Genomic DNA, 72,089 nt, shown 5'->3' on the forward strand with positions numbered 1-72,089 from the left:
TTTATGGTGCAGCTTCCCCCTGGTTTCCCGGTGCAGTCTCGGACCTTGCAGGTTGGGTTTGACAACTGGTTTCAACCTCTTTGCATGCTGAGCGCATGTGGCATGATTTGTCCAAGGGCCGATGGGAGGCCAAAAATCATGGTAAGTTCCCATGTCCGTGTTTGATGCTTTCATGTGAAATACTTCCTTTTAACTTGATTTCTTCTCATACAGGTCTTGGAGATAATGTCGTTATGATTCCGCCTCCCTTCGGGGGAGAGGAGGTCCCGAAGCCAACCAAAGATAAGAAAAGGAGAAAAACCTCGCCACTAGATACCCCAAGGCCCAAGAAAAGCAGGGCTCGAAAGTCGAAGACTGATCTCGTCGTTCTGCCCGCTGATGTAGTCCAAATGCTACGAGATGAAGACAAGGAGGGAGAAGATACCGACTGCCTGCTGGTGGCTCGGAAGAGGGAAAGCATCGAAGCTTCGAAAGCTGCTGAGCCGATGACGATCAAGGGGGTTCAGCCGCAGACCGAGGTGATCTCGGGGGAAGGTTTGAGCAGAGTCCCCTAATCATTGGGTGTTGATGATGCCTCCTGCCGTGATGAGCAACCGGCGTGTGTGTGCCCGAAGGGTCTAGTTCTGAGGCCCTTCAAAGAGAAGAGAATGCCCTGAGTGACTCGCTCGGGCATATTAATATTGAAGATTTGCCGCCCAGCCCCACATTCTCTGAGGGGCAATTTCGGGATGCCCGGTCCATGGGGACCCCCAATGTAGGGGCGGCCCCGAAAGGGGATGATATATTCTGTGGCTGCTTCGCGGGGGTCGATGATGTTCCCGACCTGGACGCATCACTCATTTTTGACGAGGCTCAGCAGCTTCTGAACCAAGGGAGTTTTAGCCTATGTTACCATGCTTGCATTTGTTCTTATTTCTCTAAGTCTGATTTCCTTCTTTTCTGTACAGACTACGGCGCTCCATCGAGAAGCATCCTCCAAATACCGAGCTGAGCTGGCCCGATGTGATGCTGATCTTAAAAAGCTTATGAAGGAGAGAGATGCCCTCAAACTCTTCTATGTGCAAAAAGAAGAGGAAATCATGAGTATTCGAGATGAGCTGACAAGAGCTCATTAAGATCAGGCCGAGATCATTGAACAGGTAATGTAAATTTTGGGAGCTTGTTATGTATTAATTTGATATTGGCGACTAATACTTTGATCCTGCAGGTTCAGCAAAAGGCCGTATTGGTTGAGCAGCTTCGTTAAGAGGCCAAGATGAAAGGGGCAGAGACTTTGGGGTGGAAGTAGAGCATGGACAGTCTCGCCTCAGAGAAAGATGCGGTACGGGCCTAACTATCTTCGGTTGAGCGTCAACTCCAAAGTGTGAAGGTGTAGAACTTGGCCCGAGCCCAGAAGGTTGAAGAACTCGAGACTCGGTTAGCTGTTGAGCTTGCAAGGGCCACATCCGAGGCAGAGGTGTTTGTGGCCTCCTACCGAGCCAATGTTGAAGCCGCTAACACTCGGGAAAAGGAAATTTCTGATGCTGCTAGGTTAGATTGTCCCGTGTTGCCGAGCATGCTAGGCGCCAGTCTCGAAGAGAGACTCTTGAGGAGGTACATGCTCGTGGCTTCGATCTTACGGCTGATATCGAGAGTGCAAAAGTTTTGGAGGACGAGGCTGAAGCTTTGCTTTCCAATGATAAAGACTCTGCGAGTGGATCCGAGAGCGGGGAAGAAAAAGATTAAGCTTCCGAAGATGCAGCTCCCGAGGCAAACTAGGCACTTAGTATGTTTTCTCCTTTTGTTTTTCGTGTAAGACCTTGTGAGGTCTTTGTAAATACTTTGAATTTATGAAAGATTCCTTTTCTTTCCGTTTCGTCTCTGATTTATGATAAATTCTATTTTGCCTTTGTTTTGTAAAAACTTTGTTGCAATCGGGTTATTGTAGCCTCTATAATCTGGTGAGAAATAGCTCGAACTCAGAGTAGAACAAACCCTTAGGTTTTTTAGCTAAACGAAGACGAGTCCCCGAGCTCAACAATATGTTCAGGATTTTGATTTCGGATAGCTTGATCGAAACCTTAATTGTACTGTTTTGTAGCGGAGTTCGAGTAAGTTCCGAACTCACAGTAACAGACACTTTAAGGTTTTATATCAAATAATGATGAATCTTAAACCTATATTCAAGTCAATTTTATTTGAGCTCAGAATAGTGGAACCCTTAGGTCCGAATTGAGTGAGAACAAAATCTCGAACTCTAACTGTATTGGCCCTTAGGCTTTTTAGATTGGGCTAATATGGTCTCTAAAAGATGGCTACTTTTTCCCTTTTTCGGCTTAGAAGACTTAGTAAAAATTTATTTATGCCTTAACACGTATTCTTTACCTATTGGGTTTTTTGAGGGTTCGATGTCGATTGAAACCCCTTTGCCTTTTGTGCCTTAGCACGTTTGTGTTAAGATAATTTGATACCTCTTAAGGTTTTTGAGGGCTGATTTCATCGAAGCCCTTTTGATTACTTGCCGAGGGTAGCCTTTTTTAATCATTTTTTTAAAGAATTCGAAGGCCTATTTTTATTGCGGGATTCGGACGTCTCCAAGCCGCCTTAATTTGGCCGTAGCCTTTGGATATGCCTTTTGGGCTTATTTCCCAATAACACTTCGAACTTGTTCGAAGTATTAGTCCCCGAGAGTGATGTCCTCAGCCTATAGATCGAGGGGTGCCTCTTTAAGGTCTAGTTTAGATTACTCGAATATGTCGATCATCGATGGCAGTCCCCGAGTGTATGAGGTATATTTGCACTTGGCCCATAAGCCATTTCTCACAAAATCATAAGTATGGAGCTTGTATAGTAGAAAATTTTCTTTGAGACACAAGATGTTTGATATAGAAAGAATGCATCTTTGTATAATTTATACATTCGTACATGTTTTTCCATCGGGGCTCGACTAATCTATACGAAAACGGTTCATTCGACCGTTTAGCCCATTACAAAGTTTCTCTATCGAGACCCTTTGACACGAAGTAATTTTCTCGACAGTGTAACATTCGAGTGTGATGCCCCCCAGTATTCGAGGTTGATTATAAAGAAGCCTTGGATACTGTTGAATTGTCCTCAGATTGCACATAATTGTTGCCTCGTTAAAAACCTCGCAGGGAAAACCTACTTGGGACAAAAACCGATCTAAGGGAAAAAGAGTGCAACGCGTGCTTTAAAACTTGAGGTCTCGATGTCTTCGATCGAACACCTGCAGAGAGTTAGTATTGAATATATAAATTAAAAAAAAAGGATAAAGTCATACCTTTAGCAATAATACTGTTTGAGAAGTGATATGTTCCAATTATTTGGTAGTTGTTCGCCGTCCATCGTGCCGAGCTTATAAGATCCTTTTCCGACAATGTTGGGGACTTGGTAGTGTCCCTCCCAATTTGGGCCGAGCTTCCCTTCATTAGGATCTCGAGTGTTGATGGTGACTTTCCTCAGGACTAAGTCCCCGACTCTGAAGTGGCAAAGGTTGGTTCTCCTATTGTAGTATCTTTCGATTCGTTGCTTTTGTGCAGCCATTCGAACGAGTGCGGCTTCTCATTTTTCATCCAATAATTCGAGGCTAGTATTCATAGCCTCGTGATTTGACTCTTCTGTTGTATGTCGAAACCTGGCACTGGGTTCCCCGACTTCGACTGGAATTAAGGCTTCGGAGCCATATACTAAGGAGAACGGGATTTCCCCCGTACTAGACTTTGATGTTGTTCGATATATCCAAAGAACTTCGGGTAGAATTTCTCTCCATTTCCCCTTAGCATCGTTCAACCTTTTATTTAGGTTTTGAATGATAGTCTTGTTCGTCGATTTGGCTTGTCCGTTCCCACTAGGGTGATATGATGTCGATAACATCCTTTTTATTTTGTGGTCTTCGAGGAATTTCGTCACTTTGCTGCCGATAAATTATTTTCCATTTTCATACACTATTTCGGCGGGTATCCCAAATCGACATATGATATGATCCCACATGAAATTTATAACGTCTTCCTCTCTCACTTTCTCGAATGCCTATGCGTCAACCCATTTAGAGAAATAGTGAGTCATAAATAAAATGAACTTAGCTTTACATGGGGCCGATGGCAGAGGGCCAACGATATCCATTCCCCATTTCATGAACGGCCATGGGGATAGGACTGAATGAAGTTGTTCTCCGGGCTGATAGATCATCGGTGCAAACCTTTGACATTTATCACATTTTCGAACAAACACCTTAGTGTCTTTTTCCATGCTATCCCAGTAGTACCCTGCTCTAATGATTTTGTGAATCAGTGATTCGGCGACGGAGTGGTTCCCACAAGTGCCTTTATGGTCTTCTCGTAGAATATAATCGGTGTCTCCTGGTCCTAAGCATACTGCCAATGGTCCCTAGAATGTCCTTCTGTATCATGTTCCATCTTCAGCCAATGTGAATCGAGCAGCTTTGGTTCGTAGGGCCCTCGACTCTTTAGGGTCCGATGGGAGCTTTCCGTTCTTCAAGTATTCAATATATTTATTCCTCCAATCCCAGGTTAAGCTTGTAGAGTTTATCTCGGCATGACCTTCCTCGATCACGGATCTCGAGAGTTGAATGACAGTCTCCGAGCTGATCTCATATTCCTCGACCGATGACCCTAAACTTGCAAGCGCATCGGCCTCACTTTTTTGTTCTCGAGGTACATGTTGTAAAGTCCATTCCTTAAAACGGTGCAAGGTTACTTGCAACTTGTCCAAATACCTTCGCATTCTATCCTCTCGAACTTCGAAGGTTTTATTTACTTGGTTCACTACCAGTATAGAGTCACACTTGGCTTCAATGACTTCTGCTCCCAAGCTTTTAGCTAGCTCGAGCCTTGCAATCAAGGCCTCGTACTCGGCCTCATTGTTAGTTAACCTAGAAGTTTTGATAGATTGCATAATAGTGCTACCCATGGGCGGATGCAAAACGATGTCTAACTCAGACCCCTTCGCATTCAAAGCACCGTCTATGAAAAGGATCCATACCACCAATGATGTACCCGATTATAACAAGAGTTCCTTTTTCACTTCGGGTACGAGGGTTGGCATGAAGTCGGCCACAAAGTTCGCTAAAATTTGAGACTTGATGGCCGTCCGGGGTTGATATTCAATATTATACCCACTGAGTTCGACGGCCCATTTGGCCAATCGGCCCGAAAGTTTGGGCTTGTGCAAAATATTACGAAGTGGGTAAGTGGTTAATACGCATACGGGGTGACATTGAAAGTATGGTCTTAACTTTCTAGAGGCGTTTATCAGTGCAAGTTCCAGTTTCTCCAAATGTGGATATCTAGTTTTTGCTTCTCCTAAGGTTCGACTTACATTATAAATGGGAAATTACGTACCTTGCTCTTCTCGAACTAGGACACCACTTCTTGCAATTTTCGATACTGCCAAGTACAATTAAATTTTCTCATTTGTCTTTGGAGTGTGAAGCAGTGATGGGCTCAATAGGTATCGTTGCAATTCCTCTAATGCTTGTTGGCATTCCGGGGTCCAGGAAAAATCGTTTTTCTTTTTGAGCAGAGAGAAAAATTTGTGGCTTCGATCCGACGACCTCGAAATGAATCGGCCTAAGGCAGCTATCCGTCCAGTTAGCCTCTGCACAGCTTTTACACTATCCATGACGGTGATGTCTTCAATGACCTTGATTTTACCGGGGTTGACCTCAATCCCCCAATTCGATACCATGAAGCCAAGGAACTTTCCCGAACCGACCCCGAAAGCACATTTCTCGGGGTTGAACTTCATGTTGTATTTCCTTAAAATCTCAAACGTTTCGTGCAAATGAGCCAAATGGCCCTCTGCGCGCAGGGACTTAACTAGCATGTCATCAATATAAACTTCTATTTATTTACCTATTTGTTCTTCGAACATTTTATTTACTGGGCATTGGTAAGTAGCTCCTGCATTTTTTAGCCCGAAGGGCCTTACATTATAACAATACGTTCCATACTTGGTGATAAATGAAGTCATTTCTCGGTCCTCTGGGTTCATTCGGGTTTGATTGTACCCGGAATAGGCATCGAGAAAAGTAAGGATCTCATGGACGGTCGTGATCGATGTTAGGCAGTGGAAAAGAATCTATGGGTTATTCCTTGTTTAAATCCTTATAATCTACATACATTCTAAGTTTTTTCCCTTTTTAGGGACTACAACTACATTGGCTAACCATTCGGGATATTTTACTTCCCGAATGGACCCTATTTTGAGGAGTTTAGTTACCTTGAACTTTATGAATGTGTGCTTTGCCTCGGACTGGGGTCTTCTCTTTTGCTTCACCGGTTTGAACCTAGGGTCCAGGCTTAGCCGATGCACCGTTATCTCCGGTGGGATCCCTGCCATGTCTAAATGGGACAAAGTAAAAGCAATCTATGTTATCAATAAGAAATTGAACAAGCTTTTTCATGAGTTTGGGGGTTAATCTCATTCCCAAGTATACATTTCGCTCGGGCAGGCACTTAATCAATATAACCTATTCCAGCTCTTCGACCGTTGATTTGGTGGCGTCAGAATCTTTGGGAACAATAAAATCTCGAGGGGTCAGAAAATCCTCCTCTTCTTCTTCTATCTCTTGCTTCCCTGATTCGGTCGAGGCTGGTGGCTGTGATTGCTATTTGACTTCCTATTTACCTTTGATGCTCGACCTTTCTGAGGTTGATAGTGTCTATATCGGCGTTACCTCATCGACCGCAAACATTTCCTTTGTGGCATGCTGCTCCCCGTATACTGGTTTTACATCGGCTGACGTCGGGAATTTCATTATTTGGTAGAGAGTCGAAGGGACTGCCCTCATATTGTGGATCCAAGGCCTTCCGAGTAGGGGCATTGTACCTCATGTCGCCCTCGATTACGTGGAACTTGGTATCTTGAATGGTTCCAGCCACGTTCACCAGTAGAATAATCTACCCTTTAGTTGTTTCACTGGCCATATTGAAACCATTTAAGACCCGAGATGCGGGCACGATTTGACTTTGTAGGCCGAGCTGCTCCAAGACCCTTGATCGGATGATATTTGCCGAGCTTCCTGGATCCACTAAAACACTTTTAACTTGAAATTTATCTAATAAGATAGAAATTACCAGAGCGTCATTGTGGGGCTGAGAAATTCCTTCTACTTCTTCGTCGTTGAATGATAAAGTGCCTTCCGGCACATAATCTCGTGTTCGTTTTTCCCAAAGTGATTGATACCTTAGTGCATTTGAATATGGGACCTTGTGGGATGTCGGCCCCACCGACGATCATATGAATGACATGTTGGGGTTCCTCCTGTTCATTTTTCCTATTGGCGTCCCTTTCTCTGAAATGATTCTTGGCTCGATCACTGAGGAATTCTCGAAGGTTGCCCCTATTGAATAGACGGGTTACCTCCTCCCTTAATTGCCTGCAATCCTCGATCTTGTGACCAAGCGTGCCATGATACTTGCACATCAAATTTGGATTTCTTTGGGAAGGATCGGTTTGTATGGGTCGGGGCCACCTAATATCTTTGATCCTTCCGATTGCCGATACAATGCCCGATGCATCGATGCTGAAGCTATATTCCGATAATCGAGGTGCCTCTATGGGATCGGCATACTTGTCAAAACTACTTTTGCTCATAAGTCCCCGAGAATTCTGTCCTCGATCACTTCTTCGATCGTTCCGGGCGGAATTGCATCCTGAACCGTTGTTCCTTCGATCCGCGGTATATGGTTGATATCAATCTCTGTTCGATCTTGGCTCCCTGTCAACGTCCCTTTGATTTTTAACTGCCGATCTGTTTGGATGTACTGAACCGAAAGGGGCTCCTAATTGGTCGTCCTCGACCCTGATCTTCGATAGATATCGATTGGGCACATCTTCCCAAGTTATAGCTGGATACTCGATCAAATTTTGTTTCAATTGACGTGATGCTATCGAACTCCGCTCGTTCAACCCTTGGGTGAAATCTTGACGGCCCAATCATCTGTGACATATGGCAATTCCATGCGTTCCATTTGAAATCAGGACACGAACTCCCTCGGCATTTCATTATCCCTTTGTCTTACCTTGAAAAGGTCTGATTTCCTCGTTGCGACCTTTATGGCCCCGGCGTGTGCCTTTATGAAAGAATCCGCTAACATGGAAAATGAGTCAATGGAATTTGGTGACAGGTTGTGATACCAAATCATTGATCCCTTCGAAAGGATCTCTCAGAATATTTTCAATAACACAAATTCGATTTCATCATCTTCTAAGTCGTTACCCTTGATAGCGCATGTATATGAAGTAACATGCTCGTTGGGATCGGTGGTCCCATTATATTTGGGTATGTCTGGCATACGAAACTTCTTTGGAATAGGCTTCGGAGCCGCACTTGGAGGAAACGGCTTTTGTACAAACTTTTTTGAATCCATCCCTTTCAAGATTGGCGGTGCCCCCGGTATCTGGTCAACTCGAGAGTTGTATGTCTCCATTTTTTTATCGTTGGCTTCGATTCTCTTCTCCCCTGATTCAATTTTTTTGGTGAGCTCCTATAGTATTTTCATTAACGCGGGATCAGTCCCCGATTCGTTACCATTTGACCTTTCAAGTACTGGCTCGGTACGGCGAGTAATTTCTGGCTCGACCCTATTCGGAGCTCTATGTTGATTATGTAACAAAGAAATAGCATCTTGCTGAGCCTGAAGCATCTCGAATATCACTTGGAGACTGAATCATTCGTCTCCTCTGCCCTGTGTCCCTTGGTCACTAGATCGGCCTTCTCTGTGTACACTCTCATCGAGACCTACGCCTAGGTCTGCATTTACAGCAACGTGCGAACTGACATTGACCGGGTTGGCAACCGGTGCTTCCCCGAGATTAGCTTGTGGCACCTCGACTCCTGGAGCAATCACATTTTCGTTTTCACCGTGGAATCCGAGGCCATTGTCACCGTGTGTGGATGCGTTTTTTGAGTGTGATATGTTTTAACCTGAAAGGAAAGATACTTGACAAGAACAAGCATAAAATAGTGTGTTTTACCAGAATCAGTACTGAACAATCACTATTATCCTTATCCCAACGGTGGTTGCCAAACAGTTTACCCTAAAAATTGAGTAACAATTAAACTTATATTGTGGTTTTAAGGATATGTGATTTAAACCAGCACCAATTGATAAACAATGAGTTAAATAGATAACTTGGACAATAAAATAAATCAAACCAGTCTGCAAATAATGCCTCGACCTCGATTCAAGATAATCTCGTGGTTAGTTAATAAGAACAATATAGGTTAGAACAAACATCGATGAACAGTGATGAACAAAATAAATAGTGTATATGTATATTCTTATCCGTGAATCATGTTGGTTCCTACTAGTGAATGGGATCCCTCTTTATGTAATAGAGGAATCCTAAATAAGGTACAACTCTAATAACGGAAGTAGATCCCATGATTAGTGCTAATAACCGCTTTGATTTGATCTGTTCCGGGATTTCGCCCTGACTTTCGACCGGTTACTGATATCTCGTCATTCTGTTATTACGCCTTACTCGAAGTCAATCATGCTCGATCTCGATTATTGTTAGCCTAGATCTCAATGAACATTTCAATCTCCAGGTATGATATTCTATCTTCGAGCTCGAGCTCGAGCCCGATCTATTATGAGGTTACCCTCGAGGCAACTCCCCTGCCAACTAAATCGTGTATGCCCGATTTTGACCGTATATAGTAATATTTACATATCTGGTTAGGATCCCTTTAGGTTGGATTGGATTATAAAGGTCGAGACCATTTGGTATCTTTGATGCGTCTGATAGCTGATACAATGGCGGCAACATCAATGTTAAAGTTATATTCCGATAACTTCGGTGATTCTTTAGGCCAGATAGGCCTGTCGAAGCTATATTTGCTCATGATCCCCCGGTTGCTCTGACCTCGATCACTCCTCCTTTCATTTCTCATAGAGTTCCACCCGGACCCATTACTTCTTCAGTCTCTATTATACAGCTGATACCGATCCTTGTTTGATCTCGGTTCACGATCGATGTCTCTCTTGACTTTGTCGATGGTTCTGAAGGGATATACGGACACAGAAGGGGTCCCACATTGATCATCTTCGACCCTGATTTTTGATTGATTTCGGCTATGTACATCGGCTCAAGTGATGGTCGAATATTCCACTAGGTTCTGTTTCAACTGTTGTGAAGCCAATGAGCTCTGAATATTGATTCCATAGGTAAAAGACTGAACGGCCTAATCATCAGCGACCGGTGACAGGTCCATTCATTTTATTTGAAATCGGGATACGAACTCTCTGAGCATCTCATTATCCCTTGTTTACTTTGAAAAGGTTAGATTTCCTGGTCTCGACCTTGATCGCCCCAGCGTGTGTTTTCACGAAAGAATCTACAAGCATAGCAAATGAGTCAATAAAATTAGGAGGTAAGTTGTGGTACCATATCTTAGCTCCCTTTGACAGGGTCTCTCCGAACTTCTTCAACAAGACAGACTCGATCTCATCATCCTCTAAGTCGTTCCCTTTGATGGCACATGTGTAAGAGGTATTTGGGTCGGTAGTTCCGTTATACATAGGAATCTCGGGCATGCTGAATTTATTTGGGATCGGCTTCGGAGCCGCGCTCGGAGGAAAAGGTTTTTGCACGAACTTCTTGGAATCCAGGCCTTTCAATATCGGCGGTGCTCCTGGGATTTGGTCTACCATCGAATTGTAGGGTTCTACCTTTTTGTTATTAGCTTTGATTTTCTTCTCCCCTAACTCTACCCGTTTTGTTAGTTCCTCGAGCATCTTTGTGATCTCGGGGTTAGTCACCGATTCATTTTCATTTGACCTCTCTACGACCGGTTCATCCCTACGGATGACTTTCACGGGTGGTTCGAGTTCAACTCTTCTCGGTACGCGGCTTTGGTTCTATAACTGAGTTATCACTGTCTGTTGAGCCTGCAGCATTTCGAAGATCACCATTAAACTGATCCCTTCTCCGCCAACGTTTTGTGTATTTTGAGCCACCGATCGAGGCTCCACTGTGGACGTTATTCTCGGGGTCGGTAGGCAGGTTTGTGTTGATAGCCACATATGAATTAGCGTCAATTAAGTTCATGACCGGAATTCCGATGGGATCAACGGGCGGTACTTCGTCACCGGGCGCTATTTTGTTATTTTCACCATGGTGACCGGACTCGTTGTCAACATGTAAGGGTGCTAATTGAGAGTTTGACATTTTAAGTTTTAACCTGAAATTAGAGACATTTCAAAGAACAAGTGTAAAGTAGTATGTGTTATGGAGATTTGTATCAAATAACCACTATTATTCTTAGCCGCACGATGGGCGCCAAACTGTTTACCCTCAAAATTAGATAACAATTAAATTTGTAAGTGGTTTTAAGGATACGTGGACTAACTTGACACAAAACGATAAGTTAAATTGCAATTGAAATAAATAATGATAAAGTAAGTGCAAACCACACGAATTGAACAGTCTTAGCCTTGGAAGGTTAATCACTCTCGAGCTAGATACGCTTCGATCGGTGTCAGGATACAAAAGAACAAGAGCTTAAAGAGAAATAATAATAATACATTACTTTGGGATGCGTGTTACAATTTATTCAATGAATTATCAAACCCCCATTTATATAGTAGAGGAGTCCTACTTTATGTACAATTCTATAAAAGGTAAAAATTCTCTAATTAACTGATTGTTGATATCTTATCAATATGTATCTAGATCTTCGTAGTGATATTAGACCGGTCACATATATCACGGCCTTATGTTGGCCGAGCTTGACTACCTGACAACATTCTTCGAAGTTTAGTCGAGGCTAGGGATCGATCCCGAATCACGGCCCCGACATCTTCGAGAGCGTGCGTTACGGTACGGACTCTATATTGATGAGATTTTTACCTCGATCTAAGCTTCCCTGTTACCATATCTCGAGCTTGGCTTATCATGTCGGAGATCGGGATATACTATGAGACCGGTTATACCCGTATACAACATCCAAATTCAGTGTTATGTTGAGTTCAACTAAATGACTATGCCAATCCATTATTCTCTGTAAATATGATAATATTCTGTAATTAGTTAATCACTTAATCTACTTTTTAGCGTACTTAGGGTTGCTTCTTATTTCTCTGTATATTTAGGACATACTTTGAATGAAAAAGGTAGAGCAATTTTTCTCTCCACTAGTCGTTCCTCTTTAATTTAGCATGGTATCAGAGCTTACCTGAATTACCTCAGATGATCACCCATGAACGGTGACAAAAATGTTTGCAACACTACTGGAGGAAGTAGTGAAGCCAATGAACAAACCAACGAAAAACAATTTCGCCCTTAATATAAGTTCGAACGACAAACATAGAATTTCGATAACACAAGTTCGATTAAAGGAAGAAAATTATGATGAATTGGCTTGGTCCATGAGGACCACGTTGAGGGCTAGGAAGAAGTTTGATTTTTTTAACGGGACGATCAAAAGACCGAAGGAAAAGTCTCTGAACCTAGAAGATTGGTGGATCATAACTCATTGTTGGTGTCATGGATCAGACACACTATCGAACCCATTCTCCATGAGCAAGTATTAAGGAGCATTTCTCCGTGAGCACTGGTTCGAGGATACATCAATTGAAGACTGATCTTGCAGAATGCAAACAAAAGGATTTGGCCATAGTTGATTACTATGGCAAACTAACGAAACTATGGGAAGCGCTTGTGAATCTCGAGCAAATTCCGACTTGCATGTGCGAAAAGTGCACTTGTGATCTTGGTATAAGTTTGGAGAAGAAAAGGGAAGAGGAGAATGTATATTTTTTTCTGTTCAAGTTGGATTAGATGATGTATGGGACGGTGCAATCAAACTTGCTTTCCTAGGATCCACTGTCGACGTTGAATCGAGCTTAGTCAAACTGGTTTAGGAAGAACTATCAAAGATTATGCCTAGAGGAATGAATGAGAATAGTGACATGATGACTTTTACAGTACAAAACACACCATTGTATCAAAATCGAGATGAAGGAAATTAAAGGATAGGTTTATAGTTTGCTCGATCTTATTGCAAATCACCAAAGCACGATGCAAAAATTAGTTTCTGCTTATTGGCTATCTTGACTGGTCGGGAGAATGAGAAAACTAGTGGCTGCAATAAGGGACAACAGCAGCCACAAAGGGGTGGCTCTAATGGAGGTGGTCACAGAGGTGTTGTACGCGCAAACGCAGTGCATACTGCAGGAGGCAGACCAAGTGCAGCAACAATGAATGTAGCAGAAAAATTGGGAGCGCCGGATTTTAGCAGGTCGGGAACAGTGGCAAACATCGTTCGCAATATTTAATAATTAACATCTAAGTTCGAGTGAGAAGATGACGGGTAAGTGCAAATTAAAATACACCTTGGATCATCGAATTATATGACAGGTAGTTCAGAACTTTTAAAAAGCCAAGATGCACCGTAACTTTATCGAATGGAAGCAATGCGGGTAGCAACCGATGAAGGAACCGCCAACCTTGAAGGCAACTTGGTTCTTAAAACTATTCTCCATGTTCCAGGCTTAACGAACAACTTAATATCAGTATCACAATTGATAGATCAACTGGATTGTTCTGTCATATTAACTAAAATTTTGTGTGTTATACAAGATCACATCTCGAGAATACTAATTAATAGCGCACTTGATCTTTGACATAAGCTATTGGGACATCCATCTTAACAAGTAACTAGATTAATTTTTGCAGTAGATTTTAGGAAAAATAGTAATGTCTTGAATAAAAGTTGTGATGTATGTCATCGTGCAAAACAAATAAGAGATAATTTTTTTTTGAGTAATTCTAGAGCTTTTAGTATTTTTGAATTGATTCATTATGATTTTATGGAGCCATATCGCACTCCATCTTCGTGTGGAGCGTAATATTCTTTTAAGTATACTTGATGGTTATTCTCGTGGTATATAGATTTGTTTTTAATTGATAAGAAATAAGTGGCACAAATATTAAAGATTTTTTCTGCTATGATAGACAGACAATTTAGCCAACGCGTTAAGATCCTCAGGAGCGATATTGGAACAAAATTTATCTGCATGAGAAATTATTTTCTTGAGTGTAGTATAGTTTTTCAAACATCTTGCACTGGAATATATTAACAAAATAGGAGAGTGAAAAGGAAACATCGTCACATTTTGAATGTGGCATGGGCATTGTGTTTTCAAGGTACTCTACCGATTGAGAAGTAGTCAAATAGTCATGTAAGTTTAAGTTATATAAAATCAATTGAAAAAATAAAATGAGTAATTCAGAACATGACTATATAGTCAAATAGTCATGTAAGTTTAAGTTATATACAATCAATTAAAAAAAATAAAATGAGTAATTTAGAACAAAAACCAACCCAACATTCATTCAATAAAGAAGGAAGTACTTGGAAGTAAAAACATTATCAAAGGTGCTTATTTAAACAACTCTGTGTCCCTAGCATGACACCTATATCTGTTTCTTCCTCAAATCTAGGTCCTCTTTTTTTTCTTCTAAAACTTGTTGCGACCAAACACACTCACGCAAGTATACGTGGTCGTCAAGTAATAGAGTAGTGAATAAAGTATCGTTCCCGTGAAGACTTATGATTAACTTTTGACTAATTCAAATTCAAATAGCTTATCGATTCAAGCGATTTCTTACAAAATAGATAATTTTCTAATTTACTACCTAAAAATTATCAAGTAATAAAATACTAGAAATCAACCACAACACTTAAATAGTTTTGAATAACAATCAATAGGAGATAATATTCCAGGGTCACGAGTTATCTAACAATCATGTTGCATTCTTAGCTTAAAATAACTAATTGATTTATCTAGATTGTTGATTGATATGGTTGATATTACTCATAAGAATCTGTTAAGTCCTTACTCACCTATTTACGCTAACTTAATACCTATATGTCTATGGAATTAAGATTAACAAGAACGCATTTACAATTCTTGTATTGCAACCGAGCAAGGCAATTAGGTATATGTCTATCCTAATTGCGAATCTGTTCCCCGATGCCCGGGTTTAAGAACTTGCTCTATTTAATTCTATATGCAATCTAGAGTTCCCACTTTCGAGTTCAACTCTAGATTCGGAGATAGTATTTCACTGTTAGCTACTCAGCAAAATAATTAAAAACAGAATTAAATAAACAACCCAATATGATAAAATCAACTTCGTCAAATTAAACTTCAAATATCAACATTCATGTATACCCATGACCCTAGAACAATAGGGTTCTTAGCCACTCATGTTCATACAATCATCAAAAATAATGTTTTCAAACATAAAATCAATGAATACTAGGAAAGGGGTGGAAGAATTTGATCAAATCCTTGCTTCCGAGTGTTTGGTGCCTCCCTCTTCTCTCTAAATCACGTCCTACCTTCAAAAATAGGTTTAGGTTGGCTTTTATATGAGTTGGGGGCGTCTAGGGGTCGAAATAACCGAGTCCTAATCGAAAAAGGACACTTTCCCGTCTTGAGCGTCCAGGGCAGCGTGGGGCGCTGGCTCTGGCGCTCAAACATTTTGGCTGCTGTAAATTGCGCCACAGCCAGCGCCCCACGCAGGTTGTGGCCCTCAAATCTCACTTTTTGCGATTTTGTCCCGATTTTTTCTCCAATTCGCGCCATTTCGTCCCAAATTGCATCCGAATGATTCCTATACATAGAAATACCAAAATTTAGCACAAATAATCATATTAAACATCTCAAATCGTCGAGACATGAGTAAAATGTGAGGCGATATATATCAAAATATGCATACATTAAGCCGATTATCAACACCCCACATTTAGACTCTTGTTCGTCCTCGAGCAATGGAACTATATTAACACCCCCAAAACGTACTTAGCACTATGAAAGAGGACTTCACAATTAATTCAACCAAACACCCTACCTTTTGACTATGATCGATGTCGGCAATTAAGTATGAACACACTAATTTCACATTCTTCCCGTTTTTAAATAGCCCAAGTATACTAAATGTTTCTCAACCAACTCAATCAACTCAAGCAACCTCTCCTCAACCACCTTACCTCAAGAAACGACTCGTTACCACTAAGCATCCGCAACTCACGCACTCACCCAACATAAGAAAGTGTACGATATCACCAATCCGTCATGAGATCAAGTGCCCTCACCACAAGCAAAAGAGTGAATATCAAAGTAGTTCACAAATTTAAATATGTCATTGAATATAAATTAAGGACATCACACAATTTGAACAACATTCACTCACTCTCACAAAGAATTTATGTGCATCCCGTGGTCGTACCATAAGCTTGCCCGTAGTGTACATCTCTACTAATCTAAGCTAGCTAAATCTAGGATCAATTAGGACTTTAAGGTTGTAGTGTAGGCTAAGGGACGGGTAGAATACATTTAGGAATAGTGACTAACCCTCCTAAGCACTTTAATACACTACACTCACAATTCAAGCGCAATTGCTTCGCAACCCATTCACTTATCATACACCATAACTAACATAGCCCTCTTTTCCATCAAGCACCTCAAAAGTTTCACTAGCACGAGTGAGAAGGATTAGGAGGTGTGTCTTTCTACATTATTTGAACTTTTGTTTGCTCTTTCTTGCAAACAATTTCCTCTTCTTTTTTTTTACACACACTCCATACATTGAAGTTCATAAGCTAGTGACCTTTATTCACAACTTTAGTGCACCTTAAGGGCCCTTCCATGGTTCCACTCGAAAGCCACTTCCCAATCTCTTACCTTACTTCTTCTAGCGACTAAGTGCCTTAGGAGGTAAAGGTTCAACAATCTCACATTAAGAACAAAGTAGGAGATTAATCCTGATCAAGTTTAAATAGATATTTTAATCTCCTACTTTGTTCTTAATGTGAGATTGTTGAACCTTTACCTCCTAAGGCACTTAGTCGCTAGAAGAAGTAAGGTGAGAGATTGGGAAGTGGCTTTCGAGTGGAACCATGGAAGGGCCCTTAAGATGCACTAAAATTGTGAATAAATGTCACTAGCTTATGAACTTCAATGTATGGAGTGTGTGTAAAAAAAAAAAAAAGAGGAAATTGTTTGCAAGAAAGAGCAAACAAAAGTTTAAATAATGTAGAAAGACACACCTCGTAATCCTTCTCACTCGTGCTAGTGAAACCATTGAGGTGCTTGATGGAAAAGAGGGCTATGTTAGTTATGGTGTATGATAAGTGAATGGGTTGCGAAGCAATTGCGCTTGAATTGTGAGTGTAGTGTATTAAAGTGCTTAGGAGGGTTAGTCACTATTCCTAAATGTATCCTACCCGTCCCTTAGCCTACACTACAACCTTAAAGTCCTAATTGATCCTAGATTTAGCTAGCTTAGATTAGTAGAGATGTACACTATGGGCAAGCTTATGGTACGACCACGGGATGCACATGAATTCTTTGTGAGAGTGAGTGAATGTTGTTCAAATTGTGTGATGTCCTTAATTTATGTTCAATGACATATTTAAATATGTGGACTACTCTGATATTCACTCTTTTGCTTGTGGTGAGGACACTTGATCTCATGACGGATTGGTGATATCGTACACTTTCTTGTGTTGGGTGAGTGCGTGAGTTGCGGATGCAATTATTTCAACACCCCACAATACTATATCTATTTAATCCTGATCTTCCATCCTTGGATGTATATGTATCTACATAGATGTTTTCTGTATGATCCACTTAGCAGCCTCAAGTTGGAAGATGCAGAACCACACTCTTCAAACCCCAAGTACTACTATCTAAGCTCAATTTACACAAACATGAAAATAGGACAAAGTATGGCCTTTGGTAAAAACTTATCTGACCGTGTTTATATCGGAGCAAGAAATTACTTAACTACAATTAAGTGATAAATGTGTATATAAACGACATATATCTTATATTTAATGAATTGGTATAAACATTAAATACAAATGAAATTTTACCTGTGATGTTTTAGGAATCAAAAAGTGGCGGCTAAAAAAACAGAACATACCCCCCCCCCCCCCCCATATTAGAAAATTCAGACACCAATGGCTGAATTCATTATGGATTTATGGTGGCTTAATTCATTGAGACAGTGTATGCATACAGAAGAGAATGAAATAGGATTTCAAATCTACAGAATAAGTTACAGTTGTTACCATGTGAATAACAAAAGAAAAGTTGGTCATAAGCATCTGTTAGATGACATTTTTATTAGTGATGCTACTAAGAATATTACAACAGTATTGCTGCTTCTGTGCTCTTTTTTCCAGTCAGCTTTTCCTTTATGGCTTCCCAGAATGTGGGAATTGCAACCTCATCCGGAACTTCCTTAAATGATGGAAGGTAATTTACATCAACGATGACATGGTCACCAGTGCCTTCCTGGATCTGAAATTTCATTGAAAAATTATTTCACGAAATGTGCTGCTCGAGCAATATTCCCTTTAGATTACTTGCTTTTTAGTTATTTGGGGTCAACTTCTCAGCTTAGAAGCTGAGATTTTGGAACTTCTAGTTCAGACTGAAACCATTAACATGACTGTTTTTGGTATACGCAAATATATTTCTAAACCTTTTCTATGCTTTTCCTTTTTAACTTCTCTACCAGAAACAAATTTATCCCTACAGCACCAAGACTAATATGCATGCACCTACAAAACCGATCACAAAAGGGGCAACATAGGCGGAGGAGAGGGCCTGCTGATGGAGTTAAGTCTGTTTCTAGTATTCATTTATTTAACACTACATTGCTGATTGACAAGCACAAGTCCCTCTCTCCACTCTGGACAAACTGCAGAAAGAAAACACAACATAAGAGAAGAATTCATTGTACCTAGAGGTTGTCACTACTAAGAACTTCGGCAAAAGGATAGGGAAAAATCACGCATATGTGCTTATCCGCAATCACTGGGTGAACCTGCCTTATTTGACATCTCACCAGCGCAGCTCTAACGAGATCATGGCCTTCATTGACAGCTACTAATGGACATCTATTCTCCTAAAGCTGATCCTACTTTTCTTTTTAATATATTTATTTTTCCTCCCAGAAAAAGAAAAAGAAAACAAAAATTTAATCATATAGAACATATGTCGTAAGTGTAAGGAATATGGAAGTACTCACCACAACATCAAACCCAAATATGGTAAGGTCAAGCGCCCTTCTCAACCAATTTGCAGCATCAGTGACTAGCTCATGATCAATTCGTTTATTATCTTCATCTTGACTTTTTTGCTGATTGTCTTTGTCAACAGGCAGAGATTTTAAGCTGCGAAAATAGGTGTTCTTAAGAGGCATAGAAAGTGCTTATACAGCAGACTGGGGAATTTAAGGTGGTAACATACCTATCAAAAAGTAATGGCTTCAGTGCCTTTTCCTCAGCTAACTTTATCAAGATATCAGCATTAGGTGTAGACTTCTTAATTGCAAAGAAAATCTTCTTCCCTACAACGTAAAACTTGAACATAGTGGATGAATGATCCACATATTCCTGCAGTTACACTTGTCTTCATTCAGATGACAAATATGGAGATCCTTTCAACAATCATCACAGATGCAAACCAAAATGGACATGCAAATTAACCGTCCTTTGCAACAACATTATGTGCTTCCAAAACGCTCTCGCTAATCTAATTAACATCTGATACAATCAAGTGCTACCCTTGCCGCTTGCATATAAAGAGAGCAATATGGATGAGAAAATATGCAACACTTTTCACCAAGGCACTAACGCAGAATGTTGGAAGTTATATCAGTTCTTCCATTCAAGTGGCTGATTAAATGATAATGATCATTAGATATAGCCCGTTGCTTACCTGCACAATAGCTGGAAGAGGGACATTGAGGTCTTTGTAGCTGTCTGCTTTGAAGACAATGGCCTGTCCGTTAAGAATTCTAGATAAGATTATCATAAGAAAAATCACTTACCCAAAAAAAAGTTGCAAAATCAATCAACAATTCACAGGACAACAGAAAAAGAAAGCTTAGAGCTGAAGCATAGAATCCATAATAATTTCTTCATAAGCATCAAATGGAGGAATCCATAATACCAAACCTCTTACAGAGTATAAGTTCAGAATATAAATGTAGAGAGAGATAGAGGAAACACGGATATTAGTCAAGCTGGATTGAGAGTTCTCCATTACCATGCTGTGAGCGTCGGCAACTCCACAAGCAACTTGAGGTTTTACAATATTTGGAAGCGACAGTTTTGCATCGGCTAGCTTGTCTTCCAATTCGGGCTCACAAAAATCAACAACCTACCCAAAGAAGCACATATTAAATCAAATATCTAGCAAGTAGAGAAAACTAATGCTCTCATACCTACAGACTTATATGATAAATAATGAAATTATAGTGAACTACCATGAACTCGTGTTCCAGCATTTCCTTTTCGGTTTGGGTTCGAAGTTTGGTTTTAGAGCATTAAATCATGAGGCAAAAGGAGCTTCACATTAACAACCGCATAAGAAGATCCTAAACTTAAAGCTATATACTGCTATAGATAAAATCTTGAAATTTTTGTGTTAAATTAGATTTTCAACTTTAAATTTAACCTACCCGAGCTAAGCAGTGATAAGAACAGAACAAAGTGATTAACTTTATAGAAAAACAGTGAAAGCAGTGTTCCAAACCTAATGGTGACAGAAAAGAACATTGTCCCCTCAAACTGTGCACTCAAACAACCCAAGATAACTTATAGATGAATTATATTTCTCTGATTGCACCAAAATGCATCAGGGCGGACTTTAACTTGAAAGAAATTGGTCTTAATGAAAAAACAATAAAAACCCAAAATGATGCATAAGCATCTACATACTACAGGGTTGAATATCCAACAAATGAGTCATTAGACCAAAAGAACCCTGGCACACAATTCAATTACAATGATTCGTCTTAGCATAACATTTCTTTAGTTTCGGACTGGTTTTATTGTCAGGTAAGGCCCTATGATATTCATATCAACTACTGTGTTGTGTGAACAAATCCCATTGTAAAAACAATTTTATCGAACCATGCAAGTTCAATTTGGATGGTGCTTTCTTTTACAAGCGAAAGAGGCAACTGATTTTCTCATTCAAAAAGTGGGAAAAGCCTTAAACTGACTCCTGGACTAACCAAACTGATCCACTATTGTTATCTCCATTTAAATACTCCATCAGAAACTCTATAGCACCAACTCAAAACACATTTTTATAATAAGATCTGACAACTTTAGATGATGACTCATGGTCTGTGGTCATATATTCTGTTGGAATTGAAACCCCAAGATAAGGCCTTGCTTTACATAGTTTCTGAAAGGTAGGCTGCTGAATGAAGAAAATAAAGAAACAGATGAAGCAATTATGAAAGGTCAGTAAAGAAAAGATTAGGGATTGCTGTCTCAAAGATTTCACAGGACATTTTAAAGATAATGTAAGCATAACATGGGTAACACTTAGCAAAGAGGACCTTTAGAAAATGGGGACCCCTGATTTTACTGCAGCTTTTGCTATTAAGATTTTCCAAACCACCTAGAGTCTGCTGTATTTTCAACCGATCAAGAACAGGATAAATGTTGCTGAATGGGTCAATCACACAACAGTCAGGATGGCATCTGATGTACCTGAGCAGAAAATAATTGCAGAAGTTTTAGTGAAATTTAAACCAACTCACTGACATGAAACTCAAACAGAATTTTTTTAAAAAGTTCACAAACTTGCATCCAATTTACCAGAAATTATTTCAACACTCATTACCAGTTCAAGCTGAAAACAACATGGTGCAATGCATCTTTCAGATATATAGAAACATGCCAAAAACAATCACAAAAAAAACATGCAAAAATACTAAAGATGTCATTCGGCTGCTTGGGAAGAAAGTCATTTCCATCAAGAAAGTAGAATCCACAAACAGCATCCACAATTTGTTATCAACAAAAGAATCAATATCAAAGAGGCTATGAGAGAACGAACGAAAGCATTAAATATTTTTTATTGCTCCAAGTCATCCTCTGTAGGCTCCCTTGGATTTCCTTTAACAACTTAATGCTTCGACGTTTTGATTAAAGAGAGCTTAGTTGGGTAGATTTCCAATGTCTGGTATATAACTATGAAATTTATTTTGTTCAATCGTCAAATTAAAGGATGCTAAGACGAATCACAGAAAGAAATGACAAACATCATCGAGATTCTAATCAAGTAGTTGCAATAGAAGTTTGAAGATGAATAAAGGAGATATAGTAAAGATCTTCACCCTTTTTTTTATTCTGCAGTAAATTATTAACCAGTAATAAGTTAATAGCAGGAAGCTACCTTTGTAACTGTTCCATGCCCTCTGTATAAGTAACTTTGTTTTCAAAATCTGAAGAGCTGCTCATTTCAACAGCAATGATGTCATCAGTTGATTTATGTAGAATGCCGTCAACTTCTTTTAACTGCCATGACATAGGGAGCTCGTAGTTAAGGGCCACAAAAGTTAATCCGTCTGGTGTAGGATTTAAGGGGAATGCACCTCTCTGCAAAACATAATGCACATGTCAATTTCAAAATATAATATTGGGAGAAAAGCTTCACATAAGGATCCTTCCTTAGTCAAGTACAAAGCACCGGCTACATTCCATCATTTACACCAACTTAAAAAATCCTAATTGAAACCGGGTCATGGAGAAGACATGTACAAAGCATCAACTATTTGAGAAAACGCAAGAAGTTTGGATGCTTGACAACCATTTATGTGTAACTAGTCTTAGTGTCCGTGCGTTGCACGTGTTTATTGCATCAATAATAAAAAATTGTTGACAAACTATATTTTTATTATATAAATAATACTCCCTTCGTTCACTTTTGCTTGTCCACTATACTAAAAATACATTTTTACTTTTACTTGTCCACTTAATTAAATCAAGAGAAAGAATTTTTTTTTTTTTTTCCGATTTACACCCTTATCATTAACTACTCATTCCCCAAATCATTTTCCAATACTTTTGAAAAAGCTATCATTATTATGGATAAAATTGTGAATATATATACTTCATTTATTTTTTCTTAAAGGACGTGCAAAGTAAAAAATGGACAATTAAAAGTGAACGGAGAGAGTATTAATATCGTGTTTTAATCAAATTAAAATAGTTTCGATTAAAATTTTGAACTAAATATTAAATAATGTGTCGGTACAAGTTGCTTCGTATTTACACAAAATTGAAATTTTGGCACAAAAAAAAAGAGTTAGAGCTAATACTATTTAAAGAATAATATTTGACTTATAATGTTTTATAAGTTATTAGGTCTTCGTTGTTTCCTTCTTTTTTGGGGGGGTCTTCTTGATACGCTTTTTGCCTTCTATCTTTTCAACTTCAATTTTTGTTGCACCGACTTTTACAATATCGCGTAACTCCTATACAATTAAACGTCTTACAATCCGATGCCCTCCATTTATTGTATTAAGTTTGAAAAGAAAGAAATTTTACCCACACTTATATTTATAATAAAATTTATTGTTGTTAAAAAAAAGTCTAGGTAAAAGTAAGAAATATATATATAATGTATTGTAAAAGTTAAATGAAAAGATGATATAACTTTTTGAGAGATTAATTCTATATATATTTTTATTATCGCAACCAACCATATATCATGTAGTTTCAAAAAATGCAACATTATTACTCATGTTTATTATCTTTGATATCAAACACCTCATATATTGAAATATATCTAGAAAGTCATACGTAAATAAATTATTATCTCATTAACGGATATATTATAATGAACTTTTTTAACCTTGAATAATTTTAAACTCCTAAATATTATGACTTAAGACGTAGTTCAATTGAATTGAATTGAATTCTAATTAGTTAATTAAAAAAGTAACTATTTTTTTTCAACACTGAAAGAATAATTCTATACCTTTTCAGATTCTTATATTAGCTCATCCCAATTTTAAAATATTGAAGTGTAATTATGAAGGAAAATAAAAATATATTTCTTTATATTATTAAACTTTTCAATAATAAAAAAATAAAGAAAACAAAAATTAGTAAAGTAATAAGAATATGAGAGAAAATAATAGTTGAACTCCACAAAAAATGTGGCAAACTACAAGTTGCCGGCGAAATACTGCGAGCACCAAGCGCTTGAAAGGGAAAAAGAACAAAAATTTTGTTCTTTTAATTCAGTTTTTATCAAATAAGGAAATTAAGAATTTTTATAAGGTAAAATTTTAATTGATTTCAAAATCTAAATATTAGGAGAGTAGCTTAAATGACTATTGTCAAGTATGAACTTTCATTTTAAAGGGTAAAAAAGGCGAGCGACATTTCGCTAAGGGCCTTTGTGCTTTTAATATAGTATAGATAAGTAAATTCTCAACTCATTTTGCCACCAGAACTGACCTTGGCAAAATCTTCTTCACGAGAAGGCTTCATCAAGTAACCAACTGTCTTGACTTCCTTGCCCATTGCCTGCTTATTCCAAAAGCATAAAATAAGAAACCGTTAGAACACTCATCACTCTGTCAAACAATTCCTAAAGGTTACAAGTCTTTTTCTCCTGTATTTATCTATGACTTAAGAGTTTAGTATGGTTTAGATGGAATCAAAATGGTTCTAGAGTGCCTGCCAGTGAACAAATAAATAAAAGGAAATCTGTTCACCGAATATGTTTCTTATGCATCAGTAATGGCATTTTAATCAGCTGCAATTTCCCAATAAAGATTCTTGGTTACTTGAAACCTTTAGAAGATTAATCGTCACTCCGTCAAACAATTCCTAAGGGATACAAATTTATTTCTCCTGTATTTAACTGTAATTTAAGAGTTTAGTATGGTTCAGATGGAATTAAAATGGCTCTAGTGTGCCTGCCCGTGAATAAATAAATAAAAAGGAATCTGTTCACGAAATTTGTTTCTTATGCATCAGTAACAGCATTTTAATCGGCTGCGATTTCCCACTAAAGATTAATTTTTGATGCTTGCTTTGGATAGGATTCATCCAGCTGCAGCAGAAGCTATATTAACAACTTTTAGAAATCAAACTCTTTTAGAAATCAAACTCTTCCACATATCTGGACATATCCTCTTCCTCCAATTTGCATTCTTTCTACTCTAGACTAAGCATATATGAGGATCATACCAGGAATCAAAAGCCTCAGCAAAATCTGAAGCCATCTTTAAAAAGCCCCTCAAGTAATTGATCTGATGCCATAATGATCAGCAGTTAAGCTAATCATGAGCAACCAATTCATATGGAATTTAAGAGAACTGCAAAGGTAATGAATGGTGGTGATTTTTAGCAAATCTTGTGTTTATCCAAAGACATGCACCACCATTCTATAAATGCATCAAAACTTGGAGGGTCGTGGTCATCATGTACCCATGCGAATGAACCTACCAGCTCACCGTAAACACTAAATAATCACCATAGCCCAACCATCCAACCCAAAAACAGATGAAAAGAAAAAACTAAAACTGACACTAAAGTAATCAGCAACAAAATACATGGATCAAGTTAGACGTCCTTTCCAGACCAATAAACCACTGCATAACCTTCATTGACCACAATGAAAAGGAGAGGGAGGTAAGAATTTCATGCACTGATAGCTGCAGATATTGGGGAAAAGTGGAGATAGAAAGCAAAAGGATGCCCTGTTCGTCATGGTGGCAGAATCTGGCTCATATGTACACATAGTAGCACCAACTTTCTGAAAACAATTGGTGGATTAAATGGTCTAGCAAATGACATAATAGTATACTCCATGCTGAGAGCCAAGAGGGAAATACAACAGAGATTTGGCAACAAGGTGCAGCCCTTCGGAGAACAGTAACTGTAGCTAAGTACGATCTCCAAGAGAGAGGGTGAAGGACCGACATCATCATATCGCCATATGAGTGCGGATTATAGAGAAATATTATGGGGAAGGGGGTGGGGGTGTTTAGCAACAACACCATTTAAAGCATGAATTGGAAATAGCATAAGTTGGACTTTTTGTAAGCATACTTGGAGTAGTAACGACACCCTCAGTCATGTCCTTCCGACAATCTTTAGCATATTGAGCTAGAAAGCTATTGCAATCACTCCAGTACATCGGGCACAAAACAGTGGAACTTCTTTTATTTTTATGATCGTGGTATCCGGGCTAGCTTGCGCGCACCTCGACTAATTCCACGAGATACTTGCTACCTCCCACCAGCAACTGGTACCATGTCACTCTGTCTACCAAGGTTTGGACAGATGGGAAGATAACACCTAGTGCTTTTGCCTCCGCTGGGATTTGGACCTGAGACCTCATGGTTCTTAACTCATTTCGTTGACCACTAGGTCACACCCTTGGGTGATAGACATTGGAACTTTTCGAATTTAAGATTCTAGAGAAACTTATAGGATTGGGAGATATATGAGTTACAAATGTCATGGAATTACTATACAAGCAAAGCATTACACGCGGACCAGGGTGCCTAGAAATGAAATGGGAGGGGAAGCGAAATTAGTTCGATGAGATCCTTCTTCCACCAACGATTAAGGACAAAAGATACAATGTTCTCACACCCATCCGTGTAGATTCCCAGCACCGAAGAAGGGAAAATATTTCACTTGGCCAATAACAAGGGTTCTGCAAGGGCACCCATCTATACCCCCCCCCCCCCCCCACACACACACAAAAAAAAACTCACTTAAAGGATGCTGGTTAATTACAAAGGAAATTCTTTCTTAATCGAGGGAGTTCCTTTTCGTTAAGCGCATTGAACCAGGAGTGGACATTATCATCATCTGCAGAAAAATCCAGATTCTCTTTCATCATTAGATGGGTGCCAAATGCAAATGAGTACACAGTATTTCATCATTAGATGGGTGCCCTTCACTATGGTGAAGTTATTATGCAGTTTCTCAGCAAATCTTTGTTTAAGCAGTTTAAGGATGCCAAATGCAAATGAGTATACATTATTTCTTCTCACCTTCTTATTCAAACTGCAGATAGTCAGAGGCAATTCTTCAAGTTTGTTAATGAAAATCTTCCCTGGATTTTCAGTTCCAGGACTATATTCAACATCTGACATGAATGTAGAAATTTTAAGATTCAGAAGAAGATAACAATTTTACCACTTGAGAGAAGTCAACAAATTTCCTCAAAATGGCATTGCACCAGAAATTCACAAGCTAGAATGAAAGAGTTCCCTAGAGAATGAGAAGGAAAATCCCTGAATATGCTTGAAACTAATCGTCTGAAGGGAAGATAGTTGTAAGCTTATACCTGACACTTTTCCCGAAGATCCTGCAAAAATAGGTCAGGTGATGAGATGTTTGCAAGCACAGTATGTGAAAGAATGAGAACAAACTTTCCACCCACAGTTACTACAGCTATCAAACCTTCTGACAATAATTATCATACCCACTCACCTCAATCAAAAAAATCATGCATATGTTGGTAAAGATTAAAGAATTTAGTTCAGCAACGTAAGGGATTTTAACTTCTTCGAGATAAGTGCAGCCTTTGAGAGTTTTGGAACCTTTTCATGGAGAACAAATTTGAAATCCAATCTGAGCTTCAAAAGGAACATTTTAAGTGCTAGGGTTTGGAGGGAAAGACATTTGAAAGTAGGTTGCTTAAAAGCTAAAAACTATCCATCATTCAGTAACAATTATAGGAAACATCTTAAACTTTTTTCTCCGAAAACTTCATGTGCTTTCTTCTTAATTCTCTTTTCCCTTTTCTATAAGTTATCAGTGCATAGGTGGCTTATCAAAAAGAAAAAAGCACAAACTTTTCATTGCATTGGAACTCACGAAGAACGGTGAACAGCCAGTCAGAACTTATGAATGGGGAAATCTCCTCGTCCATGTAACTGGAAACTACATGCATATAACTTCCAGAATAGTCGCCCCATGCTAGTGAAACCTCACTTACAAAGTTGTCTATGGTTGTTGACTGAAAGACAAAACAATTGTAGGAATATACTCTTGCTTTTTCTTGGAGCAGGCGCACCTATAAAAAGTAGTTGTAACTGTTTGAGTTTCAATATTTCTGAAAAACAGTGCGCATAATTGCGCTAGTGCCACTTTATAAGGTGATCAAACTTGGGACTTGAGAACTTAAAGAAAACAAAGCTAGGACCAAATTTTGGAGTAAATGAAGAAATACAAGGAAAAGGATATAAAAGCTATTGATGAAGACATTTCAAACCACTTTGATAGGCAGGGAAAGTATGAGACAATAGGCATGCAAAGTGCAAACATTTCTTTGCACAAAACCATCTCAGTTAAAGAATATTGCACCAAAAAAAATACAAACAAAGCAATACAAAACAGAAAGGCCATCACCTTAGAAGCAGAAAGATCAGGTCCATAAGATATACCCTGCACAAATTGGGAAACATAACATTTCAGTCATACAATCAAACAATTCCTCCACTACCACAAATAATTAAAAGGAGAAAAACAATTCTCACAACCCACAAATCAATTATTTCAGCAATGCATCATTTTTCCATAAAAGAATCAACTTTACCCAATTCAGAATAACACAAAAGAACCAAAATGACAAAATTAGAGTGAACAGTGATTAGTATCAAGCTATTGTAAAGAAAGCACTCAGAAGGCATACAACGGTACAACCACAAAGAAGACAAATGAAAGTCTCCTTTTGGGCATGTAACTTCTGGCAACTATGTCTATGTGAGTTACACCTAGATAAGGAATGAGGGGTGGAAGAGATAACCCGAAAAGCAAAATGAATACATATGATTCATATAGTCCCAACTAATTTGATATTAAGACTTAGAGTGTGTTTGGTGTGGACGAGTCCAATTTTCCCATGTTCGGTTGACTTTAATATTTTGGAAAATATTTTCCTAAAAACTACATTTTTCTCTAATTTCTCGAAAATGACAAGAAACTCTACCATGCCATTTCCATCTGTTGGTTTCCACCCTCCTACTCCCACTCCCACTCCCGCTCGACCCACCGCACCACACTCTCACCCTCCACCCTCAACCTCACCCCCACCCGCCCCTACCACCAACCACCCCACACCCCACCCCACCCACCTCCAAAAGTTAGTTAATTTGTCACCTGGAAAATATTTTCTTCTTACTTCCTTCGTACCAAACACACCCTTAGTTGATTAATTGATCGATTGAATGGTTGCATGTGATCGCACCAATCAAAAATTTTAGTCCAACTATAATAACTGAACTGAATAAAGCATAATGCATACAGAAAATTCATAACACATCTAAATTTGTAATTATAAATTAATCATGATTTGTGACTTCGGACCAATCAAGAATGAATTTTGGGACTTCCACAATATATTGCAAGAATTTAAAAGAGAACAATAAAATGCAAAAAAAAAATTATATAGAGGAGTGTTTACATACAGTGAGGATTTTGGAGTATCGAAGCTTGCGAAGAACATAATCAGCTCCAGGCCCAAGAGAGACACTTCCATTTTCATCATCATTTTTATCGGCTGCCAACAGAACTGAAGCGTCCAGCACTATACCTTTCACCCCACACATTCTTCTCTCTCTCTCACAGAGTTTCTCTTCTAGTCTTCTGCTTTCTCCAAAGTTTGCTTTTGCTAGAACTGCGTGAGTTTAACGTTCGCCCAGCATAAAAGTGGAACTTTTCGGAGTTTTCTGTAAGTTGCAAATGTTTGGTTAGGTCCCCAAACTATTTTATCATGTCTATTACATCCTCGATGTTTTGTTCCTTTTAAAATGATCCTACTCATTGTACAAAGTTTGGCCAAGCTTTTGGGAGGCACTTTTTAGTAAACTAGTATCAGGGTATGCATTTTTGCACGTGTTGCCATATTAATGAATATAAAGTTTTTTAAAAATAATTTAAATATAACTAAATAATGTATATTTGACGTGCAATTGTCGTGCCATTTCTAGAGTATTTCTAGAACTTAATGTTGTCTTTAAGATTATAATGATGGTAGTAGTGAAAATTTATAGCTAATATAGTATTATTTAAATGTGCATTTACATTTTGTACGTAAATTCTATATATATAAGGTGTAATTGATTTAGAGGGTAAAGGAAATATTATTGTATACCTAGATAATCAAATTAATATAATATTCGGCAAAATATAACCACAACAATAAGACAATATTACTTCGGAATGGGGCACCATTTACGCTTTCCTTCGAGCTTGCATTTTAATTATTTTGACTCTTAATATTATAGTATAAGTGACTAGGGGTGTTCGTCGGTCGGTACGGTACGGTATTTAGATATTTCGGTTCGGTATTCGGTTTCTTAAAATGCTATACCAATACCGTACCTAATTAAATTCGGTATGGTTCGGTTTTTCTCCTTTCGATTTCGGTTTATTCGGTTCGGTAACTTCGGTTTATTCGGTTTGAATACTAACTAGTATGTAGAGTCAGAGACTGTAATATTCTTAATTAAAGTACTCAAAAGTACAAAACTAAAAATGTTTGTTGACAAAAGTTTTGTCCAAAACCAACAAATATCAACCAGAGAGAGAAAATTGTACATAAAGAAATAAATTTGATCATTAAAAATATCTTGTTACTTACTTAGAGTTAATTGATGAACTTAGAGAATAAAGAAAAATAAAATTTTAGATTTTTTATATTTATGTTATAATTAATAATATGTGTATTGTGCAATATAATATATATTTCGGTACGGTATCGATATTTCGGTATTTCATCTTAAAATACCAAATACCATACCTAATACCAATTTTTTTTAAAATTAAACCAAATACCATACCGAATACCAAAATATCGAATACCAAATACCAAAATTTTCGATTTCAGTACGGTAATTCGGTATTTACCAAATTTTACTCGTATGATGAATTTAGAAAACCTAAATCAGTTCTTTTGCTAATTAGTTAATTTAAATTCTTAATAATTTATTCTCAATATTAAAGAAATCAAGTTATTTTGTTGATTCAAGTTCTTAATATTAGTCCATCAATTTTTTTAAATATTTAAGCATAATTATAATTTTGTCTAATAAGAATCTTATTTTCAAAGAGTAAAATATTGATGAACATTTCAGTTTCGAATCGTTTAGTGGGATGGTTAACTTTTGCCAATCATCTCTCTCTTATTGTTAAATATTTTTTCTGTTATTTGTTCTAAATGTTGAATCTAATTTTTAAATATTTATTTACCCTAAAAAACGGATAACAATTAAATTTATATGTGATTTTAAGGATATGCGGATTAATTCAATACAAATGATAAATTGCGTTAGATTAAACAGATAAAGGACATAATAAATTATAAAACCAATTAAGGGGAGTGATTTCGGGCTCAGTAATAACTTTAATGAAATGCCTGCCTTCGATCCGGGCTCACGATAATAAAGAACAAATAAACAAAAGTAAGAACTATAAATAACAGAGAAAATAAGAGTATATTGTCTTGATATGCGTGTTACAATGATTCCTAATGAATAGTTAGACTCCCGTTTATATAGTCAAAATCTTCCGTTTTACTAATCACTAATTTTCTGTCGATATGTGCCGAGATTCAAGCTGTGACATCCGGCTAGGCACGAATATCACGACCCTTTGTTTGTCGTGCTCGATTATCAGGTAATGCTCTCCGAAGTTTTGGTGTTTCGCATCGGACCTGGGGGACATGGCCCCCATTCTTCTGAGGGCAGGTATTTTGCTCGGACCCCGACTTGAGGGGCTTCTTGCCCCGATTCTGGTTCTTTACAGGCATATCTCTACTCTGTTTACTTCATTGAGAACCGAGGCGCCCAAAGGCCTCGGTTTCACCTGTATACAAATAGTCCCATCGTTTCTCGGAGAGTAAGTTTAAAGAAACGACGAGAAACGACATATGCACTTCGATTCCTTTTTCAATACGTCGTGACAGAAATGACAAAGAATCCAAAATGTCCAGTCAATCGTGTCATTTTGACTCCAAACACGTGTCAGCCATCGGCATGTCATCCCTGAATGCGAAACGACGCGAAACCTCTATAAATACTTCCCCCCTTCGTTCATTTTTTACCTTTTGACCAAGCTTCTACCTTTGAGTCTTCAAGACATCACTACCCTTCTTCGTACTCTTATATTTTTACCTTTGTTCTTCAAGATTTCTCAGTAAGTTGCAAGTTTTTACCTAATTTTTACCCAAATCAGCGCACTTGACCTTTCACCTTTCCACCTTTCTTCATATTTCTCAAGCTTTTTCAAGATAATAAAACAATGGCAAAAACCTCCAAGTCTGTTCCCCAACAAGTCGCTTCTTCTTCCTCACAATCGTCCACTGAAATCGATGAGATCACTCCCGATGTGGTCTTTCTCGAGAGGTCCGCTCATGGCGCGACTACCGATGAACTGGTTACCGAGCCTTCCTTGAACATATTCGTCCCCGGGGGTTGCTTGGTTGTCGATGACTTTAAGGTTGAGAAACCCTCATCGGTGCAGGGCCGGTATGAAGGAGTATCAAGATATATATGCTCCATTAACGAAGACGCCCTCCCAGCGGTCCGAGAGGACTGCAACTGGGTGGGTAAGGACGTAGTATTCCCCGGGCCTGCGGACGCCATCACTACCCACGTGGAGGGGTACCTAAATATTTACACTTATCTCTTCACATTGGGCTCGGCGGACCCGATTATCTTAGATTTCTGTAAGAGGTACGAAGTGTGCCTCGGCCAAATCCACTCGTCGTTGTGGAGGATCGTGATCCTCCTTAGTTATTTCATGAATAAGACCGAGTTCCGTTGGTTCACATCGATCACCTACTCCGCCTATACAGTCCCCGAATATTCTGAGGGGGGACTAATAAAGCTCACACGCCGGGCCAGCTAAGCCTCATTCTTGAGCATCGATGAGGACTAAAATCGGGGCTGGTAGGGACGATTCGTTCGGGTGAAGACCGAAGAATTGGTTCCCCCGGAACTCATGCCATTCCCCGAGAAGTGGAACGCATCTCGTAAGTATAGTTTCCCTTTGAACACCATTTTACCTTCATCTTCTTTTTTCTCTCTGGTATTTGTGTTGGTGCAGTCGTCGCTCGGGTCACAAACGCCATCCCTCGGCTCAAGGAGTGGATCAAGGGCATTTGTTCATAGATACCTTATTCAAAGTGCAAATAGCACGAACTCTCGAGGGCCGTTGGGAGGCACGTTCTCATAGTAAGACCCTTTCTCGAATAGGTAACATCTGGTTCTCTCATTCGCATTGTATTAACCCTCTTTCCTTTATTTTTTCCTTTTCGGGTTTGCCAAAGACCATTGAGCTTAGGCCGGCAGTAGGGGACGAGGATCCGTCTGTTGACCCTTCCGCTTTGGGTAGCTCGAGGTTGCAGTAGGAGAAAAGAAGAAAAGGAATGCTCCGGACTCCCCGAACTCAGATAAGAAGAAACCAAAGAGAATGTTGGCTCGTAAGCCAAAGGAAAGTTCTTACTCTCGAGCACCCGACTCGGACTTGCTTTTTCGGCTCAGAGATGAGCCTGAGGAAGATGATATTTTTGTGCCCCGTGAGCCGACCTCCCCCAAAGAACAAGCAGTTGTTGAAGAGGAGATCCATGAAGCTGACCTCCCTCAGACCTGGAAGGTCGATGAGGAGACCGGGGCCGAGACTTTCCGGGATGCCGACCACGCCCCGAATGAGGCACCTGGTGTACTAGATATTTCAGGGTCACCTTTTTATACCAAGTCCATGCTCGAGGAGGCCCGAGCAGGGAAAAAGAGGTCTAACGAAGGTGCTCATGGCGTGGACGATCCCCTTCGTTCCTTCTTGATGGCGTGGACTCGTCCGTCTTGGATGACCTTTTCGTGTTGGGCGACCGGGAGGTGCCGAGAAAGGATCCGTCTTCTGAGGTCAGCGGGCTGAAGTCGAGCCCAAAGCTAATCAACCAGTTTCCTGCCCCGAGTATGGATCCCAGCCGTAAGAGGTCGATAATCATCACCGTCCCGTGAGGATGACCGGGTTCTTTCTGCTCTCGTGGGAGTAGCGAGCTACCTCTGTGCCGGTAACCGAATAAGACCAGGCGAAAATGAATGAGGTGGATGTGCCATGCCTGTTCAACGAAGCACAGCAGGCACTGAACTGGGTAAGGCATCATTACGCTCTTTCATCCTCTAACTTAGTTCATTTTCTCATGTCTTCTTCCATTTACCTTTTTGCAGGCCTCGGTACTCCATCATGAAAGCTTTCTCGGTACCAGGCTGAGGTTAACCAGCTTGAGGCTGAGGTCAGGGAGCTTGTCGAGAAGAGAGACATATATAAGCTTCTTAACGAGCAATACGAAGGTGTCGTCAAGAGTCTCCGGGCCGAGTTGGATGCGGCTCAGAAGGAGCATGCTGACTTGTTGGAACAGGTAAAGTTTCTCGAAGTTAGCAATGAAGACTTAGTCATGGCGACTAACGACCAAAACTCACAGGTTCATCAGAAGATTGACCGGATCGACCAACTCCGAACTGAAATGAACGAGGTTCAGGCCATGGCCGATGTCTTGAAGGGAAAGATGGATTGGTTGGCTTCGGAGAAGAAGACCGTCCGGGAGCAGCTGACATCGGTAGAGGTCCAACTCCGAGTGGTGAACTTGGGCAAGAATTGGAAATAAGCTACAACCTCCAAATGTCATGGCCAACTTGGGCTAAGAAGATATTAAAATGCCAATAGAATTCCAAACAAATAGGGTCAATCACCGGAATGAACCCAAGAATAAAAGGGTAGGTGTACAAAAAAAAACTAAGACAACGACTAGTGACATGTTCCTCTTCCTGGGCAACCAGGATACCAGTTTGTTGGTTGCAATAGCATTCAACCCGAATAAGGAGAAGATATTTCAACTTAATAACAAATGATAATTTATTTACGTAAGAGTTGTGGTTCCCAATTTACCCTACGGTCTTGTTCTACTTGTTGAGATCAACCTCAAAATCCATTTGTTTTGGTAGGATTTCCGAAACTAACGGTTCAGAAAGCTAAACTTTCTATTTTGCTTTCTTCCCTCTAGAAGGATTTTTAGGTTTCTTCCCATTTCTCTATTTCATGCATGTAACTTCGTCCAGAAGCTCATCAACGATGGTGGTACATCTCACATAATTAGGGCTTGGAGGAATAGAGGCTCCGAATATGGAAGGTCAAGGTTAAGATTCTATTACTTTAGAATAAGACGCTATGAATATGATGAAGGATTTTTTGAAAGTTTCAGAAGATTGAAGATTCAGCAAAGGTGAAGGGTAAAAAAAAGAAGAATAGAGTTTCATATTTATAGGAAAAAATAATTCATCTCTTAATTATCATTCCAAAAAATGTCACAAAGCTATGATTACCTTAGAAACCGTTGTACAAGAATTCATGAAGCTATCATCGCCTGGGAAATCGATGTTAATGTCATAGTCAATCAAAGTCTGTCGCATGCCCTAAGCGTTAAATTAAAACTGTGTATGATGTCTCAATCACAGGTTATGTCACTTTAATCTCGGGATAAGAATGATGCTTATGATATCTTTTTCGCCAATTAAGGGAATTGATCATGGCTTTTTTCCCGCCAAAAAATCTTCTACTTCTTGAAAAATTCTCGAGAATTACTCGAAAAGTGGGGGACTATTTATATTGGTAAAAAACAAACTTAACATGTGTACCATTCAGGAGAGGATACATGGCAAATATTGTCTAGACAACTTGCATGTAAGCCGATATATAAATCAAGCAATCAAAAAATTGAAGACTGATAAAAGACTAATCGGAGAATCAACTCAAGCATTTAGAGAGAAGAACGAGTGTCTAGAGAATTAATGAGTGTCCGGAGAGTTCACATACAAGAACAAGAGCATGTTGACATGTTCCAAAATATTTGAGATTCACTATTTACTCGGCGGTTATAAGAGTTAGTATTAAATTAACCGCTACAAATCATTCTGATAGCCAAAATGAATGAGTAAAATGGTAGCGTGACCTAAAAAATGACAACTCAGATTTATCATTATAAAAACCAATATTTATTAATTTTAGGAGATCATATGATATTCTCGAAGTCTCAATCAACATCAGAAATCTTATTGTTCTTGACGAACTATTTTCTTCTCTTTTGGCAATTCATTGATTCTGTGACCAAGCTGTTGGTAAAATCAAGCTTTCGTCTACCTTCAAATAATAAACTTTCATCTCTCTTCATTTCGTCAATTTATGATTCTATTGCATATTTATCTTAATTGTTTAACTATTTTTGATTGAATCAATTACTTTTGGTATACATTTATAAATTTAATTATTTTACCCTAATATTCAAATTTTAGGTTAAACATGCTTACTTAAATATTCTTATAAATATGACCTTTCACCACAACTACATTTATTGCTCCCGCCACATAATACAACTATCAGACTCCACCACACACTTCTCACCGTCAACTACCTTCACTACATGCCACATTGTACATCCCATCTCTACTACCAACCACCAACAACAACCATCTCTATCACTAACCACCTCCACCTCCACCATCAACTATTACAAAATATCACCGTTGACCACCTTTAACGTCTCACCTTCATTTCCAGTCACCGCTAGACAACCGTTATCTCTTGCTACTATAGCGCAACGATTTTATCTTAAATAATAATAAAAACGAATAGAGCCTTAGAAATATTAGTAGAAGTGGAAAAAGAGAGAAAGTAAATTAAGAGATATGTGTAGTTTTTACCCATTAGCTTTTTCCAATTCATATTGAAGTAGAAAGAAATGATTTGCATCAATTTCCTAATTAGATGAAGAAGATAATGACTCCACGTGGCTTTCCTTGAAACCAAATATAAATGAGCTATTGGTCAAAAATCAGGTAAATTAAAATGGTAAAGCAAATTATAAGTTATCACTACGAGTAAATGCTATTATCTTACTTATTGCGAGTTTTAAGTGTAAATATCTTATTCTTTCTTGGGTTCTAAAATGTTTTTTTCTCTTTTGGGCTTGCAAGAGACTCGTCCAAGGATGTCACTCACCTTAGTTGACTACACTAAAGGGAGTTGAGGTAAGAAGTTTTAGAACAAAAAAAAAGAAAAAGAAACCCCATAAAGGAAGATTTTTTGTGTTAAGAAAACAGAGAAAAATAATGTACTAGTAAACCACAAACACAAAAGGGAATAATAAAAAGGATGTCCTTTTGTCCAAAGTTGTAAACCTATCATCTCTCACCTCACATGTCCGTGTGGAAGACGGAAAGAAAGGGGAAAAACTCAAAAAGGGCTTTGGATTTCAAGAAAAGGGGTTAGCAAAAAGTTGCCAAGAAAGTTCTGCTAGCAAAAGCCAATCAAATAGTTAAGTATTAGTTGTGGGCAAATCAAGAAAGCCTGAGAAAGAATGCTAACTTCTTCATTGAGGCTCCCCTTTTTGCCTCTTCCTCACTCCCGTCTTGCATTTTCCCCTTTGAATTTCAATAAAGTTGTTCACTTTAACAACCCCAATTGTCCCGTCAATTCTGTGTCATCTTCCAAAAGATTTGCTTCAACAAACTCATCTTCCCATGGACAGCAGACGGTATTACTACTACTTTTCTCTATGTGTTTATAGTTAAATGCATATATTGGGTTTTTCTTGTTGTAATTAAGCTCGAGATTGACTTTTGTGATAATTGGAAAATTGGGTTCTTGATAATTTGGTGTTTGATGGGAGAAAAACTCAAAGCTTTATTATTGGTCATATGTAATATGTTGTTCTGACTTGTCAAAAGAAAGTCATATGTTGTTCCCTAGTACTTTTTATTTTATTTTGGATAATATTGGCTTGAGATGAGTTTATATATTATAGAGTAACATGGTCAATGATGACTCATATAGCCGACCCCAACTTGCTTGGAACTGAGGTGTAGTTGTTGTTGTAGTCATATGTTGTTCTCCCTTTACTTGAAGTTTGTGGATGTACTGTTAGCTAGCTCTTGCTGCTGTATGCTAACTGTTGCAATACTCACTATTTGTTGTAGAAATTAAAACTTCCTTGTATCAGAAAGTCAAATGTTTGTGGATTTGAAACAGGCAATTATATGTTGTTTATCATGGTTGGTTATTGTCATTTGCTTAGGTTTGTGGCTTTTGTTAGCTAAGAAAGAAGATTCCCATTTCATCTAAATTTGTTGTCTTCTTTTTAGTTTCTACATCAAAACTGAGCTTATTCATTCCTGTTGTATTGGCATTTTGTTAAAGCGGAAAATAAGGTTGTTAGAGAAAGGCAACTTGATGATTAGAATGAAAGGATGAGCTTTAGTCTCAAATTGTGTTGCTGTTTTAGGCTGCATAAATATTCAGTAACAGCGCCAATCATACAAACTAGAGGTGGCTCTCATGATTATGCATTTTCATGCATCAGTTGGTTTTCACTTATGATTTACTGCCAGGGGCCTCTGTTTTCTATGTGCTGGTATAGTGGCCAGATGGAGAGGCTGAAAGCAACGATAAATTGAGGAATGAAAATGATTATGCAATTCAGATGTTTGGTTCTGATGACGAACTCAGCTCTCAGATTCCAACTCAAGCTCAGTCTGTTGTTGAAGGATCAGGATCAGTTTTGGTAACGGAGTATAAGCCAGTTCCAGATGTGGACTATCTGCAGGTTCGATGTGGTCTTTTACTTGGACGTTATGTTATACTTACCTGTATCGAATTGGAAATGTGATGAGATTTAAGAGTCTACTGTTTGAATAGTAATGATCCTTTGGATATTTATTACCTGAAAAAAGCTATCTCCCCTTTGGCATTTAACATTTCCTGTTAAGTAGATGAATCTGACAGATCAGATCAAAGTGCAAATATTTTCTACTAAGTCACGAGTTACTTGTAACAGTGGTCGGGTTATTATCTCTTTGATGTAATATTTTAGATTGAACTTAAGAAGAACATTTATTACTATTTCAATTTTGTTTTATTTTCTTATAATGAATCGTAAAATAATTTAACTTGACATGTTTAAGACGTAAGTTTCAAAAGTGCCTTTTCGAGAAAAAAAGTGGTTTTTTTTTTCCAAAGTTGAGGTGTTTGGCCAATTCAATTGTTATTTTTAACCAACAAAATCTACTAGTTTGATGTTTCTTAATGTGTCGGTGAATGTACTTATCAACAATGGTGTATGAATGTGTAAATAAGAGATATATTGCTCCTTTCATGTTTTCAGGAGTTGTTAGCAATTCAACAACAAGGTCCAAGAAATATTGGCTTTTTTGGGACACGAAATATGGGATTTATGCATCAAGAACTTATTGAGATTTTAAGCTATGCCTTGGTCATTACGGTATGGTTCTCTTGTGTTAGTTGAAGGAGATAGTGATTAACGACTTTAAGCTTTTCAATGTTTTTTCTTCTTTTTTTTCTCAGAAAAATCACATCTTTACTTCTGGAGCAGCAGGCACCAATGCTGCTGTCATTAGAGGTGCTCTTCGTGCTGAGAAACCAGAGCTGCTAACTGTGATATTGCCGCAAAGCTTGAAAAAACAACCTCCGGAAAGTCAGGAGCTGTTGTCTAAAGTAAATGCATTTACTTTCTTTTTGGTTGCATCTATTCATACAAATCGCGCTTCATTATGACAGAAATATCACTGATGGCTATCTTACCATTATCAAAGAAAAAAAGAAATGTCACTGATGGTATCACACAAAGCAATTTGCGAAAACGATATATTGTCTATCTTGATACTGTCATTGGAATGATTGTTTCCTCCCTTTTTAATAAACACAGTCATTGCACTGCTTCTCGTGGATATAGTTATCTTTAAAAAAATCTCTTCCTCTTCTTTGGTGGGTTTTTGGTTAAATTGTTAGATGTAGAGGAGATGGTAAATCTCTTATCCATAATATTAACTTCTCACTTATCCCAAAAAATAAGTCTTTCTCCTTTTGTTTAATCCTTTCTTAAATAGAAGGAATCATTATTGAGAGCTGCTACCTCTGGTCTTTTCTATGACTGTATGTGCTTTTTAATAATCAAACTGTTGTGTACTGAAACATTTAGAGTCAATATCTCCTGGAATATTTTGTCTCAGAGGCTAAATTACTGAAACTGTTGACCTGAAAGCCGATGAGCATACTACTGTGCATCTTATCAAGCTGTTATATACACAAACGGCGCATGTATTTTTTTTTAAAATTTAGGTGCAAGCAGGAGCTGTAAAAATTAGCTGGAACAGATCCGGGGCCCCACACACCATTAGGTCTTCTAATTTTTGAAATGTACTTGTATGTCGTTATTGCTGAGAAAAACAAAAGAGGAGTTGCAAGAGCTAATTTCTGATGTATTTGGTTAGTGGAGCTAATTTCATAAATTCACCATACACTCACTATATCTCAATCTCAACCTATTTGGGTCGGTTGTATGCATCATTAGTTATGATTCGACTCTTTTTAGGCCCATTTCATTCCAATATAAATGATTTGACTTTAAAGAAAAATTAGGGGTTCTCTAAAGTCTAAAACTGTTTCTTTAACTCACTCTCTTATTCCTACACAAGTAATCAAGTTTCTTTGGCAAACGCCAGAACTAGTGTAAGTATAACAACAACAATTAAGCCTTGTCCCGACTAGTTGGTATTGTATATATGATTCGTTTGCTTCCACTATGTTCTGTTCTTAGCTAAGTCCACATTGTTTTTAGGAGGTTAAAGGTCGACAACTACTCTCAACCTTATTAGAAAGAAGGTCTATGAGACAACTGCTCTCAATGTGATTATAGGTTTAACTTGTCGTCTCATCGTCTTTTATCACCTTCAATCATCATAGTGTCACACCTATGACGCGGTGCATATGGAGGTTTACATAAGACAAGGCCAAACCGCCGCAGACATTGTTCTTGCATTTTATCTTCTATGTGTTTTAGCACCCTCTGCTTGATGTAATCATTTCTGATTTTGTCTGATCTTTTATGACCACATCCATCTTACCACAGGCATTGTACAATATTCATCTCATGGATATATTGGGCGTTAAAGGCCCAACATTCAGTCACATTTGCATTGCTAGTCTTACAACTGTTTTGTAGAGTTTACTTTTTATTATGTTGAGGGTTTTCCCTTCCTATAGTACTTACGAAGTTCTTGTCTATTTTTGCCATCATCTTCTAATTCTATATGGTACATCTTCATCTATCATGCTATTTTCTTGGAAGTCTGAGCTTAGATATCCGAATCGTCTACAGTTTTGCATCATATTCCTATTTAATTTCACTTCACCTTCATTATTCTTATGGGGAACTAAACTTGCGGCGTCAATATTTTGTCTTACTTCTACTTGTCCTAAGAACCTTTCTCTTTAGAGTTCTTCTCCATCATTCCAACTTTTGGTTGAGTTCCTCACTAGTTTCTCCTATAAATTCAGTATCATCTAAAAATCACATTTCACCATGGAATCTTTTCTGATAACCGAGAAATCCCTGAGGGCCATTGGCATACGATTCGAAACTCGATAGACAATGAGTCTGTTCCTCTACCCTTCACTTAAATTCCAAGATTTTGTCTGCAGCTAGATTTGAACCCGTGACATGCGTCTTACCCACACGTCACGTGTTGTGCTATTACCTCACCGTAACTGCATAAAAAAGTATATATTTGAGGCAAATCCTTAGTATACACCTGGGAAGCTCCTAAGTATCTTCTTATAGTGTTCTCACACTTGTAACTTTTCTTTTGTAAATATGTTTTATGAAACTTTTTATTTGATATCAACTCGTTTCTTCTTAAGCATACCACTAACAAACTATTTCTTGATGCTTTATTATATAATTTCTTTGAGTAAATGAATATCATGTGAAGATACTTTTCTTTCTACAAGTTTTCATCGATCATTGTAGCAAAATCTAGTATGTTGTGAACCAAGCAATATCAAACTATTTATCTATCACCCTTGTAATTGCCTCTATATCTATGTTCTACTCCATATTCATAGGACTCATAAGTTTATACTACGAAAGTTTGCAAACCTTTGAACATCTTTCACTCCCTCTATTCCATTTCATGTGGCACTCTTTCCTTTTTAGCCTATTCCGGAAAGAAAGATACATTTTATATCCGTAAACAATTTAACTTGATGTTTCAATTTTATCCTCAATGACATGCTTTTTTAGCTACAAATGACATGGCAGGTTTAAGATCACAAGTTTCAAGAGTCTTTCTTATTTTCTTAAACTCCATACCCGGTCAAATAAGTTCACATAAAATGTGTAACGGAGGGAGTATATATTAGTACCAAGGTACCCTTCTCTCCAATTATTTGGCAACTTCATTTTAGTTACAACTTTAACTTGAAATATTATTTGCAAATCAAGGTTTGTTTTACAATCTGGTCCATTATTTCACCTTCAACTTGAAATAGAGAATAACGTTTGAAAAGTTGATTTAAGGAGTATTTCAAGTGTAATAATGGTTTCACTCATAAAACTTCAACTTGAAAAAAGATATTCATGGCCAAACACAACTTCCAACTTCAAATACTCTTTATTTTCAATTTCAATCAAATATTGTCCAAACACCTAATATACATTGAAAAGCTTGGTTGCCATACTACTCCAGCCACTTCAAGAGCTTCCAAGTCTCTACTAGGGTACCATCCTACATGCTTTTCTACTCCAAAATTTTCATGGCATCCTTTACAAAGGGCAGCCCGGTGCACTAAGCTCCCGCTATGTGCGGGGTTCGGGGAAGTGCCGGATCACAAGGTTCTATTGTACACAGCCTTACCCTGCATTTTTGCAAGCGGCTGTTTCCACAACTCGAACCCGTGACCTCCTGGTCACATGGCATCAACTTTACCAGTTACGCCAAGGCTCCCCTTCCATGGCATCCTTTACAGTAGAACTAATTTCTATGATTGTAGCTAAGATTTCTCTCTATCGTGGATGTATATGCCATCCTCGTCATTTGTGTTGAGTAATTGATCTATCTCGACATTATAAGTTGAACGCACGGTTTTCATTATTTAGTTGCCTTCCAATATAGAGCTAACACGTCATGTAAGTATATCACATCCTGATTTAAACTCAAAATCCAGTTGAATTAATTTCTCTAAGTTCAAACCAACCAACTTCAGTATCTTTATAACCCTAAGTTACGATTTGTCATCAAATAGCTTTATAATGGTTGAATGCTGAAAATTAAAATTTGCTTCTTCTGTTGCTCCTTTAGTGGACACAAGTATTGGCAATCCAGAAGTTTTTGACAAAAGAAGGGGGTAAGCCGTCATTTCAACAATCTGAATGATGGAATTCAGAAATTATTAGTCTTTTCTAAATTTTATGTTTTGAGTAAAGAGGAAACATGTATGCTTAAGATGGTTTGCAAATATAACTGTTGATGAGTCCAAGTTTCAAGAGAGTAAGGAAGCAAGCTTCTTCTGCTTTATACATTTGAGAATTACTCTATAGTGACTTCTGATTGAATGCACGGTTGAATTTTGTTTCCATCAGTCGTTTATAACACGGTAAGAAGAGTTCAATCTTCAGATTGATGGAACAGAGTAGGGTTATTATCCGTGCTTCCAACAAGATCATAATGTTGACTTGCTTGGATTTGCAGGTGAAACATGTGATAGAGAAACCTCACAATGACCATCTCTCACTGCTAGAAGCTAGCAGGTATGCAAAAGAGCATCCTTTTTCGACTAATTATCTCCATTTTCTAGTTGAACTAGTTCTCTTATATGTTTTAGAGAACATGAACATCTGATTTCCTCTACACTTATCTATTCAAACATTTGTATAGTGAACTTGTATTCTTTGCTTGGCAGAAACTGCTTTCTATGATATGAAGTTCCCTGACTTTGTGCACAAAAGTATAAAAAGTGACGTGCTAATCAATATAATCCTCATACGTCATAACATAGTTATATTATACCTTTTCGCCCTCAGATTTCCCTCAAAGTGGGCAACTAGTTTTGAAGGAGCTTTTTATCACCATAGTCCATACCAACAATTAACACAGATTGTATACCTATCCTTTAGTCTTGTAGAAATTGTTACAAGTTGTATATGTGGCTTTTTGAATTGGGTTGAGGTACTTCACTTCTTACCACTATTGGATTGGGTTATTCTGAATTGATTTTCCTGATGTAGGCTGTGTAACATGGACATCATTTCCCAAGTGCAACAAGTTATTTGCTTTGCGTTTCATGATAGCAGATTGCTTATGGAAACATGTCAAGAAGCCAAGAATCTTAGGAAGATTGTCACTCTCTTTTACTTGGACTAATGGATAACAACAACACTCTGTTCATAGATTCTTTGCTATTGAGTATTTTCTCTGTTGATTAAGAGGGAATATACACATGCTATGCCCGTGTATGGAAATTACTGCAATGCAGAAATATTCCAATTCATGCCATATTCATTTAATAGAGTAGATGTCTCGTCGACTACAACATGAGTTATAGATGTAAGGTTTTTAGCAAATGAGGTGCAATGCATCCTTGTATTTCCACATATATCTTGCTCTAAATAGTTGAAGTATACATTTTGTGTTGCTTATGTAAAGAAAAGCTCATCTGTATGGAATATCAAATAAGGCCAATCTACCAAGTATAGATTTTTTTAGTATTACCTTGGTGGGAAAGTTATGGCCAGGTGATTTCTTCTCTTCTGCCTAAGCCCTGGTGAGAAGAGTTACTTTGTAAGCATAGGAGGTTGCAAGTATAGATAGAATAGTTGAGCTGCGCACAAGCTGATCTACACCATCGTTGTCCAAGAAAAAGAAATAACAAGATAGATTACGATGTTTAAAGTTAAAGGATACATTGTTGACTTTATCACCTAAAGTTTTGAGTAAACCAGGTTTAGCCTTCGCTAAAGTTTGTTTGCTTGAGTTGCAATCAGTTTCAAATGGTATCTCTTTTGTCTTGATTGTATCTCTATCTGTAGTAACCTAAAAAATTTGTCATGTCTATTTGCTTATTGGAGATTCTCAAGCCATCAGATCATGGTGCTTAAGAGCCTCTTTGGTTAAATAAACCTAGCTCTAAAACAGATGGAGATGGTGCCACCATATTTTATGTTCATTTTGTGACTAGGTTTCTACACTGAGTTTTATGCAAATTTCATTTTCTTCATCTTTTCAAACGGTACATTATCCCTATTTCTAACAGTATGTTGCCAGAAAATGGTCTTTTACAACTTTCTCTGGAATCAGCAACTCTTTTATTCTTTAATTACATATAAGGCCATTCTTTCTTGTGAGTTATGACCACCAGCAGCCAAAGGTGATAAGAATTAAGCCTTAATGTTTCTCATATTCTTTGAGTGATGCTCAAATGGAAAGTAAAGCGTTTGCAGAGAATTTACTAACACTTTGGGTGTGTTTGTGTAAGGCCCCGTAAAACTTTCTAATGGTTTAATATCTTAAAAGTGCACTAACGATATTTGCGAATAACGTTTTTGAGTGTTCAAGGAGACCTACTAAATCGAACACATTATTTGGTCATGGAAATGTATAAGAGAAATGATTTGGAGCATGTTGATGAAGTTTAGAAGTAAAAAGGGTTTGGTTGGAACAAGTTGGAAATGTTAAGTGGAACAGGGTGCCCTAAGTCGTGCATCCCTTAGACTTTAGACAAGTATAACTTTTTCAATATAAAAGTGTTTTCCAATGAATTTTGATTCTACATTGTTGCAAGGCCTTTAATATTTCCTAAAAAGTTTAAGACCTTAAAGCACGCCTCGAGATCTCCACTTTTTGTTTTGCGTGCCATGGATGCCCACAGACGAGGGTGTCATCATCTAAATATGATTTCATACTTATATGAAGGTTTGGAAGTGAATTGTGTAAGGACCGGTGAATTTTTACAACTAATTCGAGCTTAGGAATACAATTTAATTTAGACCCGAGCTACATGAGAACCGCTGAAGTGGATAAAGTTATTTGGATATCACCATAGCTATGATGTTTGAATATCATAATTAAGACATGCATAGTCTGGGAAAGTTCTAGGGGTTAATGTGATGCTCCGAAGAGATATGCTAATGATAAACCCATAGTCCACTCAAGAATGTGGAATATTAGGGATGGTAAATTCTTCAAACATGATAAAGCACATGATATGGTCAACGATCCTAGAAACTAAGGGAGAGAGAAAGGGATAAGAGTAAAGTTTCCCCATAGGGTTTTATATTTGTTCCAGTTTGATGACAATGGAACCCGAGAAGGCACTATAAAGTAAATGGGAAAGTTTTGTGAGTGTTCAGAATGAATTCATCATGGATTTGTGATTTAGTCGAAGTGCCAAGACACTAAGAAAGATGGAAGAGAGTGAGAAATAGATGTAATGCTATAATAATCCAAGAGTGCATTGGACTCGATAGAGAGCCTCTTAAGAATCTTAAAAGTAAGGAGGTGTTAAGTGATACATAGAAGGACAAACTTTCTCACGGATATCCCAACAAGTGCCGAGAGGCTTGCATGATGAATTCAAAACTAAAGGAAAGGGCCACGTAACATATGTAAGAGTGTAGAACTATTCACTAACTAGGAAGAATGAGGCATGAATGATTGGGAAAATCTATAAATTGAGGCGGTCATAGTTATTGCAAAAATAGCTCATACCAGCCTCGTGGACTTGCCTAGAGCACAAGTGTTAATAGAAGGCATAATAAACAAATCGTAATGCAATCGACTTGGGAAGTACTGAATATGAATTAAGAGATGTAGAGGGAGTTCATGTCTCCATATTACAATGGAATATGAGACTAATAATGAAGTTGTGGTGGTGTGGTTAACTCAAGAAACTAGGCACAATGATACCACGAGTTCATGAGAGATAGACAAGTGTGTGACACAGTAAGGGTATCAACAATGCATTAAGGGAGAAATGGGATAGGAAATCATGTCCTCGTCATAGAGAAAAGATAGTACCAGCATCCCGGCTAGACCAAAGGGGTGATCTAAAAAAGGGAAAACAACACAACCTACCCAAAGTACAAGGAAAATGTTTGAAATGAGTTGCATAGGTAGTAGGAGAGGATGAATACTTGTTACAAATCAAGCATGATTAACATAATAGCTCTCAAGCTGCAATATAAGGCAATGTCATTGGTAGCTACAATACTAAGAATGAAGTGAGTTACTTATTGAGGATGGAATTAGGTGGACTAAGTATTAGACTCGAAAGGAAAACAAGAGTCGTTCTATGACAAATTTGTGAGGATCTCAAGTTTCAAAGGAAGCCCTATACGGATAAGTGACCCTTTCGAATAAAATATATGAAGGATGTTGAGATGTGCTTTTAAGCTGTTAAAGAGTGACGAGGGTTCATAATAATATTCACAAAGGAAGTAAAGTGATTTCTTAAATCATAGTAGCCACATAAGAAGGAAAGAGAATGTGCTAAGAAAGGTCTCAGCACAATGTTGCTTTACATTTGACTCGATGTCGTGTAGGCTAATGTTATGAGGGTGTGTGCACAAGCCAACCGATGTTATTCATTTTAATTAGAAGGTCCTATAAGAAACTCGTCAAGTAGAGTCCTTTATTGAAAATTTGGAGAAACAAGTTAAAAGTAGTAACCTAAGGTTGTAACTCGATTCAACAAAATTATTGTAGAACTCAATTCCTAAGAGGTTATATGTAATAGAAATGTGATAAATATGTTCCATGAATGATGCGTCTTGTTCCAAAGTATGTACATGCAATATTTTTGTGACTCAATATCATGATAACATTATTTTTATGTTGTCTCTTTAATATAGAAGTCCGGATATGAAAAGGGAAGCTATATAGCATTCATAATGATAAAATTTAGTATATAGAATCACTATTGGGGCAATGAGTGGCTATATTTTGAGGAGTATAGGGCCAATGAAGGTAGAGGTTGAGAATTTTATCGTATATTGGGTTGTTGTTGCATTATGTGGTGCCTTGTATGGTAGGAGATGTAGATCTTCTATCAGATAATCTGAAGTTAGTGTATCAGAGTTGATAGAGCTAGACCTCATTCATTATGTTATGGCAGAAGTCAAGATTTTCAAGGAACGGTTGAAAAAGGCTAAAGGTCGCCAAAAGTCCTATTAGGATGTTCGACATAAAGATTTGGAGTTTGAGCAAAATGAATGGGTGTTTTTCAAAATTTTCTCCATGAAGACATTTTGTGATTTGTTAAGAAAGGTAAATTGATTCCAATAAGTATTGGGACTTATAAAATCTTGAAATAAATAGGCCAAGTAGGCTACGAGCTTGAATTACCTCAAGAGTTGTCCTCCATGCATCCCATGTTTCATGTGTCCCTGCTGAAGCAAGTGATTAGGGATTTGTCATTGATTGTCCATGTAGAGAATGTTGAAATTAATAAAGGGTTGACCTATGAAGAGGTTCCTTTTTTCATCCTTGATAGACAAGTTCGAAAGCTGAGAACAAAGGAAGTGGCATCCGCCAAGGTGTTATGGCGGAACCAACATGTGAAAGAAACGACTTAGGAGGAGGAAAAAGATGTGAAGATGAGATATTCTCACTTATTTTTAGAACAAGTAATAGTATGTAAATACTATTGGAAGTTCTTTTCTTTCGGGTATTATGTTTTATGCTCATGTATATGCGCCTCCATGGCTTGGAGCAGTTATGTAAGTTAATAACAATGAAATGACAAGAAATGGTGTGTTTAGTGCTATGTATACTTATGGTGCCTTGTATGGCATGTGGATATATTTTTTTCGTTGGTTTATATGGCTCCATGACAGGTGGATAGACCAATATACAAATAAGACTCTACCAATTGTTTTTAAAATTTAAAGAGTTAGTTAAATTTTTGAAGAACTAAGGCTAGAGGATGACTAAGATGATGGATCAGAGGCAAGGAGGATGACTCTGTACTTAGCACAGAATTGTGAGGTCTCAGGGATTTGATTAAGGTTTGAGAACCTAAAGGTGATGAATAAGTTGAAAGAAAATTTAAGTACTCGCTCTAAGGACGAACAAGGCTAAGATCCAACATCCGAGGATGAATATTCCCAAGTGAGGAAGAATGTAAGGCCCTGTAAAACTTTTTAATGGTTTAATATCTTAAAAGTGAACCAAAGATATTTGCGAATAATGTTTTTGAGTATCCAAGGAGACCTACTAAATCGAACACATTATTTGGTCACTGAAATGTATGAAAGAAGTGATTTGGAGCATGTTGATGAAGTTTAGAAGTAAAAAGGGTTTGGTTGGAACGAGTTGGAAATGTTAAGTGGAACATGGTGCCCTAAGTTGTGCATCCCTTGACTTTAGACAAGTATAACTCTTTCAATATAAAAGTATTTTCCAATTAGTTTTGATTCTACATTGTTGTAAGGCCCTTAATATTTCCTAAAAAGTTTAAGACCTTAAAGCACGCCTCGAGATCTCCACTTTTTGTTTTGCGTGCCATGGATGCCCACGGACGGGGGTGTCATCATGTAAATATGATTTCATACTTATATGAAGGTTTGGAAGTAAATTATGTAAGGACCGGTGAATTTCTACAGCTAATTCGAGCTTAGGAATACAATTTAATTTAGACCCGAACTACATGAGAACAGCTGAAGTGGATAAAGTTATTTGGATACTTGGGGATAATTATTTTATTAATCTTTATGTGTTGGATTAATGGGAAACACTTGGATATTAATTTAAAAGCAATAACACTAAAGAAAATATAGTGAACTATCTCCCCATAGCGGAACTATAGCACAAGAGGGAAACAAAAATTAGAAAACCAGTGAGCTAAAGCCTTATAGCACAGCTATAGCACCAGTGAAAAAATACTGTACATGGACCTATTAATACATGAGCGGGGAGAGAGAAAAATAAAAGAATTTCAAGACTATGACTTTTCTCTCTATCATCCATCCGGCCAAGGCTTCCAATACACACTTAAAGTGAGTTTTTAAGTATGTTTTTATGATGATTTCACTTCTCAATCACTAGTTACAACAAGGTTTTGTATTGGATTTCATAGGATTTCTTCAAAATCTCAAGAACACCCCAAAAATTGGCTTTCAAGATTTGGTCTACGAGAGGTATTCTTTCACCCTTAAACCTACATGGATGGATTATTAGTGAATATCTTAGCAAACAATAAGTATTAGCACTTATTGGATGGTGATTGGAAGCCATAAATACTTAACCTAGATTATTAGGTGTTGTAAAATTTTTGTAATGAGTTAATTAGTGAAATTTGGTAGATATAAGTTCATTGATGATTATAATGGTGCTAGGGAAGGCATTTAGTAGTCAAAGGATGTTGTATTATATCTTGTTAGTGGAAAGGAGGGATTGTTGGATGAAGAAACGCCATTACTAGAGGTAGTAGAATACTATGTACTCTAGGTATTTGATAAAATGCCAAAATAACAAAAAACCTAGATATTTTTACTAATATTAGTCCAATTGAATTATGTTGATGTAGATTGAAGTTGTAAGAGTCGTGGAGAGTTTTAGTATCACTAAATAGCTCCATCTAGGTATGTTTTCTAAACTTATCTTGTAGAATCGAATTCTATGATGTTCTCTTATCTTGTATGTTCATACTTCTCATGTTTCGAGTCATTCCTAATAAATCGAGTTATTCCAAATAAGCATTGTGTTGAAAGTTATATATATTTAAAAAGTGTTCCAATTGCTCCTATCACATTATGCTCTCATTCGGGAATGTATTCAAGTATGACTAATGTATCAAAATGTTATGACTAAAATTCATGTTTAAATTGCAAATTTATTATGCTTTATTTTGGAAGGAAAAGTCAAAGTGTTTGCGATTCCTATTTCTCATATACATATTTAAAGTTTTGATTTCAAAATGCTCTTATTGCTGATAACCTATAATGATACTTGAAAATTAAAGAAGAGAGTATGATATAAAATGCAGCCAACGTGCCAAGAGTGAAAATTACACTTGCTGCCAATAGTGCCAATAAAATAAAAGGAAGTGTGAAGACTATGAAATGAGTTGTAAATCCTTTTATATAATAAATATTTTGGGAGTATCAGTTAGTCACCGATGAGGGGTAGGTTGAAACAACCTAAACCTGAAATTACACATTTCGGTGTAGGAGTGATTGAGGAGTAAATCCTTATGATTGATGTGTTGAAATTATTCCCCTTAATTGGGATAAGGTTGATGTGTTAAAATTATTTCCTTTAATTGGGATGAGGTTGATGTGTTAAAATTATTCCCCTTAATTGGGATGAGGTTGATGTGTTGAAATTATTCCTCTTAATTGGGATGAGATGATTGCTAGTGAAATATGATGTCGACCCACACGATATTGTGGTGAGACGTCTTAGCCGATCGGCCAGAGATTGGACGCCATGTCACACACATGATGGTGTTGTGTTTTGATGTCGAGCCTCATGCTTAGGGGTGAGACAGCTTAGCCGGTTAGGCCGAGATTGGATTCCGTGCTATAAGCATGTATTGTATGGGTATTAAAGATCTCCCAACTTAAAAATATTGATTTTTCTCTTAACTTGACACTTAAATATTATTTGAGGCTCTCATTGACTTCATATATCTCTCCTTTTATGCCGTTACTCTATTCCGTGAGAGAGTATTTTTGTGATGACCCGATAGGTCATTTATATATTTAACCCTCAATTCTATGTTTTGAAACCACGAATAGCTCTGTTTAACCTTCCTCGATTTGCATGTGTAGTCCGTATCTTTTTTCGGAAAGCTTTTATGTAAACATTTGATGAAAATGTGAAATCGTGCCTTAAAACGCATTTGAGTTGACTTCGATCAACGTTTTGAGTAAACAGACCCTGATCAGTATTTTTTCGGTTTCGGTGGGTCAGTATCATGATTTGGAACTTGAGAATATACCCAGAATCAAATTCGAAAGTCCCTAACTCGAATTATCACAATTTATTGAAAACTAGAAGCTTAAAGGCTTAAAGAATTAATAAGTTTGACCGAAATTTGAATTTATTTCTATCGGGTCCGAATTTTAGTTCCAAAACTTGGTATAGGTTCATTACTATATTAATGACTTGTCTGCAAAATTTGGTACAAAACGGATTTGATTTGACGTGATTCGGTCGTCCGGTAGAAAAATTGAAAGTTCTTAAGTTTCATAGAAAATTTCATTCATTTTGGTGTCCGATTCGTAGTTCTAGGTATTATTTTAGTGTTTTGATCGCGTGAACGAGTTCGTATGATATTTTTGGACTTGCGTACATATTTGGGAGGGCTCAAGTGAGTTTTGGATAGGCTTCAGAGAGGTTTTAGACTTAGAATCATAGCTGGTGCATGTGTGTTCTAGTGTTGTCTGTAGACCTCGCATTTGCGAGATCTAGCTTGCAAATGCGAGCCTCACAACATCGCATTTGCGAGCATGGGCTGGGGACTGGTTTCTCACATTTGCGATAGTCTCAAGTTCGCAATTTCGAACAAATTGTTCGCATTTGTGATGGCAACAGAGGTGTGAAACCTTTGCATTTGCGAAGACTTTTTCGCATTTGCGGGGTTCGCAATTACAACATCCACGCCTGATCAAAAGCTGAGAAAAACGGAATTTTAGCTCATTCTTCCAAATTCTCAACCCTAAACACTTTAGAGGCGATTTTCCCAAGAGATCTTCTTCCTAAATTTATTGGTATGCGACTCTAATCTACTTTATTTCAATTATCCATTACCTTCCATAAGATTTCAACCTTAAATCTAGGTTTTCCATGAAAGAACTTAGGGATTTGGGTATAATTAGGGAATTTTATAAAATTGGGATTTAGACCTCGAATTGAGGTTGGATTTCGAATTGAATTGTATAACCGGGCTAGGGAGTGAATGAGTGATCAGGTTTTGGTCAGAACCTCGGATTTTGACCAAGCGGGCTTGGGGTTAACTTTTGTTGACTTTTTCAATAATGATCTAAATTGAACATCTTTTATTCGTGAGTAGTTTCTAAAGCATAATTTGAATCTTTTGGTTAATAATTTGCTAGATTTGGTTGGTTTGGAGGCTTGTTCGAAAGGCAAGGTTGTGATTGAATTTTGAGTGGATTGCGGAATGAGGTAAGTGTTGGGTCTAACCTTGACTTGAGGGAATTAGGAACCCTTGATACTATGTGCTATGTGAATTTCATTAGTAGCGGCGTATATTGGAGGTGACGAGTATTTATACGCCGTCAATTACTTGTTTCCATGCCTAATTGTACTTCATTAATCATAGTATTTCATGTCTTGATTGTTACCTGCCTTAATTGCTTTCCATGCCTTAACTTGTTACTTGTCATTCATTATTCTCGCATCATAAATGTTAATTGCTCTCATGCTTCTATGCTTAATTGATATTTGCCTTAATTATATTACTTGTACCCCATTTACCTGTTATACCTTCGACTGTCTTGTTGCTCAATATTAAGCGTAGCTTCTCATGATTCGTTTCGAGATTCCTTCTTGATGTGTAGCTTTCATAATCATTAATCATAGAGATTCTTGTGATTCGAGCTGTTAAATCGATTGTATTTATTGATGTAGTTATGTTAAGGTCAAATACATAGACAACCCCTTAAACTTGGCACCTCAATCAACGCTTGTTCCTATTGGCCACTTGAACTCCATATAAAATATACCTATTAAATACAAATTTGATAGTTCCAAACTAACACTAATACGTGAATCTCACCCTCTTTTAAAATGGAAGACCAAACCAATAAAAAAAAAATTACATGTCAGCAAAAATAAAATAGGCAATATTAAAAATAATCTGACCCAAAAAAGAAAAAGAAAAACAGAATTGATGGCAGGGAATAAAGTCACCGGCAGAATCTGCTATCAACCAACTTTAGCTACAACACAAATCTAAAATGAAAGCTTTTTTGTAGTCAAGTCTTGATGAATGACATCCCATAGCAGGTGGTCATTAGTTTGTCTGTTAATCCTTCATTTGCTTCGATTCTTCTTCTAAAAAAATAAATTTTCCTATATTAAAATGCGATTGTGGTGGTGGGCGCCTAGATCTGATAAAGGGATGGAAATAACAGTGATAATGGTCAGATTTGATAAAGAAAAAGGCAGTGGTGGTAGTGATCAGACTTGAAGGATGAAGTGGTGGTGGTGATGATGTGGTAGAAATGCCAAATCCGAAGAAGAAAAGATAGTGGTGGATATGGTGGCCGACGGCGGAACTGAAAAATATCGGGGAAGAGATAGTGGTGATGTTGGTGGTTGGATTTGAAGGAGAAAGAGGTGATGATGATGGTGGCAGTGGTCAATTTAAAGGAGCAAGAGGAGTCGGTGATTATGGTGGTCGCCGGCAATATCTAAAAAAGAAAGTAAATGGTGGAGATGGCCAGAGAAGAAGAAAATAGTTTGAAAATTGTTTAGAGAAAAGGTAATTGTTGTAGATTACTTTCCGGCCAAAAACTATGCATTTTCCGATGAAGAATATGCAAAAATAGCTTTTCACGAGCCTGTAAGATGTGACAAACACGTATTATTACATATTAGCAAATTGTGTTTCATAGGAACATTTTGTATAAAGTTTAGGTGTTCAATAGGAACAAGCCTCAGTTGAAGTGTTTAAGTGAAATTTGGTGTCAAGTTGAAGGGGCTGTGTATGTATTTGGCCTTATATTAATATGGTTGGATCAGGTTGCGAGCCGTAACATGTGAAATAAGGATGGATTGATATGGTGAAATAAGGGTGAATTGTGATATTGACCATGATTATATGGTGGGATCGGGTTGCGCGCCGCAACATATATTTACTTATTACTATTGATGTTTATATAGTTGAATAAGAGAGGATAGTGTGGTACGGTAGGATCAGGTTGCGCGCCGTAATAATTTATGTATTTTATATTCCTTATTGTGTTGTGTTGGCTTCTGTACTTTCATACGAGACTCTAAGGATTGGTATTTCTGGCATTTACTGATTTTCTTCAAAGATTGAGTTAATTTCATGAGTTAAATATCTTATTTCATTTTCGTATTTTCCTTTCCAATCATTATTATATACTGCGTATAGGTTATATTGTAAGTGACCCGCCTTAGTCTCATCACTACTTCGTCAAGGTTAGGCTCGGCACTTACAGAGTGCATGTGATCGGTTGTACTCATACTACACACTACACTTCTTGTGCAGATTTTGGAGTCGGTCCCAGCAGTGGTCAATAGATTGCTTGGGTTGACTATAAGTGTGGAGACTTGAGATACAGTTTCTCGGCATTCGCAGCCCTAAAGTCCCCTCCAACTTTATCTTAACTATGTAATTTTCTTTGAGACAAATTTACTTTCTTTCAGACCTTTATCTGTAGTATTTTAGTAGCTCGTACACTTCGTGACACCAGATTCAGGGCTGTATTAGATACTTCAGTTGTTATGATTTTTCGCACTTTATTTTAGTTATTTTGATTTTTTTTTTATTATTTAATTTGAACTATTAAAAATGGATAAACTATTCTAACGTTAGCTTTCCTATCAAGTGAAATGTTAGGCGCCATTACGATTTTGAGGGTGGGATTTCCGGGTCGTGACAAGTTGGTATCAGAGCACTGGGTTGCCTAGGTCTCACGAGTCACGAGCAAGCTTAGTAGAGTCTGGAGGCTCGGTACGGAGACGTCTGTACTTATCTTCCAGAGGCTATGGAGTTTAGGAAAAATGCCACTTCTTCCTTTCTCTGTCATGCGATTTATTTCTTTCATTGATGATTGAACACTTCTATTCTTGCTCTCTCGCAGATAGCGAGAACACGCACTACATCTACCACTGGACAAAAGTTGAAGGCCTATGTGGTAGCTACGACCAGGGGCAGAGGTCGAGGTAGAGGCAGAGCTCAGCCTAGGGCTCGAGCAGCAGCACCAGCAGTGGAGCCCCAAGTAGAATTTGATGAGGAGGTCCCAGTTCAGACTGTACCTATTGGACCAGCTTAGGTCCCGGGGGGAGGGGGGTTATAGCCACACTAGTGCTTCAGGACGCTCTAGTACGTTTGGTGGGCGGGCCTTATGGAGAGTGTGGCCCAGACCGATACTTTTCAGGTGGTACCAGTCGTCTCTCGGGTTGGGGGAGGAGCACAGACTCCCGCTACTAACACTCCGGAGCAGGTGGCTTCCCAGTTTCAATCTCCAGCAGCCCCGCCAGTTGGGGTAGTTCGGCCGGTTGTTGCGGCACAGGACGGCGATAAGCCCGCTTTGTCTTCTGAGGATATGTTGAGGTTAGATAAGTTAACCAAGCTCTTTCATGTTCATTTCAGTAGCGCACCTTCTAAGGACCCACAGGATTTTCTGGACCGTTGCCACGAGGTGCTGCGGAACATAGGTATAGTTAAGACCAATGGGGTTAACTTTGCTGCATTTAAGATGGATGGTTCTGTCCGGAGATGGTGAAGGTATTATATGTTGACTAGATCAGCTGGGTCGCCTGCACTTACCTGGGATCACTTCTCGCAACTATTTCTAGAGAAGTTTATCCCTGTCACCCTGAGAGAGGAGTATCGCAGGCAGTTTGAGCTACTTCAGTAGGGTGGTATGACTGTCACCCAGTACGAGACTTGGTTTGTGGACTTAGCTAGCCATACCACTATCTTTCTTCCTACTGAGAAGGAGCGAGTGGTGACATTTATTGATGGGATCACTTACACTCTCATGCTTGAAATGGCCAAGGAGACAGGGAGTGATATTTCCTTCCAGACGGCCATTGATATTGCTAGACGGATTGAGTTGGTTCGTGCTCAGGATAAGGGGCATGTATCAGATAAGAGGCCTCATCATTCCGGTGGTTTCAACGGTACCTCATTAGGAGGTAGAGGTGCTTTTGGTAGAGGCCATCCTCCCAGGCCATTTCAGTCAGAACTTCAGGCATCTCACAGTGCTTCTGGGGGTCGTGGTCCTTATGTGCCTTATTCTAGGCAACTAGCCTACAGTGCACCATCAACTCCTATCAGTGTGCCTCTAATCCAGAGCTATCACCATGGTTATCCGGCCCGTTCGGGTCAGCTTCAGTTCTAGCAGCCACATCAACAGGATGGGTGTTTTATGTTTGGTGGTATTGGGCACATCAGGAGGTCATGTCCGAGGTTATTGGGTGGCATGCCACAACAGAGTGCTCGTACCATGGTTCTAGCACCGGTTGCTCCACCGCCTGCTCAGCCAACCAGGGGAAGGGGTCAGGCAACCAGAGGTGGGGGTTAGGCAATTAGAGGTGGAGGTCAGGCCGTTAGAGGTGGAGTCCAGCTAGCTAAAGGCCATCCCAGAGATTTAGTTCATAGTGGTGGGGCCCAGCCCCCGATGTTATGCTTTCCTAGGTAGGCCCAAGGCTGAGTCATCTAACGCCGTTATCACATGTATTGTTCCCGTTTTCCATATAGATGCTTCAGTTCTATTTGATCCGGGATCTACTTATTCCTATGTGTCATCCTATTTTGCTACATAACTGGTTGTGCCTCATGATTCATTGAGTGCTCCTGTGTATGTGTCCACACCTGTGGGAGATTCTATTGGTGTAGATCGTGTCTATCGTTCGTATGTGGTTACTATTAGGAGTCTTGAGACTAGTGTAGACCTTCTACTTCTTGATATGGTAGATTTTGATGTCATCTTGGGTTTGGATTTGCTGTCACCTTATCATGCTATATTGAACTGTCATGCCAAGATGGTGACTTTAGTCATGCCGGGGTTTTCTCGATTAGAGTGTAGGGGGACTCCTGGTCACTCTACTAGCGGAGTTATTTCTTATGTGAAGGCTCGACGTATGGTCGAGAAGAGGTGTTTAGCCTATTTGGCCTATGTCCATGATTCCAGTGCGGAGGTTCCATTCATGGATTCAGTACCAGTTGTTCGTGAGTTTCCATAGGTGTTTCCTGCAGACCTGTCGGGGATGCCAACCGACAGGGATATTGATTTCTGTATTGATTTGGTTCCGGACACTTAGCCCATCTTTATTCCGCCATACTGTATGTCCCCGCCGGATTTGAAGGAGTTAAAGGAGAAGTTTCAAGATTTGCTTGATAAGGGCTTCATTAGACCTAGTGTCTCACCCTAGGGTGCGCCTGTGTTGTTCGTGAATAAGAAGGATGGGTCGATGAAGATGTGTATAGACTATCGGTAGTTAAACAAAGTCACTATCAAGAACAAGTATCTGTTGCCGAGGATTGATGACTTATTTGATCAGCTTCAAGGTGCCAAAGTGTTTTTTAAGATTGATTTGATGTCTGGCTACCATCAGTAGAGGATTAGGGCATCCGATGTCCCTAAGATGGCTTTTCGGACTCAGTATGGGCATTATGAGTTCCTAGTGATGTCATTTGGTTGACAAATGCCCCAGTAGCATTCATGGACTTGATGAACCGGGTGTTCAAGCCCTACTTGGATTCTTTTGTGATTGTATTCATTGATGATATCTTGATCTACTCCCGCAGTTGAGAGGAGCATGAGCAACATCTTTGGATTTTACTTCAGACTCTGAGAGATAGCTAGTTATATGGAAAGTTTTGAAAGTGTGAGTTTTGGTTAGACTCGGTCACCTTTTTGGGACATGTCGTATCAGCAGAGGGCATAAAGGTGGATCCTAAGAAGATTGAGGCAGTTCAAAACTAACCTAGACCTACTTCAGCTACAAAGATCTAGAGTTTCCTGGGTTTGGCGGGTTATTACCACCGGTTCGTGGAGGGGTTTTCATCTATATCAGCCCCATTGACCAGATTGACCCAAAAGGGTGCCCCATTCAGATGGTCGAACGAGTGTGAGTTGAGCTTTCAGAAGCTCAAGACTGCTTTGATTATAGTGCTAGTGTTGGTATTGCCCACCGATTCAAGATTTTACACGGTGTATTGTGATGCATCTCACATTGGGCTCGGTATAGTATTGATGCAGTATGGCAGGGTGCTTGCATACGCACCGCGGAAGTTGAAGGTTCCTGAGAAGAATTACCATGTTCATGACTTAGAGTTGGAAGCCATTGTTTGCATTGAAGATTTGGAGCCACTATCTTTACGGTGTGCCGTGTGAGGTATTCACTGATCGTCGGAGTCTACAGTATTTGTTCAAACAAAAGGATCTCAACTTGAGGCAGAGGAGATGGTTGGAGATGTTTAAAGACTATGATATCACCATTTTGTATCATCCCGGGATGACCAATATGGTGGCCGATGCCTTGAGTATAAAGGATGTGAGTATGGGCAGCCTTGCGTACATTCCAGTTGGTGAGAGGCTGCTTGCTGCAGATATTCAGGCTTTGGCCAATCAGTTTGTGAAGTTAGATGTTTCAGAGCCTAGTCGTGTTTTAGCTTGCACAGTCGCTCGGTCTTCCTTGTATGAGCGCATCAGAGAGCGTCAGGATGATGATCCCCATTTGCTTGTCCTTAAGGACACGGTGCGACACAGTGGTGCCAAGCATGTTACGGTTGGATATGATGAGGTTCTAAGGATGCAAGGCCGTATTTGTGTGCCCAATATGGCTGGGCTTCATGAGTTGATCCTTCAGGAGGCCCACAGTTCTCGGTATTCTATTCATCTGGGTGCTGCCAAGATGTATTAGGACTTGCGGCAGCTTTATTGGAGGATGATGATGACGAAGGATATAGTTGCATATGTAACTTAGTGTCTAAATTGTCAGCAAATTAAGTACGAGCATCATAGGCCTGGTGGTTCGCTTCAGATGTTAGAGATTCCTGAATGGAAGTGGGAGCGTATGACTATGAATTTTGTTGTTGGACTCCCACGATCTCGGAGGAAGTTCAACGCGATATGGGTCATTGTGGATAGGCTGACCAAGTCAGAACATTTCATTCCAGTGGCAGTCACCTATTCTTTAGAGCAGTTAGCTGAGATCTACATCCGCCATATTGTTCATCTTCACGGTATGCCTGTGTCTATCATTTCTGATCGAGGTACACCGTTCACCTCGCACTTTTGGAGAGCTATACAGTGTGAGTTGGGTATGCAGGTTGGGTTGAGCACAACATTTCATCCCCAGATGGACGGACAGTCCGAGCGTACTATTCAGATATTTGAGGACATGCTCCGTGCTTGTGTTATGGATTTCAGGGGTTCTTGGGACCAGTTCTTGCCACTTTCGGAGTTTGCCTACAAAAATAGCTACCAGTCGAGCATTAAGATGGCTCCCTATGGGGCATTATACAGGAGGCGGTGTCGTTCGCCAGTTGCACAGTTCGAGCCGGGGGAGGCTCGGTTGTTGGGTATAGATTTGGTACAGGATGCCTTGGATAAGGTCAAGATTTTTCAGGATCGACTTTGCACCACTCAGTCTAGGCCGAAGATTTATACCGACTGTAGAGTTCGTGATGTTGCATTCATGAGAGTGGCAAGTTCAGAAAGAAGGGAAAGTTGAGCCCTAGGTATATCAGACTCTTTGAGATTCTTGAGAGAGTGGGTGAGGTGGCCTACAAGCTTGCATTGCCACCCAGTTTATCAGCAGTCCATCCAGTGTTCCATGTGTCCATGCTCCGTAAGTATCACGGTGATCCGTCCCATGTGTTGGATTTCAGCTCAGTCCAATTGGATAAGGATTTGACTTATGAGGAGGAGCCGGTGGTTATTCTATCCCGGCATGTCCGATAGTTGCGGTCTAAGAGTTATTCTTCAGTTAGAGTGTAGTGGAGAGGTCAGCCGATCGAGGTAGCCACCTAGGAGTCTGAGTCATACATGTGGAGTAGATATTCACACCTTTTCACCAGTCTAGGTACTTTTCTATGTCCGTTTGAGGACAAACATTTATTTTAGAGATGGAGAATGTGATGACCCGATAGGTCATTTATAGCTTTAACCCTCAATTTAGTGTTTTGAAACCCCCAAAAGCTTTGTTTAACCTTCCTCGATTTGCATGTATGGTTCGTATCTTTTTCCCAAAGGCTTTTATGTGAAAAATTGACGAAAATGTGAAATCGTACCTTAAAACTCATTTGAGTTGACTTTGGTCAATATTTAGAGCAAACTGACCCGGATCAGTATTTTGATGGTCCTGGTGGGTCCGTATCGTGATTTGGGACTTGAGCGTATGCCTGGAATCGAATTCGGAAGTGCCTAGCTCGAATTATCGCAATTTATTGAAAACTATAAGCTTAAAGGCTTAAAGAATTAGTAAATTTGACCGAATTTTGACTTTATTACTACCAGGTCCGAATTTTGGTTCTGAAACTTGGTAGAGGTGCATTACTGTATTTATGACTTGTCTGTAAAATCTGGTGCAAAACGGAGTTGATTTGACGTGATTCGGACGTCCGGTTAAAAAATTGAAAGTTCTTAAGTTTCATAGAAAATTCCATTAGTTTTGGTGTCCGATGCGTAGTTGTAGGTGTTATTTTGGTGTTTGAATCGCCCGAGCGAGTTCGTATAATATATTTGGACTTGCATGCATGTTTGGTTGGGAGCTCCGAGGGCTCGGGTGAGTTTCATATAGGCTTCGGAGTAGTTTTGGACTTAGAATCATAGCTGGTGCATGCGTGTTTTGGTGTTGTCTGCAGATCTCGCATTTAAGATCACAATATCGCATTTGCGAGCATGGGCTGGGGACTGGGTTCTCATATTTGCGAGATTTCTATCGCATTTGCGATAGTCTCAGGTTCGCAATTGCGAACAAATTATTCGCATTTGCGATGGCAAGAGAGGTGTGAAACCTTCGCATTTTCGAAGAATGTTTCACATTAATTGCGAACTCCAAGTCGCAATTGCGACATATGCGCCTGATCGAAAGCTAAGAAAAACGGGATTTTAGCTTAGTCTTCTAAATTCTCAAACCTAAACACCCTAGAGGCGATTTTCCCAAGAGCTCTTATTCCTAAATTCATTGGTAAGTGACTCTAATCTACTTTATTTCAATTATCCATTACCTTTCATAAGATTTTCACCTTAAATCTAGGGTTTTCGTGATAGAAATTAGGGATTTGGGTAGAATTGGGAATTTTGTAAAATTGGGATTTAGACTTTGAATTGAGGTCGGATTTTGAATTGAATTGCATAACCGGGCTCAGGGGTAAATGGTTGATTGGGTTTTGGTCCGAAACTCGGGTTTTGACCAAGCGAGCCCAGGGTTGACTTTTGTTGACCTTTTCAATATTGATCTAAATTGAACCTCTTTCATTCGTGAGTAGTTTCTAAAGCTTCATTTGAATCTTTTGGTTAATAATTTGCTAGATTTGGTTGGTTTGGAGGCTTGTTCGAAAGGCAAGGTCGTGATTGAATTTTGAGTTGATTGCGGAGTGAAGTAAATGTTGGGTCTAACCTTGACTTGAGGGAATTAGGAACCCTTTATGTTATGTACAATGTGAATTTCATGCGTAGCGGCGTATATGCGAGGTGACGAGTGTTTGTACGTCGTTAATTACTGTTCTGAGGCCTAACCGTACTTCATTTGTCTTGATTATTACCTGCCTTAATTACTTTCCATGCCTTAACTTGTTACTTGTCATTCATTATTCTCGCATCATAAATGTTAATTGCTCTCATGCTTCTATGCTTAATTGATATTTGCCTTAATTGTATTACTTGTACCCAATTTACATGTTATACATTTGGTTGTCTTGTTGCTCTGTATTAAGCGTAGCTTCTCATGATTTGGTATGAGATTCCTTCTTGATATGTAGCTTTCATAATCATTAATCATAGATATTCTTTTGATTCGAAATGTTAAATCGATTGCATTTATTGATGTAGTTATTTGATATGGTGGGATCGTATTGCGTGCCGCAATAGGTGAAATAAAGATGGATTTGTATGGTGAAATAAGGGTGAATTTATATTGATACGGTGGGATCGGGTTGCGCATCGCTACAAGTGAAATAAGTGTGAATTGTGATATTGACTCTGATTATATGGTGGGATCGGGTTGCGCGCCGTAACATATATTTACTTTTTACTATTGATGTTTATATGGTGGAATAAGGGAGGATAGTATGGTACGGTGGGATCGGGTTGCGCGCCGCAACAGTTTATGTGTTTATATTCCTTATTGTGTTGTGATGGCTTCGATACTTTCATACGAGACTCTAAGGATTGGTATTTCTGGCATTTACTGATTTTCTTCAAAGATTGAGTTATTTTCATGAGTTAACTATCTTATTTCATTTCCGTATTTTTCTTTCCTGTCATTATTTTATACTGCGTACATGTTATATTGTAAGTGACCAGCCTTAGCCTCGTCATTACTTCGTCGAGGTTATGCTCGACACTTACAGAGTACATAGGGTCGGTTGTACTCATACTACATTCTACACTTCTTGTGCAGATTTTGGAGTCGGTCCCAGCGACGGTCAGTAGATTGCTCGGGTTGACTATCAGTGTGGAGACTTGAGGTACAACTGCTCGGCGTTCACAACCCTGAAGTTCCCTCCTACTTTATCTTAGCTGTGTACTTTTCTTTCAGACATCTTTACTTTCATTCAGACCTTTATCTGTAGTATTTTAGTAGCTCGTGCACTTGTGACACCAGATTCGGGGTTGTATTAGATACTTCAGTTGTTATAATTTTCCGCACTTTATTTCAGTTTTTTTTCTTTATTATTATTTAATTTGAACTGTTAATAATGGATAAACTGTTCTAACATTGGCTTGCCTAGCAAGTGAAATGTTAGGCGTCGTCACGGTTCCGAGGATGGGATTTTCTGGTTGTGACAATTTTGCTTTACATACTAGTACTATTCTAACGTCTCTTTTGCGGGAGGCGCTGCATCTTTAATGGATGCAGGTGGTTCCTTAGTAGGTGGCTTAGGTTCTTGATAGGTGTACCCTCTTCTCAGTTGATTTGATGAGCCCTATTCTTCTTCGGGGCCTTATGTCTTTTGATTTTGCACACTATGTTTTGAGGTATTATCGGGGCCTTGTCACCGACACTTTCATACTCTTCTGTTTCATTTAAAGGCTTCGTAGACATGTTGTGGGTGGTGTTCGATTTGGGGTAATGAACAAGAGATGTTGTAGTTGTCAAACATGTTTCAACTCGTAATTATGAACTTGTATTATTTTGGAAATTGTATATGAATCTTCTACAAGTAATGGAAAAAGAATGTGGTACACTTTACTCTTCACACGTCTATCTCTTGTTACTGATTTTTAATATGTTCATGGGTAAGGTTGGGTAGAAGGCATCAAGTAGGCTTGCTTGATCGGGATATCTTGGTTGAGCATCGTCACGCTTCCCGAGGTTGGAGCGGTGACAGTTTGGTACGAAGAAAAATATTTTTTGAAAAATATTTTCTAATTTTCCCATATTTGGTTGGCTTGAATGTTTTGGACAATATTTTCTTCATGAACAAATGTGTTCCCTATCAAGAGAAGGTAAAATATTTTCCAAACTTTTTTTTAACCTTCCTCACCCTATTCCCCATCCGCAACCTCCACACACCCCACCCCTATCCCCGCTCACCCTTATCCCCATCCCATCCCTACCACCACCCCCACACCTACCCAACCGCCGACCCTAAATAGAAATATTATTAAGGGTGTGTTTGGTATGAATTTTCCTGAAAAATGAGTGGTTTTATCACTTATTTTCCCTTGTTTGGTTGGTGAGTAAAAAACTTTTCAGGAAAATATTTTTTTGTGTTACTCACCTTTCCCAAAATATCCATGTTTCCCTGTACTCCTTCCTCTCCCCCCCTTCATACTCTATTTTCTTCAAGAATTTGAGTATTTTTTTCAAAATTTCACACAAATCCAAAGGAACTAAAAAGAAAACTTTTTACAAATCCAACTTTAAAATTTACAAATCCAACGTTCACACAAATCCAAAGCTACTTTACTTTTTCACACAAGAACAACGTTAAAATTTGAGCTCGAAAACTAAAAAGAAAATACTTTATTTTGTTGAAAAAGAAAGTATCCTTTCTACAACATGAAAATAAATTACTCATTTTATTGAATGAAAAAAAGTACTTTTTCTACATCAGGAAAAATAAACACTTAGTTTGTTGAAATGGAAGAAAATATTTTTTCTACATCAGGAAAAGAAATTACTTAGTTTGTTGAAATGAAAGAAAGTACTCGTTTTGTTGAAAAAAATACTTTTTCTATTTCAGAAAAAGAAAATATTTAGTTTGTTGAAACGAAAGAAAATAATACTTTTTTTACATCATGAAAAGAAAATACTCATTTTGTTGAAGTGAAATAAAATACTTTTACTACATCGTGAAAAGAATATACTCATTTTGTTGAAATAAAAAAAGTACTCTATCTACCACATGAAAACAAAGTACTCTTAATAATAGTTCTATTTAGGGTGGGTGGTGGGCGAGGTTGGGGTGGGTGAGGCGGGGGTGGTTTGGGGGTGTGTTGGTGGGGATGGGGAATAGGGCGGAGAAGGTTGAAAAAAGAGTTTTGAAAAATATTTTCTCTTCTTTTGATAGGGAAAATATTTTTCTCCAATTGGAGGAAAATAAGTTCATGAGGAAAATATTTTTCAAAATATTTAAGCCAACCAAACATGAAAAAATTGGAAAATATTTTCCTTCAAACCAAACAAATCCTAGGAGTACTTTTCTTTTCATGTTTTAGATAGAGTACTTTCTATTTTATTTCAATAAAATGAGTATTTCTTTTCATGATATAGAAAAAGTATTTTCTTTCATTTGAACAAAATGATGTAGTAAAAAGTATTTTCTTTCATCCAACAAAATGAGTATTTTCTTTTCATGATGTAAAAAAAATATTTTCTTTCAATTCAACAAAATAAGTATTGTTTTTCATGATTTATAAAAAGTATTTTCTTTCGTTTCAACAAAATGAGTATTTTCTTTTTATGATATAGAAAAAAGTATTTCCTTTCATTTCAACAAAACGAGTACTTTCTTTTCATGTTATTGAAAGACTACTTTCTTTTTCAACCAAAAAAAGAGTATTTTTTTTTAGTTATGGAGCACAAATATTAACGTTATTTTTGCGTGAAAACGTAAAGCAGCACATTAGTTCCTTTAGGTTTGTGTGAATTTTTAGAAGTAAATACAGCAGCAACAACAACAACAACAACAACAACAACAACAACAACAACCCAGTAAAATCCCACTAATGAGCTCTGAGGAGGATAATGTGTACACTGACCTTACCCCTACCCCGAAAGAGTAGAGAGGCTGATTCCGAAAGACCCTCGGCTCAAAAAAACAAAAAGACAAAAGGACAAAAAGGAGACAGTATTAGTATCACAACAACAATCATAGGATAAATAGGAATACCATGAAATTCAGAAGAAAGATGCAAAGCAAAGGGAGACAATATTAGTAAATATTAGTATCACCACAACAATCATAAGAAAAATAGGAACACCATGAAATCTAGAAGAAAGATGCAAAGAAAAAGCGATAGCTAGTAAATAGGACATGCACTGAAAAGCGAAATAGTAAGCCACAACATTGCCACTAGCTATCTTAGACAAAAACCCTACATGGCTAGTCCCATAATGGTACGAAGTAAGGCACGACTCAACTACCTCCTAACCTACAACCCTAATACTCGACCTCCACATCTTTCTATCAAGTGTCATGTCCTCGGAAATCTGGAGCCTCGCCATATCCTGCCTGATCACCCCTCCCCAATACTTCTTAGGCCGCCCTCTACCTCTTCTCGTGCCCTCCGCAACCAGCTGCTCACACCTCCGTACCGGAGCATCTGGGCTTCTCCTCTGAATATGTCCGAACCATCTAAGTCTCGCTTCCTGCATCTTGTCATCAATGGGAGCCACATGAACCTTCTCCCGAATATCATCATTACTAATCTAATCTATCCTAGTGTGCCCGCACTTTATTTTGAAGAAAATAAAGTCCTAAAAATGTTGGGTATTTAGGGGGGGAGGTAGGGAGCACAGGAAACATGGAGATTTTGGGGAAAGAGGGTGAAGAGAGTAGCATAAAAAATTATTTTTCAAAAAAATATTTTTTACTCTCTAGCCAAACACTAAAGAATATTTACCAAAAAAGTCTTTCACTCACCAACCAAACAAGGGATAATAAGTGATAAAATCACTCATTTTTAAGGAAAATATTTTCCTTCAAACCTAACACACCCTTAATTCCTTCAACAAGACATGAAAATCTACGTCGTTCCACAAATGAAATAACATGAAAGAATCTCTCAAAAACCTTCATAACCCAAGACTATATGACACATCCACAGAAATCGAGCATCCAATAGTCCTTTTCACATCTCAAGCAAACTGTTCCCAACACATTCAAGCCATTTGAACACATCCTGCAACCACATCCTAATCATTATATAGCCATCCAACCACTCATTGAGCCACCCGTCTAACTCATAGGGACACCAATGGACATAGAAGCCCAAAAGCACATGCTCACATAATTAAAACTATCGAGCCTAAGCTGCGGTCCTAACCGGGCCTCAAGTCCTCCAGACTGACCCATCACCAAAACACAAAAAACACATCTCGTACCTCATCCATGGAATCCACAAGTCGTCGATGTACAGCTGATACCGAGCACTCACATGCGCATACAAGCGAGTGGAAGGAATTCAAAGAGATACGCTCCAAGCTGAATCAATGTCGCATGATAAGGGAAGAAAGATGGAAAATTTATCCTAAATGCCTAGTAGCCTCTTGAAGATAGGTATGGACGTCATCATACCGATCCGCAAGACTCTACTAGATATTTGATCATGACTCATAGAACCTATGAACCTAGAGCTCTGATACCAACTTGTTACGACCCAAAAATCCAACTAGTCGTGATGCCACCTAACCCATCTCACTAGGTAAGCCAGTTAACAATAAAACAATTCAAATAAGATTTACAGAGAAAATAGTAATGAAATAATTGAACTTCTATACAACTTCCCAAGGACTGGTAGTACTAATCATGAGTTTCTAAGATCTAGAGTTTACAAAACTGGTACGAAATAAATATAGCATCTGTTTGAAATATACATAAACATATTAATAATTATAAAGCTACCAAGAACGAGAAGTAGCTATGACCGGAATGCAGGTACGTCTTCAATGCCAGCTCACGTCATACATAGCAACATCAGCATCCAAAATCTGCACGCAAGGTGCAGAAGTGTAGTATGAGTACAACTGACCCTATGTACTCAATAAGTAACAAACCTAATCTTAGGTTGAAAGTAGTGATGAGCTTGGACAGCGGTCAGAGTCCAACACCAACAGCCAGTAACAACTCGTAACAATATAAATAAAGCAGTGCAAGTAATAACTCAAAGATATGATGCTCAGCTCGTTCACAGTTACAAACAATAGGCATGCTTTTCAGGTATAATAGTAGACACCCAAATCTTTCACCGAAATCACCAATATGTGAGTATACCAGAAAAACTATGATTTTTCCCCAAACTTTCAACAACAGATAAGATATTTCAATTGCAGATAGCATGAGGAAAGTAAATCTCTATGCCTACATGTCAATGTACATGTGAAGTCATGAATGTCACAATATCGTGTAGCATAAGAGAATGCATCTCTATGCATGTATGTCAATATACATGCCAATGCAATGCATCACCGTGATGAAATTATGTACTCATACTCTTAGAGTACTCAATATTACTATCTCACACTCCCACTCATCATGCTCAATCACTCAGCACACTCAGTCACTCAATACTGTACGGTACCTGCTGCGGTGCACAACTCGATCCTAACATGAATCAATAAAACTTGCGCTCACTGCTAGTATGTCAGACTCAGAAGGTGCGGATCCTGCCCAAGCGCTAATATAAGCCATCATGGCCTGCTGCGACGTGCAACCTGATCCCATAAATACTATATATAAAGCCCGTAGGGCCTATTGCGGCATGTAGCCCGATCCCATCAATAATGTATATAAAGCCCATAGGGGCGGCTGCGGCGTGCAGCCTGATCCCCTCAATATCACTCACAATCCGAACCGCAGGCCCCAACTCAGTCATCAATATCTCCAGTCTCTCGGGCTCACAAACCTATGCCAAACATTCCAAAGAATGATAACATGATGTGACAACAAATGATAACAGAGATTGAGATATGATATGCAAATGATGAATATGACTGAGTACATAATTGCAATTTAAGCAAATAACTCAACAACAGAAATGACCTCTGTGAGTCCCAGCAGGATAAGCATGTAGCTTAAACATGATATCTAACATGGATCACAGCTCAATTACCCTAGCACGTAGAAATTTAATGGATAAAACAAGATTAGGTAACTACATAGTACCACAGAATCAACCGAGTCATAATTCACACGGTGCACGCCCACACGCCCGTCACCTCAACTCCAAACACATAACACATATATTCAGGGGTTCATACCCTCAACACCAAGTTTAGAAGTTTTACTTACCTCGAACAAGCTGAATCCAATACCGAGCAAGCCAAGCGATACTCCAAAAATGCCATCCCGCGCAGATAACTAACAAATCACAACCCCTCATAGCATAGAAGAGTAACACATAGAACATATCAGAATAAGAACAAGCTTAACTCTAACCGAATGCCACACCCCTCAACACTAACAGTTCCGAGTCAACAAATCCGACCCGGTGTAGAGTACATATCCTCATTGGCCTACCAATGGGCCCCCAAATCACCTTCGGTCATCCCCAAATGGATAAATACCCCTTAAAAAGTCCACAATGATCTAACCATAACACGTACCACCATCTAGCTAACTTTGGCCATATCTTCACAGTCTGCAATCCCGAAACAATCTGCTTCTGAGATCTCCCAGTCTCCAAATCCATAGAATACATTAATCACCTTAGTTAATCCCAACTCCGCCACTCGAATCACTAACACATCTATCATACATAATCATCCCCACAAGAAATACTTCTATAATTCTTCCAGACCACATAGCAAAATATGAACATCAGCAGTCGATCAACCAGGCGAGTACTGTAGTCCCAATGAAGCATCTATAAGTCAAAACACAACGCACCTTCTGAAATGCGCGCCCTTCTCGGGCGATACCAAGTAGTAATAGCATTCATCTAGTCATATGAAACCGTCCATGTTGTCTAAGAATTCCTGACCTCTCCTTCCAAAACTGAATTGTAACCTTGCACATGCAAATATCAATCCCACACAACACACCGCATTTATCATGCCATCATATGAAAAGCACGAGAATCTTATAATCAACTCTGAGTCACCAGCATAATACATACCCGATCAGTCAGAAACCTTCCATTTGATTCCATCCAGGAGAAAATCACAATATGCAACATGCTCCTCATGCTGGTAGGAAATATCTATCTCAAATCGGGGTAGAAACCATTGAGAACTCTTCGAATTGCACCTAACCAAGCCATCATAACTGAATCTCTCTAACTCAACCAAGATGTGTAGGTCTCCAAAGCCAAGAGTATTGACACAAAACACATGTAGAGACTAACCACATCATGAGTACCCAAAGAACCGATCATATCCATTACCGTGCTGATTCAACCTACTACCAAGTTATCCTATTTCTCCGATTTCCTTTCGAATTATCCTAAAGTTGACACTTCTCCTTGCTAGAACACAATGATCCTTACGCAAAGCTCACCACAAGAGATCCTAGCATAAAACCACACTGCCCTAAGACCCATAAGCCGTTGTATTCCCTCTTAAGCAGCCCAAAAGTACCACAATCGAGACACCCACTCTGAAGAGACCTTTTATGAATCTAAAGCTGTTTCCTTCACTTTCCTGATACTAAAATGTAGAATCTGCTATGATATAGAAATACCGCGAGTCTCGAGACCATCCAATGTAAATCTCATATTCTAGCCATATACAAATCCGAAAAATTCGCAATTGCTACATATAAATCTTACATCCATTAGAACCATTCTCGAGAGTTATCCACTCTACTCAAATATCAATTGCACCATCCAAACGGGCCGAATGACTTGTGCCCCATTAGCACGACAACACCCAAAGAAGTAATACATACCTCTAATCAACCGAGTGAACCCCTTTCCTTAGCACATCACATCCACCACGAACAATAAACTTGAATCATTCCAAGATTACTATATATCCATAAAGTGTAATACACTATGCATCCAGAAATTTCCTTGCTTAAGTTATCCCCAAAACTAGCCTCTGCAAGTCATAACCGATCCATCAATATGCCTCAGACGGAACCAATAAAACATGTAATGATGCAATCAAATCATCATTAGCAGACTCCCCCACTTGGCTCAAAGCCATAAATCAAAATACTCGATGACTCAAAATGACCATACTCTATTACTGCCATAATACTTCAGTGATATTTAACTAAATCCTCCATAAGCTCATGTAACACAAACCATATAATACCTCAAATCATCCGCTAAGCTCGCATTCATCCTCGTGATGCTCAGGTCAACTTCCTCAACCAATACAAACTCAAATCACAACACCTATACCAACTGGTAGAAAAGTAAGCCTTCACACAACATCAAAAGGATCACACATCCGTAGATTACCCCGCAAGTGATAACCGACTTGCCTAGCCTCAAACTAACATCTCTCTACACATTTTCACAGCCACAACTACTACGCAATCTCTTAATCTTCCTAAGTCTAAACTCATCACCGGACATGAAAATTTACTTCGTTCCACAAATGAAATAACACGAAAGAATCTCTCAAAAACCTTCATAACTCAAGACTCTATGACACATTCACATAAATCGAGCATCCAATAGTCCTTTTCACACCTCAAGCAAACTCTTCCCGTCACATTCAAACCATCTAAACACATCCCGCAGTCACATCATACTCATCATATAGCCATCCAACCACTCACCAAGCCACCAGTCTCACTCATAGGGACACCACTAGACATAGAAGTCCAAAAGCACATGCTCACATAAATGAACTATCGAGCCTAAGTTGCGGTCCAAACCGGCCTCAAGTCCTCCTGATTGGCCCATCACCAAAACATAGAAAACACATCTCACAACTCATCCATGGAATCCACAAATCGTCGATGTACAACTAATATCGAGCGCTCACATGCGCATACGAGTGAGTGGAAGGAATTCAAAGAGATACGCTCCAAGCTGAATCAATGTCGCATGATAAGGGAAGCAAGATGGGAAATTTATCATAAATGCCTTGTATCCTCTCGAAGATAGGTATGGACGTCATCATACCGATCCGCAAGACTCTACTAGATATTTGTTCATGACTCGTAGAAACTATAAACCTAGAGCTTTGATACCAACTTGTCACGACCCAAAAATCCAACTAGTCGTGATAGGACCTAACCCATCCCGCTAGGTAAGCAGTTAACAATAAATCAATTCAAATGAGATTTACTGAGAAAATTATGATGAAATAATTGAACTTCTATACAACTT

At 38.6% G+C, this 72,089-nt stretch overlaps 2 protein-coding genes across 3 annotated transcripts; one reads left to right on the forward strand and one right to left on the reverse strand.

Moving 5' to 3' along the window:
* Nucleotides 1–18,005: 18,005 nt before the first annotated feature.
* Nucleotides 18,006–29,519, reverse strand: LOC104094139 (inositol 1,3,4-trisphosphate 5/6-kinase 4). Its single transcript, XM_009600008.3, has 13 exons — nucleotides 29,302–29,519; nucleotides 28,244–28,279; nucleotides 27,710–27,908; nucleotides 27,177–27,197; nucleotides 26,881–26,975; nucleotides 24,323–24,391; nucleotides 22,251–22,453; nucleotides 21,409–21,562; nucleotides 20,103–20,216; nucleotides 19,773–19,835; nucleotides 19,302–19,447; nucleotides 19,081–19,225; nucleotides 18,006–18,347 (listed from the first exon to the last, which is right to left on the reverse strand). Exons 1-13 carry the CDS (start codon nucleotides 29,440–29,442, stop codon nucleotides 18,192–18,194), a joined length of 1,542 nt encoding a protein of 513 aa, XP_009598303.1. The 5' UTR covers nucleotides 29,443–29,519; the 3' UTR covers nucleotides 18,006–18,191.
* Nucleotides 29,520–37,067: 7,548 nt separating this feature from the next.
* On the forward strand, nucleotides 37,068–44,381 carry LOC104094138 (uncharacterized). Of its 2 annotated transcripts, none has more exons than XM_009600006.4 (6): nucleotides 37,068–37,424; nucleotides 38,307–38,492; nucleotides 39,051–39,167; nucleotides 39,251–39,400; nucleotides 43,435–43,493; nucleotides 43,971–44,381. In XM_009600006.4, the coding sequence occupies exons 1-6, from the start codon at nucleotides 37,248–37,250 to the stop codon at nucleotides 44,104–44,106; spliced, it is 825 nt and encodes a 274-aa protein (XP_009598301.1). In that variant the 5' UTR covers nucleotides 37,068–37,247; the 3' UTR covers nucleotides 44,107–44,381. The 2 variants fall into 2 exon arrangements, with proteins under 2 accessions (XP_009598301.1, XP_009598302.1); XM_009600007.4 differs by having other exon boundaries at nucleotides 37,074–37,424; nucleotides 38,278–38,492.
* The last annotated feature ends 27,708 nt before the right edge of the window (nucleotides 44,382–72,089 follow it).

The sequence above is a fragment of the Nicotiana tomentosiformis genome, chromosome 12, assembly GCF_000390325.3.
Source record: "Nicotiana tomentosiformis chromosome 12, ASM39032v3, whole genome shotgun sequence".
NCBI classification, from domain to species: Eukaryota; Viridiplantae; Streptophyta; class Magnoliopsida; order Solanales; family Solanaceae; genus Nicotiana; species Nicotiana tomentosiformis.

Bases quoted from the DNA above. Each gene is read 5' to 3' on its own strand.
- LOC104094139 (XM_009600008.3), bottom strand. From the start codon at position 29,442: ATGTGTGGGGTGAAAGGTATAGTGCTGGACGCTTCAGTTCTGTTGGCA. The intron at 21,563-22,250 runs GTAGCTTCCTGC...TTTTCTGCTCAG, and splicing joins GGCATGGAACAGTTACAAAG to GTACATCAGATGCCATCCTG. The intron at 20,217-21,408 runs GTCCTCTTTGCT...TTCTTTGGGTAG, and splicing joins GGGGTCCCCATTTTCTAAAG to GTTGTTGATTTTTGTGAGCC.
- LOC104094138 (XM_009600006.4), top strand. From the start codon at position 37,248: ATGCTAACTTCTTCATTGAGGCTCCCCTTTTTGCCTCTTCCTCACTCC. The intron at 37,425-38,306 runs GTATTACTACTA...GTGCTGGTATAG, and splicing joins CTTCCCATGGACAGCAGACG to TGGCCAGATGGAGAGGCTGA. The intron at 39,168-39,250 runs GTATGGTTCTCT...TTTTTTTCTCAG, and splicing joins GCTATGCCTTGGTCATTACG to AAAAATCACATCTTTACTTC.